The sequence below is a fragment of the Carcharodon carcharias genome, chromosome 27 (genome assembly GCF_017639515.1).
Source record: "Carcharodon carcharias isolate sCarCar2 chromosome 27, sCarCar2.pri, whole genome shotgun sequence".
Classification (NCBI taxonomy): Eukaryota; Metazoa; Chordata; class Chondrichthyes; order Lamniformes; family Lamnidae; genus Carcharodon; species Carcharodon carcharias.
This window is the reverse complement of record NC_054493.1, coordinates 9,366,899-9,438,987: the sequence shown is the minus strand read 5'-3', so window position 1 is coordinate 9,438,987 and position 72,089 is coordinate 9,366,899. Positions and strand designations below refer to the sequence as shown.

General features: G+C 43.6%; 2 long non-coding RNA genes across 3 annotated transcripts; one reads left to right on the top strand and one right to left on the bottom strand.

Moving 5' to 3' along the window:
* Positions 1 to 43,661: 43,661 nt before the first annotated feature.
* On the bottom strand, positions 43,662 to 49,026 carry LOC121270104. Its single transcript, XR_005941480.1, has 3 exons — positions 48,973 to 49,026; positions 47,736 to 47,789; positions 43,662 to 45,010 (listed from the first exon to the last, which is right to left on the bottom strand). It is a non-coding gene; the product is annotated as an uncharacterized LOC121270104 (long non-coding RNA).
* Positions 44,678 to 58,378, top strand: LOC121270105. 2 transcript variants are annotated; one of them, XR_005941482.1, is made up of 4 exons: positions 44,678 to 44,826; positions 50,574 to 50,672; positions 52,130 to 52,252; positions 58,358 to 58,378. It is a non-coding gene; the product is annotated as an uncharacterized LOC121270105 (long non-coding RNA). The 2 variants fall into 2 exon arrangements; XR_005941481.1 differs by lacking the exon at positions 58,358 to 58,378 and adding an exon at positions 53,903 to 53,997.
* Positions 58,379 to 72,089: the final 13,711 nt, after the last annotated feature.

Here is a 72,089-nt window from a genome sequence, read left to right as displayed (position 1 = left end):
AGCTTTGAGAATGATGCGTTAATTATAATTGATCCCTCTTTGCCTGTCTTTAGGAGCACACATTGCTTTGAGACATCTTTGACATGGTGAGTCACTGTGTTTATCTGCATCAAAAGACCCATTCATTTCTGTTGTTGACTGAACAAACTGCTCACATGTGGGACGATGGAAATATGAACTTGTATTTCCACTCAAGTGTGTCATGAAAACCTCAGCACGTCTGATGGTGCTGCATTCATTTTATGACCTCGGTGAAAGCAAATGGCAGATTGAGGTAATCTTCAACGATGCAAATTATCATTCTCACTATATAATTAATAAGCTTTAATAATGCTTCTGCCCGGTTTTGGGCTGGGAACCTCTCGCGTGTTAGGCGAACATGATAATCACAACGCTACAGAAACTGCCGTGGTAGCAATGAGCCTGTCTGCAATGTTAAATTGCGCTATAACGCAGCAGTACCCTGGGTCCCTGTTGCAGAGAAATCGAATTCAGATGCTTTTATCAGGAACATTGAAGCGAGACTGATATAACAATGTAATAATAAAATGGCACAGTGCCATGTATCCATGCAAAGGCATAAGAGGCCCTACCATCATCCGACCTATTCCCCCATTTTAAACGAGCAAACTTATTAATCACAATTTGCTTCTCTCTTTTAATAAACCTGGTTATTTTCCCCCTTTCATTAAATTGCTCAATTCCCTTTTGAAAAGTTAGTCTACAGAATCCATGCCTGGTTTGCCTTAATTCACAAGGCTGACCTGACCCGATGACATGACGGTTTGGGCTTGGTTTCCTCATATACTTTACCATATGAGCATGGTGTAATTATGCAATGGATCTCATATCAAAGTTACGAACGTGTTATTTTTTTCTGATCATTATATCCGAGTTGCTTTATACAATCTTATTACTTTTGCTCCACAGCTCTTCAATCGAGGGTGCGATATTACAGAGTAAAATGTTTAACAGCCCTGGATTCCAATGGTTAGGCTGAGAAGTCATGACTCTTGTTACAGGAAGACAACTGTTGGTTTCCACCTGGTGAAACAGTTTTGAGAATGATGCATTCATTATATGTGATCCCACTTAGTTCCAGCTGAGAAGCTTTCTGGCGCATAAATCGCGTCCATTTAGAAGACAGGAGGGAAGCCAGCAGATTTGCGTTGCGCCTTGGTTTCCACATCTCCCTGGGTCGTTTTTCCTGACACTTTATTCTGAAGCCCGATTATTTAAAGGAGTGATTCTATACCAACTCTCATTTCCTCTGGTTAAATTACAGCATCGCTTGCATCTGCCTTTATGAGCGCACTTTACTATGAGACATCTTAGAGATGGTGGGTAACGATGTAAATCTGCATCGAAAAGCCACTAAATTCTGTTGCTGCTCGGGCGAACTGCTAAACTGTGTGCCGAGTCAATAAACAAACATCTACTTCTATTCGAAAATATAAATAGCTGGAAATACTCAGCAGGCCTGTCACCATTGCACAGAGGAATTCAGTTGACATTTCAAGTCAGTATGACTCTTCATCCGAACTATTTTGACTGAGAGTGTCATGAAATTTCAGCGCTTCTGATTTTGCTGTATTAGTTTTAAGGCTCAGTAAGAACAAAAGCACCATGCCTGTAGCACGCGACATTCAGGTAACATTCAACACCAACCCTGACATACGTAAATTTTCTTCTCTCAAAATTAACGAGCTTGGATAATGCTTCCGTGTGATTTCGAACCGGGGACTTTGTGCGTGTGACGAACGTAATAGCCACTACACTACAGAAACATTGTCCAGCCGTGACTGCTGTCAGCCTATCCAGAATGTTAAAGTGTGCTGTCACGGAGCAGCTCTCTGGCTCTTTGTTTGGAGAAATGGAATTCAGCTGCTATAACTTGGAATGCTGCAGACAGACTCAGATAACAATGTCATCATAAGATGGAACAACAGCATGGCCCTTCCATCATCCTGTCTCTGTCAGCTTTTTAAAAGAGCAAACGAATTAATATGTTTCCCTCTCTCTGTTAGTGAACTTGTTATTTTTTTGCATATCAATTAATTGCATCATTCCCTTTTGAAAAAGGAGTTTCTGCAGATTCCATGCCCAGTTTGCCTTAATTAACACTGTTCCCCTCACCCAATGCCATGAAGATTTAGACTTGTGTTTCTGACAGAGCTATGCATATGAACATTATTTACTTATCTCTTGATTTCATATCGAATTGACAAAAGTGCATATTTTTCTGATCAATCATCTCATTATTTCTCAGTTATTTACACAATCTAATTACATTTGCTCCATGAGCCGTTAAGCGAGGGTGTTATATCACAGAGGAAATGATTGCTACAGTTAAACAGAGCCCTGCCAGGATCACATGCTGAAATAGGTCATTTCGTTCAGTTGGTTTAATATAATTTTGTTCTGTGAATGTAATTTTACAGAATATATATTTCTTTAGGAAACAGGTCAGTGCTGATCCACCAGAATGTTGGAGGATTCCAATGGTTAAACTGAGAGGTCATGCTACTTGTTACAGGAAGAGAACTGTTGGTTTCCACCTGGTGCCTCAGTTTGTTTTGAATTTCAAAATGCAGAAGGCTCGGTCCAGCAAATGTCTCAGGCAGCAATCCTTTCTGTTCAATCATTAGGAACGCTCTTCTCTTCCTCAGAAGACGAAATTCAACAAACTTTTCTCAGCAATTTTTTACGATATTCAACATTCAGTATTAGTATATTTCTATTTGTTATTGATGCCCTGGCTTGACTTGAGACTCTCTGAAATATACAACAACATCAAATTGCAAATGTGACTGGCAAACAAAAGAATGCCTTGAACCATACAGATGTTCTTTGTGTGGATAAGGCTTCAACTGATCATTGAATCCGGAGAGACACAAGGACACCCTCACCATGGGGAAACTATGGAAATGTGGTGTCTGTGGGAAGACATTCCTGTTCCCATCTGGGCTGGAAACTCATTGACGTGTTCACACAGGGGAGAGACCATTCACCTGTTCTGACTGTGGGAAGGGATTCAGTCAGTCATCCAATCTGGTGACACACCTGAGAGTTCACGCTGGGGAGAGGTCGTTCACCTGCTCTGATTGTGGGAAAGGATTCATTGATTCATCTGCCCTGCTGTTACACCAGCAAGTTCATACTGGGGAGAGACCGTTCACCTGCTCTGAGTGTGGAAAGGGATTCAATCAGTTATCCAGCCTTAAGACACACCTGCGTCTTCACACCTGCTGACACATCAATGCACTCACACTGGGGAGAGGCCCTTCACCTGCTCTGAGTGTGGGAAGGGATTTACTCAGTCATCCAGCCTGCTGACACACCGGCGCATTCACACTGGGGAGAGACCATTCAGCTGCTCTCACTGTGGTACTAGATTCAGGCAATCAGATGAACTCACTGTACACCAGCACACTCACACTGGGGAGAGACCGTTTACCTGCATGGGTTGTGGGAAGGGATTCACTCGCTCATCCATCCTGCTGATACACCAGCGACTTTACACTGCAGAGAGGCCGTTCACCTGCTCTGACTGTGGGAAGGGATTCACTCAGTCATCCAGCCTGCTATCACACCAGTGAGTGCACACTGGAGGGAGACCTTTCATCGGCTCCAAGTGTGGGAAGGGATTCACTCAGTCACCTGGCCTGATGAAACACCAGCGAGTTCATTAGTAACAACAGTGATTGAATTTTGATGTTAACCACATACAGGACTATGTGACAATAAACTCTGTTCATTGGGGTCTGTTTCTGCTGATGTTAATAAACTCCAGCCCAGTTATGGCACCTCCCACCTCCCCAAGATACAGGGCCATCTGTATCTTGTTTCTATATTTTGCTTTCACAGAGTGATGTCTCTTGCCCTGCTATTCACACGTTCTGCTTTCTTACCTTTGTGCCACTATCAACACCTTCTTTAGTCTTCACCACTGCCATTAACACTCCCATTGTCTTTTGTCCATGACATCTTTGTCTATCTCTCCTTAGCCTCCACCTGTCACTGACCAAAAAAGAGAAATAAGAAACCAGCCGCTCATTTTAACCCAAACTTTCTAGCACCTTGTCCATAGCCTTGCAGGTTACAGCACTTCAGATGCAGGTCCAGGTAGCTTTTAAGTAAGTGGAGTGTTTCAGCCTCAACCATAAACAGTGAATTACAAACTACAATTTTATACATCATTACATCCCTACTTTTGTATTCAATACTTCCACCCAATAAATGAAAGCATTCCATATGCCTTCTTGACCATGTTGTCCACCTGTCCTGCCACCTTCAAGGCCCTGTGGACATGGACTCCAGGGTCTCTCACTTCCTCAATCCTTCTCAATAGCTTCCCGGTTATTGAACATCCCCTTGTTTTTTTTGCCCTCCCCAAATGCATCACCTCATACTTTCCAGGATTGAATTCCATTTGCCACTTTTCCACCCATTCAACCAAACCATTGATATAATTCTGGAGTCGACAGCTATCCTCTTCAATTATCAACTACATGGCCAATTTTTGTGTCATCTACAAATTTCCCAATCATGCCTCCCACATTTAAGTCTAAATCATTAATATTTACAGCAAGGGCCCCAATACTGAGCCCTGTGGAAGATCACTGGAAACCGTTTTCCATTCGCAAAAACATTCATTGACCATTACCTTTAGTTTCCTGTCGCTGAACCAATTTTGGACCCAGCCTGCCACTTTCCTGACCAGTCTGCTATGTGGGACCTTGTCAAATGCCTTACTGAAATCCTTGTAGACAACATCCACTGCACTATCCTCATAAATCTTCCTTGTTACTTCCTCAAAAAATTCTATTAAGTTAGTAACACACGATCTTCCCCTAACAAAACCATGCTGACTATCCCTGATCTATCTGTGTCTTTGTAAATGATAGTTTATCCTGCTCCTCAGAATTGTTTTCAATAATTTTCCCATCACTGAAGTCATATTGACTTGCCTATAATTTTCTGGCCTATCCCTCACATTCTTTTCAAATAATGGTACAACGTTCACAGACCTCCAATCCTCTGGGACCTCATCTGTATCTAGTGAGGATTGGAAAATGATACTCAGAGCATCTGTTATTTCTTCCCTGGCTTCTTTCAACAGATTGGGATACAATCCATCTGCCCTGGTGATTTATCCACCTTCAAGGATGTTAGTCCCTCCATTACATCCTCTCTCACTATGCAATATTTCACTCTTCCTCTTTAACTAGAATGTCTGCATCATCCCTCTCCTTAGTGAAGACAGAGACAAAGTACTCATTGAGAATCCTGCCCACATCTTCTACATCAACCCACAAGCTATCATGTACATCTCTGATAGGCCCTACCTCTTCCTTAGTTATTCTCTTGCTCTTAATGTACTGGTAAAACATCTTGGGATTTTCTTTGATTTTACCTGTTGACATTTTATCTTATCCTCTCTCTGCTTTCCTAATTTCCATTTTTACTTCACTCCTGTACTTTTTATACTCCTCTAAGCATTCTACAGTATTAACTCTTTAGTGACTGTCAGAAGCTTTCTTTTTCTGCTTTATCTCGGTCTGTATGCTTCTGGATAATCAGGGGGCTCTATATTTGGCAGTACCACCCTTTTTCTTTGTGGGGACATGACTACACTGTGCCTGTAGAATCTCACCTTTGAATGCCTCCCACTGATTTGACACAGTTCTTCCTTCTACTAGATGTATCCTGTCCACTCTTGCGAGCTCAGCTCTCAGCTTTGTAAAATTTGTCTTCCCCCAATTTAGTACTTTTGCTCCTGTTCTATCTTTGTCCTTTTCCACAATGATGCTAAGTCTAACTATATCCCTCTGGAAAGGAACCCTATATATGGGCCCCACACTTTAGGAAAGATGTGATGTTCTTGGAGAGGGTGCCGAGGAGATTTACAAGAACCAGGGATGAGGGACTTCGATTAGCTGGAGAGACTGGAGCAGCTGAAATTGTTCTCTTCAGATCATAGAGTCATTTAGGCATAGAAGGAGACCATTCAGTTCATCGAGTCCATGCCAGTTCTCTGTTGAGCAAACCAGCCAGTCCCATTGCGCTGTTCTACCCCGTAGCCCTGAAGGTTTATTTCCCTTGAGTGTTCATCCAATTTCCTTTTGTAATCATTCATCATCTCCACTTCCCTCATAGGCAGTGAGTTCCAGATCATTACCACTTGGTGTGTAAAAATTTTCTTCCTCACATCTCCTGCCCAAAACCTTAAATGTGTGTCCCTTTGTCCCTGTACATCAGCTAATGGGAACAGCTTTTCTTTCTCCAGTTTATCTAAACATGTCATATTCATGTACACCTCTATCAAATCTTCCCTCAAACTTCCTTGCTCCAAGAAGAACAACCCGGGCCTGACATCTAAAATGAAGAACAAACAAAATATGTTAATAGCTGAAATCAAATGGGACTGTTTGTTTTCTGTTTCAAAAATATTATGAAAATATTGTCCTGGACAGTGAAGGAACTGGAATAACTCATCAAGGGTGCAGTTCAATGGAATATATCAATCTCGTGCCCGTATACATTGCCGTGAATTCAGGGAAGTGTAGAGACAAAATAAGTGAGATATTTGTATCCTTTGCCTGTGAACATTTTTAAAAATAGAAAATTGCATTTGAAAGCCTGGCCACTACCTGAAATATCAGGACCATACTGGGGGAGATAACAGAAGATCTCGACACTGTTACCCATTTGATCTTTTCATGAGGTCACCAGAAAGTCGATAATATGTGTCATGATTTTGGGATAGCAGTGTGAGTGTGCAGCTGTGATTTGTTACATGTGAGACAACTAACAGCGGGAACTTCATGGTGAACGTGCGCTGAAGAATGGGTCCCAACCATGCACAGCTACCTGACACCCAGAATGACATTAAATGGTGAATGTGACCAGGGGAATGAGACAACATTTTGACATCATCAAGGAATAGACACATACTCCATAATGAAACTGATTTTTAAACAACCAGGACAGAATTAAATACACTGGTCATGGTCAATAAGTGAGTAAAATTAAATTAAAAAGGGATAAGAACTTGGACTGAACAATTAGGGGCTTGGGAGAAATAATACTTAGTAAGAACTGGCCACAAGTTGAATAGGGATAAAGAGAGAGCTGGAGAATCTTGTACATCCATGCTTGACCTGTTGCTCGAAGCATATGTCCTTATGTACTTGTAACTTATAACTCATGATGCTCCTTCAGGCGGAGAAAAGATCAGGTAGATGTTGCCCCAGCGGGGGCCAGAACAGAACTGGAAAATAATAGTGAAATTGAGTAAGGAGTCGGAGAGAGAGTTCTCTTCCCCTCAAGGTGTGGACTGTAAGAATGCAGGGGTACCCCTAATTTGACATTTCTTGCTAATTAGCAAATGTTCAATTAAATTCTATGACTAGTTGTGCATTTATTTTTAATCTGTTGTTACATTTCTCCTGTTTCTTCTCCTGTTGTGATTACGCTCTGGGTAGAGATGATTGACAAGTGACAGGATGGGAAATTGTGCTTTGGGTCTTCATTGACCGAATGTTTTTTGATCCAAAAGGTTTAAAAGGGGCCAAAGTTCAGCAGTAAATGTAGCATAGCTGAGAACAGATGACTTGCTATATGGGAACAGGGAGATAAACAGCTCCCAGAGGACAGAGTGTTAAGGCCACCATGTTTTCACTGCTTGGCCTGGGAATGCTGACTCCCTGTCCTGGGGATGGACCATGGGGAAGCCAATTGTTTGAGAGTTTGACATGGCTTGGATGGGTGTAGATGGTTCAATAACAGGTTTTATAATCGGTCCATTCAAATGATGGCTCGGCAATGATTGGGTTAAATCAATCCCCATAGACTTTGCGATGTAACAAAGAATAAGGAATTCTCCAAGAACAAGATTTTTAGAGACAAGAACAAAAATTGCTGGAAAAACTCAGCAGTTTTGACAGCATCTGTGGCGAGGAACACAGAGTTAACATTTCGAGTCCGTAATACTCTTCATCAGAACTAAAGAGAAATAGAAATGTGGTGAAATATAAGCTGTTTAAGGGGGGTTGGACAGATGAAGCAGGTTAGAGGGCCAGTGATAAGTGGAGGCAAAGGAGAGATTGCCAAATATGTCATAGACAAAAGGACAAAGGGATGTTGATGGTGGTGATATTAGCTAATTGATGTGATAATGGTGACATTAAGGGTAGAAAGCAGAATGAGCGAGTGACAGATAGCCCTAGTGAGGGTGGGGTGGGGGGAGGGGATCGAAATAGGCTAAAAGGTGGGGATAAAATAATATTGTCACCATTGTCACCTTAATGTCACTATTAGCACATCCTTTACCTAATATCACCACCGTCAACACCTCTTTGACCTTTTGTTTATGATATCTTTGGCAATCTCTCCTTTGCCTCCACCTATCACTGGTCCTCCATCCAGCTTCAACTGTCCTACCCCTCCCCCCACCCTTAAACAGCTTATATTTCACCACGTTTCTATTTCTCTTTGGTTCTGATGAGGAGTCATACGGACTCGAAACGTTAACTCTGTCTTCCTCTCCACAGGTGCTGTCAGACCTGCTGAGTTTTGCCAGCAATTTTTGTTTTTGTTTCAGATTTCCAGCATCCGCAGTATTTTGCTTTTATCTTAGAGATTTTTAGAAGTTTTACATATTACTTTGACTAGTGCCATGGCATCTGGGGCAGACCAGGGAGCATTTACGTGGAGACGGTGCTTCTATCCAGAGTGTAATGTTAATGCTGCTGCACTTTGATACTACTGCTCAGACATGACCAATTGTCAGGTCTCATTTATACTGAATAAAATCTAACCACTGTCGCCAATCAATGTTATCACTGTTAATTATTTCAGAGTTTGGGAAAGGGGGATAAAGGGTCAATTAACTCCCTGAACCCCATTTTCTAACATCGCTGTGTCAAAAATAAAATCTCATCCCCCCCCTCTCTGGCTCCTTTGCCAATTACCTTAGAGGGACTCACTTGCTGTTAAAGAGCCTGCCAACCCCTCTCATCCACTTTCACTAAAGTGCATGAAGCTAATCCTGAAAGGTCCAGAAAAATCAAATATTTTTACTGATAAAAGTTCATTAATGAAACAGAACATTTTTTTTTTAAATGTAAATTACTTGAGGATCAAAGACAACCAGAGTAAAAGGATTTGCACAATGTTCTGGACCCAAATGGTTTCTCTTCAGCTCCTCTGTACGCTGTTCCCGTGACTCCCCGCTTTGGACACAGGGCCACTGACCCCAGGGGTGTCACATCATCAGCAGCCCCGGTCACCCCCCACTCCTTCCCCAATTGGCTGGAGACCTATTTCCCAGTCAGCCTATCAACTTTCTTAACTGGAATGCAGGCCCTGTTATTCTCAGCTAAATTCAGCTCTCAGCTCCGTCGCCTGGCTGTCATTGACATGAGCAATAGAGACAGAAAGATGCCGGAGGTAAAATGGGAATTCAAAACTTGTGGAAGTTGAAGTTTGAGGGAGTGTTGGACTGTTGGAGCTGCTCTCTTTTTGATGAGACACCAACGCTAGGGCCCCATCCGCCCCTTTGGGTGAACTTGGAAGTCCCATGGCCACAATTTCAGAGAAGAGCAGGGACTGCCGTGTTTCCTAAATAACAACAATGACTACGCTACAAAAAGTACTTCATTGGCTGTAAAGCATTGTGGGATGTATTGTGGTTGTGAACGGCCCTTAAAAATACAAGTTTTTAAATTCAAGTTTTGTGTTACCTGATCTTATGATCTGTAACTTAATCAATTTCAGCCACCCCCAACTTGCCAATTAATGAATTCACTTTAGTTCGGACAAGAATTTCACCAATGAAGGCAAAGGCAGAATTCGATGGATTGTAAATTTAAAAGAAGTTTATTAAAAGAAAAAGGTTTACTTCACAACTTTAAAATAATAACTTTACAACCTCATGTGGTGATCAGTCCATAAAAGCATAACCCTCTCAGGATCCTTCTTTGACAGCAATTCTTATGGAATTCAGCCTCGGGAGTCTGGCTCCTTCTTTGACAGCAATTTTCTTGGAACTCAGCCTGGGGGAATCATCATACTTGGCTAGCAAGGAAGACCTTCAGAACCTCTACTTTTATGTCCAATGTGACAATTACCTCATGTCAGAGTGGGGCTTGTTGTAACATGATAATTGGTTAATTTAATGGGATCCCAAATTACTTGCACCATCTTCTCATTATCTTAGACAGGAATACAATAGAACTGTTTCAGACGATCCCTTTATCTGAATCTATATGATCCCTTATACAGTTCCAAATGTTGAGGCTAATCAGGGTTTGAAGGTCTCTCTTGCCAATACATTTATCTTCATTGCACATTCTTTACATACACAGCAATTGAGGTTTTACAGTTTTACAGCAAATAAAACTCAGTCTTTAACTATAACTACTGATTCAGAATTGATTGTAATTCAATTAAGGCTCACTACTTATTCAATCAGCTGTTACTGACTGGTAGCTAATTAATACAGTAATTTTAATTAATTGATTTGGTTGATATAAGAATGAGTGTTTCAAAAAGACAGTTTGCAGAAGACAATAGTTTCTTACTAATCTTGATTGGATTGAACAATGAGCCTTCTTCTTGAACTGACCTTTGGCAGAATATGATGTCCTATAACTTATCAAAATTGGAAAAGAATTTCTTTGTTTAAACAATTTGCATTGGGCCTGCAGGTTCTGGAAACATTTATGTTGATACAGTTTTTATGATTAAAAAAATAAAGATCCAGCCACGTTAGAGTTTAAAATGCTTTCCTTAACCTTGTTACCTATAACAGTGCATACAGTGTGAAAGTGATTGATTATTAATACTAAGTTTAGCTACCCAGGCCTACCTACAGTTTCATACATTACAACAGTGACTAGACTTCAGGAGTACTTCATTGGCTATAAAACACTGTGGAAGGTCATGTGGTGGTGCAAGGTGTAAGAAATGCAATTTTTTCCAATTGTCCACAAATTTGGATATATTACACTTGGTCTGCACATCAAAATAATTAATATGGATTGAGTCTTAATTTTGTGCAATAACCTTGTCTTTGACAACATTTCAAACACTCTAGGAAAATCCAGACATGCTACATCCTGAATTATTTGCGTTGAAACACAGCGAGTTTTTGTGATGTGGAACCCACTGCCTGAAAACGGTGCAGAGAGCAGATTGGACTCTATCTTTCAAAACAGAATTGGGCAGATTCTTGAAAGGAAAATCAAATTTCAGGGTTCTGGGATTAACTGGATAGTTTCTCAAATATCTGGCATGAACACAATGGGCCAAATAGCCTCCTTCTGTGCTCTGTGAGCCTTGTGTGCATTTAAAGTGAGTGGTAATGACCTGGAACCCACTTCCTATGAGTGTGCTAGAAGCTGATGACATGATTTCTAAAGGAAATTGGATGGGCACGTCAGGGAAATGAACCTGGAGCGCCACAGGAATAGGACTGGGCAATGGGACTGACAGGTTTCTCTACAGAGAGCCAACATGGACTCGATGGGCGGAATGGCCCCAATGCCTACACTAATGACTCAATGATCTAATGAGAGAGATTTCAGCTGCTCCAGTCTCTCCAACTAACTGAAGTCCCTCATCCATGGTGGCAATCTTGTAAATCCTCTCTCCAGACTCCCGAAGAACTTCGCAAATTTCCTTGAATGTGGGGCCCATGTGTAGGGCATTCTAGAGGGATCGAATGAAAAACAGGGAGTTTATGTTTAACTTGTTCAGAACCATGGTTAGACTACACTGGGAGGATGGTCAACATTTCAAGAAAGAAAATAGAGGCACTGGAGGAGGGGAAACAAAGATTCACTAGAATAAGACCTGAACTGAGAGTATTTAACCCTCATGAAAGGCTGGGGTGCTATTCTCTAGAAAAGAGAAGACTGAAGGGTGAACTGATGGAAGTCTTAAGATTATAAAGGGGTTCAATAATTCAACAGGGATTTCATGAGAAACATCTTCATCCAGCGAGTGGTGAGAATGTGGAACTCTCTACCACAGCGAGTGGTTGAGGTGAATAGTATGAATATATTTAAGGTGAGGCTAGATACATACATTAGGGAGAAAGGAATAGAAGGATATGCTGGTGAGGGGAGATGAGGGTGGGTGGAGGCTCATGTGAAGCATAAATACTGACATAGACTAACTGGTCTGACTGGCCTGGCCCCTGTGCTGTAGGCTCAATGGAATAGAGACAAATGTATTCATTTTTAATCTACCTGTAGTGGTAGGAAAGACACTATTTACTATTCAGGATAAAATAAATGTACTCCATCAGCTTTTGTGGATCATTTCAGTGGAAATGTGCACTCCCAGGCTGAAAGAGCATCAGCTCACTGGAAGCAAAGTTGTGAGGCCACTCCAGCAGAAAGAAACCCTCTGACCCTCCCACTTCACCAATTGTCAGAATGAACATGATTCAGTCCTGGATTACAGCATCAATAGCAGCAGAATCCAACCCCTGCATTCACTTGCGAACTCGCTGGTGTCTCGATAGGTGTGATGAATGACTGAATCCCTTCCCACACATGGAGCAGGTGAACGGCCTCTCCCCGCTGTGAACGCGTTGGTGTGTCCAAAGGTTGGATGATGTTGTAAACCTTTTGCGCAGTGAGAGCAGCTGAACGGTCTCTCCTCAGTGTGAATGCGTTGGTGGACCCTCAGATCTGCTGCACTTTTGAAGCCACTCAAACAGTCAAAGCATTTAAAGGGTCTCTCATTGGTGTGAGTGATATGGTGTGCCATCAGGCTGGATGACTGAGTGAATCGCTTCCCACAGTCAGAGCAGGTGAACGGCCTCTCGCCAGTGTGAATTCGCTGGTGCTTCTGCAGGGTGGTGACTTAGTGAATCCTTTCCCACATTCAGAGCATGTGAATGGCCTCTCCCCAGTGTGACTGCGTAGATGAATCTCCAGCTCTGATGGGGCTTTGCATCCCTTCCCCACAGTCTCCACATTTCCATGGTTTCTCCATGCTGTCTCTCCAGATTCAACGATGAGTTGAAGTCTCGTCCCCACACAGATAATGTGACAGACAACGGTCCCTCACTGCTGTGAATGGTGCGATGTTTGTTCAGATTGTGTTAAGTCTCTTTCCACAGTCGGTATACTGGAACACATTCAGTCAGGCGTGTGTGTCTCGGTGCTTTTCCAGTCACACTGATGTTTAAAACCTTTTGAAGCAGACAGAACAGACAAACATGTCTCCATCTAGATTCAAAGGCCAGTGTTTTTCACGTCCCAATGAATTAAGTGACTTTGTTAGGTTACGATGTGACGTTTTGAGATTTCTGTCTGCAAATCCTCTCCTTTTAAAATACTGTAAAAAGAATTTACAAAAATCATCATTGTCACTACAGGACAGAAATTCAGAACAGCCAATTCTAGTTGCTTTGGCTCATTCTTTCCTCTCTTGATATACAGGTGGAATGGGGCTCTACAGAGAATCAGCATGGACTCAAGTTGCTAAATGGACAACTGCTGTGCCTTAATAATTGGAAATATATACAGAACTATGTAGGAAAACTAGAAATAGTAATAAATGTACTTGATTAAAGAACCATAAAAATCTAAAAAAAGAGGCTCTTCAACCCATTGTGTCTGTGCCAGTCATCAAGCTTCTATCTACTCTAATCCCATTTTCCAACACTTGGCCCATAGCCTTGTGTGCTACAGCATTTCAAGTGTTCATCTAAATACTTCTTACATGTTGTGATGGTTCCTGACTCTACTACCCTTTCAGGCAGTGAGTTCCAAAAATCCCCCACCCTCTGGGTGATAAAATCTTTCCTCAAATCCCTTCCAAATCTTCTGCTCCTTACCTTAAATCTATGCCCCCTGGTTACTGACCCCTCCACTAAGGGGAAACGTTTCTTTCTATCTACACTATCTGTGCCCCTCATAATCTTGCACATGTCAATCAGGTCCTCCCTCAGCTTTCTCTGCTCTAAGGAAAACAACTCCAGCCTATCTACCACTATTTGATCCCCCTTTTTTTTAACTATCATTTTTATTTCTTAATTTTTATTTATTTGTTTATTTATATATCTTTTTTCCCCACTTATTTTCATTACCATTTTTAAAATTTATTTCAATTTTTATTCATTGTTTTATCCCCAGCTTTTAGCCCTTTCGATCTTTTTTCCTACCACCGACCCCTGCCCCCACCCCACCCCCACTAGGGCCATCTGTCACTTTCAAGACTGCTTACCCTGGTGCTGCCATTATCACATTCTGCTTTCCATTCTTAATGTGTCCATTAGCACCTCCTTTAGCCAGTACTACCACTTTTAACAACCCTTTGACCTTTTGTTTATGACATCTTTCCCAATCCCTCCTTTGCCTCCACCTATCGCTGGCCTTCTATCCAGCTTCACCTGTTACATCTCCCTTAAAAAGTATATATTTCACCACATTTCTATTTCCCTTTAGCACTGAAGAAGAGTCATACGGACTTGAAATGTTAACTCTGCCTTTCTCTCCACAGATGTTGTCAGACCTGCTGAGTTTTTCCAGCATTTTTTGTTTTTGTTCCAGCCTATCTAGTCTCTCTTCATAGCTGAAACACTCCAGCCCTGGCAACACCCTGGTAAATCTCCTCTGCACCCCCTCCAGTGCAATCACAAGCTTCCTACAGTGTGGTGACCAGAACTGCACACCGTACTCCAGATGTGGCCTAACTAACACTTTATACAGCTCCATCATAACCTCTCTGCTCTTGTATTCAGTGCCTTGTCGAATAAAGGCAAGTATCCCATATGCCTTCTTAACCACCTTATCTACATGTCCTGATGCCATCAAGGATTGATGGACATGCACACCAAGGTCCCTCTGAGCCTCTGTAATTCCTAGGGTCCTACCACTCTCGTGTACTCCCTTGCTTTGTTAGTCCTCCCAAAATGCATCACCTCACACTTTAATATTCTACCTTACTAGATTGTCCTCTTAAATGTCAGCCATCTCCCGGGGATATCACCCCTTCAGTTGTGAACATTAGGAAAGAGACCAACCTTTCAAACAGAGAAAAAAATGTGTCATGTTGAGGGAACAAAGAATGGCAATGACTTTAAGAGAAAGAGACGTGAGCCAACCTTTCCAGAGTCTGCACCCTCCCTGGATTCACTTCCTCTCCCTTCAGTTCCTGCAAGTCCATAATTAAACCCTAGAATTAAAAAACAAATCGAAGTAAAAACATTGATTTCCTCACAGATGTTGCCCAGAGGTGGAAGTTCTGGTTTGAAGCTGATTGTCCACCTTTCGCATTGTGACGTCCACAATGGAACGTTGGCCGAATCAGCCAAAAGGAATCACTCTTTTCCACGGTGACGTCCTCGGGTTTCAGTCTGCAGGCCAGGCACGCGGACACGGGAGCCCCGCCCCCACCAATTTTTCCCTCTCCCCCTGCACCTCCTCGAGGCAAGGTTTCCAGGTAATGGGCTGACGGCTCCGGCCAGAGGGAGAAATCACTCTGCGAACTGTCCCCCCACTGTCTACGGTGGTTGGCTGGTTCAAAAAGAGATCGAGCGACCGCTGGCAGCAACTGCACTGCGCCTGCTCCGGACAGCAGCGCTCTCTGCGCCTGCGCTGCCAGCTGAGGGAGTGGGAGAGGGGAGTTTACAATATGTCTTCCTCTCATTTTCTTCCAAGTTCTGTAGTTTGATTTTAAACAGCACGACATTTGTTTTAGCTTCACACACTCTAAAAATAGAGGCCGAGCTTCCTCAATTTCTCTTCATAGGAAAATCCCACCCCGCAGGCATTAATCTGGTGAACCTTTGCTAAACTCTCCCTGTGACAAGTATATTCTCCCTTAGGTAAGGAGACCAAAACTACTAAACACTCCAGCTAATGGAGGGAGTGTGTGTGGGGGCAGCTACTTACAGCGCTTGGGGAACAAGAAAGGAAATAATGTTCCAGAGAAATTAAGAACAGGCAATTCCAGTTTCTATCCTGGACTGAGAGTACTGACTTTTATAAACTCCTTTGAGAGGATATTAGAAGAGAAGGATGTAGAGACGAAAATCGAACCAAACGTCAAGTGAAGAATTGGCAGTCACTCAATTATTGCGACCTGGACATCATCGGTCTTTGAATCTTGAAGCAAAAAACTTTGTCTGTTCTGTGTGCCTCAGAAGATTTTAACATCAGTGTGACTGAGAAAGGACGAAGACACACACCCGAGTGAGAGTGTTCCAGTGCACTGGCTGTGGCAAGAGCTTTAACCACTTAAACAGCCTGTAAGAACATCACTATTTACAGCTGGGAGAGACCGTACATGTGCTGTATGTGGATGCCTCAGTTGATCAACGAACCTGAAGACAGATGAGGAGGCCCACACTATGGAAAAACCATGGAAGTGTGGGGACTGTGGGAATGGATTCAGATTCCCATCTCAGCTGGAAATTCATCAACGCAGCCACACTGGAGAGAGACCATTCACCTGCTGTGAAAGTGGGAAGAGGTTTACTCATTCATCCCACCTGCTCAGACACCAGCGAATTCACACCAGGGAGAGGCCGTTCACCTGCTCTGAGTGTGGAAAGACATTCACTAGTTCATCTGACCTGCTGACACACCAGCGAATTCACACCGGGGAGAGACCATTCACCTGTTCTGATTACGGGAAGGGATTTAGTCGGTTATCTCACTTGCAGGCACACCAGCGAGTTCACACTGGGGAGAAGCCGTTCACTTGCTCTGATTGTGGAAAGGGATTCACTCACTCCTCCAACCTGCGGATACACCAGCGAGTTCAGACTGGGGAGAGGCCATTCACCTGCTCCCGGTGTAGTAAGACATTCATTGATTCGTCAAGCCTGCGGATACACCTACGAGTTCACACCAGGGAGAGGCCATTCACCTGCTCTGAGTGTGGGAAGGGATTCAGTCGGTCATTGTTCCTGAAGGCACACCAGCGGATTCACACTGGGGAGTGGCCACCCACCTGCTCTGAGTGTGGGAAAGCATTCATTGATTCATCCAGCCTGCTGAGACACCAGCATCTTCACACTGGGGAGAGGCCATTCACCTGCTCTGAGTGTGGGAAGAGATTCAGTCGGTCAACCTACCTTCGGAAGCACCAGCGAGTTCACAAGTGATAATGGGGTTTGATTCTACTGTTATTGCTGCCGTCAATCAAATCCCCAACTGAGCCATGTTCATTCTGACGATTGTTGAAGCGGGAGGGCCGGAGGGTTTCTTTCTGCTGGATTGGCCAGTCTCATGATTTTGCTTCCAGTTGGCTGATGCTCTTTTAGCCTGGGAGTGCATGTTTCCACTGGAATGATCCACAAAAGCTGATGTAGAACATTTATTTTATCCTGGATAGTAAACAGTGTTTTTTCTACCACTACAGATAGGGCTCAAATAAATACATTTGTCTCTGTTCCATTGGGTCTACAGCACAGGGCTTGGCCAGCAGTTATTGCCCATCCCTAATTGCAGTGTTTTCTGAAAGCTTTCTTCTTACAATAATTATAGTCCAAAGTTCCTTCTGCAAGAGGACATTTAAGAGTCAACCACATTGCTGTGGGTCTGGAGTCACACGTAGGCCAGGTAAGGACAGCAAAATTTCCTTCCATAAAGGATATTAGTGAACCAGATGTTGTCATCATCAGACTTTTAATTCCAGATTTTTCTTTAATTCAATTTTCACCATCTGCCATGTTGGGATTCAAACCCAGGTCCCCAGAGTATTACCCTCGGTGTCTGAAATACCAATCCAGTGACAATACCACTATGCCACCACCTCCCCATTTATGCTGCACTCGAGCCTCCACCCACCCTTATCTAAACCTACAATAATCTTGTTCATCTCTATCAAAACTCCCCTCAGCCTCCTTTACTCCAAGATGAACAATATCAGCTTAACTAACTTAAACTTGTAAAAATCCTTCATCCCTGGAACTATTCTGGTAAATCTCTACACCCTCTCAAGGATCCTCACATCCTCTTAAAGTATCGTGACCAGAACCGAACTCAGGACTCTTATAGTGGCCTCACCAGAGCTTATAAACTATTGGCCCAACTTCCCTCCTTTTGTTCTCAATACCTCTGCTTCTGAAGCCTAAGATCCCATATACTCAAAACAGGAATATCAAACCTTTTTATTTGAACATTAAAAGCATTTGAACAACAATCTTGAAATGGCTAAGGAAGATTTTGACCAATGAAGGAACGAGTTGTTGCCACAAAAAGAAGCCTTCCTGAATTTCTTGTCTCAAAATGAGAATCCAAAATGTTTGAGTCTGAGAAATGAACTGAAAAATGAAGTTCCACCTCCAACTGATCAAGAAGAAGACACTTTAAATGTGGAATTGACTGGAATATTCCTTTTGGATTTAAACAATGGAGAAACTACAGACATGGAAGAAAATAAAGTTCAAAAGGTGAACTCTGAACAGACGGATTTTCAAACTGAAGTTGAAAATACACATATGAACAGCAACGAGGGCTCTCCTCTTGCAGAAGGAACTTTGGACTATAATTATTGTAAGAAGAAAGCTTTCAGAAAACACTGCAAGCTGTAATATTTCACATCTTCAGTGGAATGATTCCTGGACATGGAATTTAGCAGTGTGCTGTTATCAAGATAGACTTGTGAATTTGAAGTGGACATTGGAGGGATTATTATGTGTATTGCATGTTATAAGAAAGTTAAACATAAGCATAGGACTCAGGAACAGATATTTTTATTTTTGTTTTGGATTTCCAGCATCCGCAGTTTTTTTGCTTTTATAACAGGAGTCAGCCACTTGGCCCCTCGAGCCTGCTCCACCATTCGATGGCTGCTGTTAAGATGTACAGCAGGTTGTAAGTTGTAATATTCTAAATGGGATATTACAACGGTGAGACATTTTTATTTCTTCCTGGGGAAGGTGTTGTGAATATCTTGTTTCATAATTCACATTTTAGAAATATAACTTTCAGTTTGGGAATTGGATTTTTTTTAAATGCACGATGAATGGAAAACCTGGGCTGAGAATCTGACAAAAACACCCTAAGGGAATTCGCAATCACAAGGTGTGGCCCATGTTGATTTAAGAAGCCAAAGCTCTCGAAGGGTAAGAACTGTAAAACAGCAGGTGGGCTGTTTTAGCTGGAGACCTGGAGACATTGGGTCTGACAATTATTGTCCTGTCTTTGTTAGAGAGATGAATTCTTCATGCAGACCTCAGGGAAAAAAAGGTTTGGTTTTGAAGCTAAAAGTTAATAAATTTAAATATCAATTGGACGTCCCAACTGGTCTCTGTTACCATGGGGATAAGTGATTCAGGGTGGAGCCTTGGTTGGAATTCTGGGTGTTTCTCACAGAAAGTAGGCAGTCTGCAGTTCGCTTGGAAGCAGTCAGCTGTGGGCCCAGAGCTGTGAACCAGCTGTGGGACTAGAAGCCTGGAGGGCCATAAGGAACTAGGAGTGATCCTAATGTTTAAATCCCAAGAAGGCAGTGAAGCCCACGCTTGGACTGAGGAGTCCACAGTTTTTAAGTATTAAAGGAAAGTTGGAGGGTTGTTTAGCTAAAAGCTAATGAAAGGACCACCATAAAGCCTTGGAACTTGGAGAACAGCTGGAATACTGAGGAGAATTAAAAGTGAATTCTGGGGAGTTTTGACAAACCTTTGGGATGGTCCCAGCAACAGAAGTGAATGAACTTTCAAAATATCATTAAGTATTAGAGAACTTTTGGAAATTAAAAAGTAGAATTGGGTTAATAGTATAAGTTTTTATAAACTATAGTGTTAAGTTCATTGTGCTGGTTTTTAATTTTCTTTTCTCTTATATACACAGTAAAGTTTGTTTTTGTTTAAAAACATGGAATCTTGTGGCATAATTCTTTCAGTTAATCACTGGTGTTTGAATTTCTCTTTAAAAGTTAATGGTCAGAATTGGGATCCTAACAATAGTCACAAACAATATTTCAAAAAATAAAAATTATGATTTTCCTTAATTTGTACAAAGCATTACATTATGAGACACCCCTCAACTAGGGTTCCTAATACTTTCTGAGTTCAAGCACTTATTTTCGTGAAACAATCTGATAATTGATGACTAAACTTGGAACTAACCGTAGTCTCTTCTAAAGCAGGATAGTTATTGCCCAGCACTGAGCCTAATTTGGGAGTTCTCCCGTGGACCAATTGATAGGGACTGTACCCTCCAACCATCTGAATGAGTTCTTTACATGAAACATCCACGTCAGTGCAGTTGTCAGCTTGCAGTTTGGCTGATCAGCTGTGATGTTCATGACCACAATGTTCATGTTTTCACACACATCTCTAAACTCATTTGTAAATTCCACTCCATTATCAGTCAGAAACTTAGCTGATGCCCCAAGTCCAGCCCCTATCCATTTCTCCATGACTTGGTCTATAATCATCCTTTTGTCCTTGCCGTGTATTATTGGAGAAAGACTAAAGTGGTTACCTTATGTATAAAGTGTAGAATGAAAATATTTCTGTCTTTGTCCCATACCTTTAGATCCATGGCAACTACCTCGTTAAAGTCACATGCCAAGGGAAGGTTTACAATAGGATGTGACGTTGTCCTCCGATACTTTTTTACACATTTCACACCTTGCATTAATCTCTTCTATGAGCCTCGTATACTCTTCACCAACCTGCAGGAGTTTTAATCTTTGACAAGAAGGGTGAGCAAACTGTCTTTGTAGCTTTAAGACAATTTGCTTTTCTTCTCGCTGATTCTTATCACTTGATTCCATTAATCCTTCTCAAACAGTCTGATTCGAAACAGCAGGTATTGTTAAAGGGATACGATAATGTCCTGATTGAGTAAACTGCAGACTCACTGACTTTCCAAAAACAGTTGTCTTATCTTGATTCATGTCCACTTGCAATTGTGCCTTTTATCTAAGGTTTACTCAATAGTGAGGGGATCTCACGAAGGACTACATCAGTCCTGATAAAGTGGCAGAATCCAGATATTTTGCATGGAATCACCACTCTTTTTAGTGGCTTCAATGTGTGACTTCACCCAAACCTAAACAAGTTGAACCCTCCTTAACCTTGTATCCATCTTCACCATGAGGAGAATCTGGGTAACATCTTCACCAATCTGATCCACATACTGTTGAGGTGCAGCCACTATCTAACACAGCATAGTTGAAAGCGTCTGTGAACAATATACTCATCAATGGACCAAAACTCTTTGTGACAAGTACAATTCCTTCACAGTGATAATTGTCATGATCTTCAGCCTCATAATTCTCTGTGTCATGAGTCACTTTGAAGACCCTGATTTTCCACTTTGGGCAGTTTGGCTCATAATCATATTTTGAGTTAGTCTTGAAACACTTGTTAATTGTTCCCATTCACCTATTATTGCTGTTCCAATCCAGATCTGCTGAAGGTGCTTTCACCTCATTCAAAACCTGTCAAAGTCGGATTATGCTCATCGGCTTTCTTGTAAATCTCATCAATGAACCCAATAGCAGATCCAAACCTTCATCGATATCCAACTGACAGGCATCCAGCTCACAAAATACTTCTGTTCTGATTTTACTATTGTTAGGAAGTGACAGTGCCAAGGCCAGACTTCGTTCACTCCTTGGTTGGGACATAACCCGTGTCCACATATCCACTTCATTCTTCCACTGGTCATATGGCTCAGACTCCAAGAACAGAGACTGGGTATCAGACCCTGACAATTGCTTTCAGGCATTTCTCACAAAAATTACTAGGATTGTAAGCTTTTGTCCAAAATTGTATTTCCGTTTAGTTTCCATCCTTCGCCATTAGGCAAGCAATCTGTTACCATGACAGCCTTATGGTAAAGAAAGAAACTGGAGCAAGTCTTTACTTCGTATAGACTTATTCAGAGTGAAACTTTAGTTATATAATTCCTGACTCCACTCCATGCCAGTAAGTTTCTTTTTATCTGTGCTCAAGTAACCATCCAATCAATTCCCTTCACCTATGTTTTTGTAACCACAGCTGATACAATTAACACCCACAGTCAGAGCAACAGTGTGACTGCAATGGTGTCTCAGCAGGTTGGATGACTCCATGAATCCTTTCGCACACTCAGAGCAGGTGAACGGTCTCTCTCCTCTGTGTGAAGTTGACGGTGCTTCCGCAGGCTGGATGTATCAGCAAATTCCTTCTCACACTCAGAACAGGTGAAATGCCTCTCCCCAGTGTGAACTCGCTGGTGTCTCAGCAGGTTGGATGATTCAGTGAATCCTTTTCCACACAGAAAGCAGGAGAATGGCCTCTCCCCAGTGTGAACTCGCCGGTGCTTCCATAGGCTGGATGAATTTGGGAATCCCTTCCCACACTCAGAGCAGGAGAATGGCCTCTCTCCAGTATAAACACGTCGATGTGCCCACAGGCTGGTTGACCAAGTGAATCCCTTCCCACACACAGAGCAAGTGAATGGTCTCTCTCCGGTGTGCGCTATCTTGGTTAACCAAGTGAATCCCTTCTCACACACGGGGCAAATGAATGGCCTCTCCCCAGTGTGAACAACAGTGGTTCTGCAGGGTGGATGATTCACTGAAACCCTTCCCACAGACGGAGCATATGAATGGCCTCTCCCCAGTGTGAATGCGCTGGTGCAACCGCATTGTGATGACTGAGTGAATCCCTTGCCACACTGAGGGCAGGTGAATGGCCTCTCCCCCGTGTGAATGCGTCGATGAATTTTGAGTGCAGATGGGGAACAGAATCTATTTCCACAGTCCCCACATTTCCACGGTTTCTCTATGGTGCAGGTGTCCTTGTGTCTCTGCATGTTCGCCAATCAGCTGAAGCCCCATCTGTACACAGAATATGTGTACGGCCTGTGAATGATGCAATGTTTTTTCAGGCTGTGTAACTGGTTAGAGCTCTCTCCACAGTCAGTCCACTGAAACACTCGCACTCAGGGGTGTGTGTCTCTGTGCTTTTCATTCACATTGATGTTTAAAAATGTCAGAAAGAGACAGAGCGCCGATGAGTTTCTAGCTTTGCTGGGGAAATCAATCCCTTCCCACAGTCCCCACATTTCCACAGTTTCTCAAAAGACCTGATGTGCTTGTGTCTCTCCAGGCTGGACAATCAGTTGAAGCCTTGTTCACAATCAGAACACATGAACGATTTTTCCCTGCTGTGAATGGTGTGATTTTTATTCAGTCTGTGTAACTGATTAAAACTCTTTCCACAGTCAGTGCACTGGAACACTCTCATTCGGGTGTGTGAATGTCTTGGTGCTTTATCAGTCACACTGATGTTTGAAATCTTTTTCCACAGACAGAATAGACAAACGTTTACCCTTCCTCATTCAAAAGCCAGTGATATTCAGGTTCTGTTGAATCAAGTGACAGTGAGATCCTCCCCTTCTAACCTCATGTAAAATAAGTTTACAGAAGTTATCACTGTAAATATGGGATATTTTCTTTTATTCATTCTTGGGATGTGGGCTTCGCTGGCTGGGCCAGCATTTATTGCCCATCCCTAGTTGCTCTTGAGAAGGTGGTGGTGAACTGCCTTCTTCAACCGCTGCATTCCATGTGGTATTAAATATATAAATTCAGAAGAGAATTCTAGTTTCTATGGAACATTTTTCCCTCTCATTTCCCCAAATCTATAAATCTCTGTCTCACACACACCTCTCCCTCTCTGCTCATTGTTCCAGATTCAGTGTCCAGTCTCCCACTTATTCTTTTCTCCTCTCCAGATTCTCTCTCCTCCTGTCCTTAAACTGGTGACTCAGGCTGTGGATTAATTCCACTCCTTCACTCTAATTCTACCAAAAACTTTGCCTCAAAACAACAAATTACCTTCATTGACTTTAGCAGTGATGTTAAATGAACGGAAATAACCACCTTTTCCCAATTGGGCCTCTGGTTCAGTTTGGTGCCGCAGAGAAGCCGGAAGCGGCGGATGATGATTCCGGACCAATAGGAAGGGAGGGGGCGGGCTGGAGGACCGAGTTGGAGCAGCTGGCCCTCCAACCAATTGGAGTGAATGAGGGGCGGAACCCTAATCGCACGCCCCGGCGCATGCGTGTTGCGGGGCAGAGATTGGATCATGCGCATTGCGGATGCTGGACGATGTCCTGTTGAATCCGTGGGGAAGAGATGACTTGAGACAGGAGAGGAATAGAGGCGGCGGGTGGACTTGGAGGCTTCAGATACACCTCATGTAGGCTCCCATATCCCGCGTTTTCATCAAGCGGAGCAGCAGTTGTGAGGTTTCTGATGACAGGCCCGAGAGTAACGGCCGCACCACCTTCTTGGTGGGGGGTGTGCAGCGGAGCGCATGCGCGCCGACAGGGATGATGGGATTTGGAACCAGGAAATTCAAACTAAAGATCCCATCAGGATCTGAGTAAGTCCCTCAATTCACCAGGACCTGGGTATCAACTGCATCTGAATATGGAAGGACAAACAGGGCTGCCTGCTCTGTTTGTGCTAAGTGTGACCCCTGTGTGACTGCACTGATGAGTTTCCAGCTCTGATGGGTAACTGAAAACCTTTCCACTGTCCCCACATTTCCAGCTTCTCTCCAGTGTGACTGCGCTGGTTTTGTGTTCGGACAGAAGAGCTGAAGCCTCATCCACGCAAACTAAACACGTATACGGTTTATCCAGGCTGGAAACAGGTATCTTTGCTTCCATGTTCAAAGGCTGATGATATTCAGCTCCTCATGACTCTGTCAGATCTTGATGTGATGTTCGGTTTGTGTTTCCCGTCTGTAAATCCACCTCTTCCAACATGATGAAAAATGAATTTAAAACAGGGCAAGGGAGTGTGAGGGAATCACAAAAACAGAAAGGCAGGTTATGATACTGAGCTGAATGAATCTGGTAATTTGGGGGCTAGAATAAAGTGGGCAGAGCTTCAGGGTCCCAGTAACCAGGAGAGAAAAGCATCGATTTGTTGATTTTATTCTAACTCTCCACACAGGCACCAGAGAACTGAACCCAGCCAGAGTAGAGGGAGGGAGGGGGAATAACTGGGAAATGGCAGAGATGATGGGATGGTTTTGGATTTCAGCCCAGGGAGGAGGGAGACTGTAGGATGGGGATTTACAGCTTTGGGGGAACAAGAGAGGGAAAAATGTTCAATAGTGACTTGAATTATCTGTTCTGAATTTTCACCCTGTACTTATTGTTGACTTTGCTAAACTCCTTTTACAGAGCATTAGAAGGGGAGGATGCGCAAATGGAAAATTCAAACCAAACATCACATCAGGACCTGACATAGTCACTGGATTCATCAGGACCTGAATATCATTGGCCTTTGCATATGGAAAGGGAAATGTTTGTCCGTTCTGTCTGAGGGAAAAGATTTCAAGCATCAGTGTAATTGGAAAAGCACCGAGACACAGATATCTGAGTGGGAGTGTTGCAGTGAACTAACTGTGGAAAGAGCTTTAACCAGTTACACAGCCTGAAAAAATATCACACTATTCATAGCGGGGAGAAATCGTGTACGTGTTGTGTGTGTGGACAAGGCTTCAGCCGGTCATGCAACCTGGAGAGACTCAAGGACATCCACGCCATGGAGAAACCATGGAAATGTGGGGACTGTGGGAAGGGATTCAATTACCCATCCAAGCTGGAAACTCATCGACGCACTCACACTGGGGAGAGGCCATTCACCTGCTCCATGTGTGGGAAGGGATTCACTCAGTCATCTATCCTGCTGACACACCAGCGAGTTCACACTGGGGAGAGACCATTCATTTGTTCTGTATGTGGAAAGGGATTTAGCTGTGCATCCCATCTTGTGACACATGAGCGAGTTCACACTGGGGAGAGGCCATTCACCTGCTCTACCTGTGGGAAGCGATTCATTGTTTCATCCCGTCTTCTGACACATGAACGAGTTCACACCGGAGAGAAGCCATTCACCTGCTCTGAGTGTGGGAAAGGATTCATTTCCTCATCCCTCCTTCTGGCACACCAGCGAGTTCACACTGTGGAGAGGCCGTTCACCTGCTTGGTGTGTGGGAAGGGATTCACTGTTTCATCCAGGTTGCTGACACACCAGGGCATTCACAATGGAGAGACACCATTCACCTGTTCCATCTGTGGAAAGGGTTTCACTCATTCATCACATATGCTGAGACACCAGCGTGTACACATTTAGAGGAGGCTGTTACTGCTGCTGTTAATCTGCTCCGTGTGTGGGAAGGGATCTACTTGTTCAGCCACCTCTTGACACATCAACATCTTCACTCTGATAAAAGATGTTTCAAATGCTCTGACTGAGAAGAGCTTTACAATTACAAATAACCTGCTGAAACTTTAAGAGGATATCAACAGGCTGGTGGATTGAGCAGACACAAAGCCTGACAAAATTCAACACAGAAAAATGTGAGGTGATACACTTCGATAGGAAGATTGAGGAGAGACTGATCATGTTAAACATTAATGAACAGTGAGAGCTGTGTAAGAATATGGGGCTATTGAGGGTATTTTGAGAAATTAGGCATTGCAAGCGTTAAATGGTCAGAAACATTTCTCTGAATAGATTCTCTCTGCAACGAGATGCACTGCCTTAGACTTTCTACTGCCTCAAGGTTTTGAATGTGTGAGAAGTGGCTTTGGTGTTGCAAAAACTCCCTTATTATCCCAAGGAAAGAACAAGCAGAAGTTCTTCTTTGATTGTGGAAATACAGTGAGCTCTTGTAAACCTGGGGAATATTATCAATTAGAAATCCTTGTTACTAATTTCCAGCATTCAGCTTTGACACAGTTAGAACACTCGTCACCATGAAGGTCTTGGGTTACCTCAGCACCATGGAAACAGATACCCAGTTTGTGTTTGTGCTCAGGTCCAGGGTGAAAAGCCGATAGGGGAAGGCCCAGGAACTCTACCCAGAGACAGAACCTACTAGGCTAATGATTGGCTAGAATGGGACTATAGGAGATCGAAGATTGGATGGATTTTTCTGTGATTCCAGGTTTTGGGATTTATCCCAGTGGGTTTGATACATTCTCAGTTTGGAAAGGTCAGGAGGGTCACTGCTCCAAATTGGCTTAAACATGAATCTTATTCAGAAAAATGAGGCCCCTCCTACATCCCAATGGACAATAGTGCAGAATTAAATTCTTCTTTTTACTTTGTAAACTGTTGCTCAAACACAGTGTATTAAGTTTCACCTGAATAACTGTTACCAACATGTAGCCATCTTAGAACCATTGAGCAGATCGTCATCGGAACAGGATGGTGCAGGCACTATACAAATGCAAGCTGTTGTTGATAGTGTCTGTGGGCAGATTCAGTTGCCCATCTGAGCTGGAAACTTGGTCCAGTCCTGCCAGGGAGAGGGTGTTCACCAACTGCATGCCGAAAAGGATTAACTTGCTCACTCGATTTACTGACACAGCAGGACAGACACACTGAGAAACGGTTCAGAAACCTCACAGAGGTGAAGGGATTTCATCCAGTTTTCTCACCTGTTAACATTCCAGTTTTAAAAGATCAAATGGTTCAATGCATGATCAGTGCATTGTCACTGGAGAGGGGCTGTTTAAATGTTCTGTGTGAGCAGAGATTCAGTCGTTCATCCAACCTGCTGAGACAACAGTGAGTTCACATCTGACTGTCGGGGTTAGATTCTGCTGTTATTTCTGCTGTATGGGGGACCCTCGATTCTTCACTAACTCCCATTCCCATTCTTTCTGGTGGATAATGGAGGGTCTGTGCACTTGGGTTTCTGTATAATTTTGTTCCTAATTATATTGATTGGCCCTCCAGCCCAAACCTCCACCCATCACAGAACAAAATGACTATTCACAAACTGGGACCTCCAGTGGCAGGACATTTGCCCAGCATTCCCCATGGTGGAGAATGTCCCCTATCTGCACCACAGGAGACCAGTGCACAAGCACAGTTTCAAACAGGGTTTGGAGCATGCTCAGTGTGAGCGATGGCCTTGAATGACACTTGTTTTTCGTATCTGCAGTCAGGAAGCATTCGAGGGGAGACAGAGGGAGTGATGGAGCCAGCGGGTGGGTGAGGAAGTTTCACAAACACTTTCTGTAGGCCACAAACCCCAAATCCATGTTTGCACCAGTCCGGCTAGCAGCCCCAGGCATTCCCCCAGTGACAGGCCCGGGTTAGGGGGACAGTGTGCAGCAGGGCGCACGCTCGATCATCCTGGGCCAGGAAACAGGAGGAGAGAATGTTGTGAATTTCACAGAATCACAGAATTGTTACAGCACGTAAGGAGGCCAGTCAGCCCATCATGTCTGTGCTGGTTTTCCGAACAGGCAATTCACCTCGTGCCATTCCCCTGCCTTCTCCCTGTAACCCTGTTCATCCTTCCCCTTCAAATAATAATTCAGAGTTTGTATCCTGGGCTGACGGTGGTGGATTTTGGAAACTCAAAATCAGGGATTAGAAGGTGAGGACTTGCACACAGCAAACTCAAACCAAGAGAAATGTTTGTTCTGTCCTTGGTGATTGTTCTTGTAAAAACTTTAAACAGGGGGAGTTACAAACAGGAAACTCAAACCAAGCATCATATCAAGATCTGACAGAGTCACTCGATTCGTAAGGACTTGAATATCACGGCCTTTGAATCTGGAAGGAGAAATGTTTCTCTGTTCTGGCTGCAGGAAAAGATTTCAAACATCGGTGTAACTGGAAAATCACCGAGACACACACACACTCGAGTGAGATTGTTCCAGTGCACTGACTGTGGCAAGAGCTTTAACCAGTCACAGAGCCTGAGGAAACATCACACCATTCACAGCGGGGAGAGACTGTACACGTGTTCTGTGTCTGGTCAAAGTGTGAACTGATCATCCAACAAGGACACCAACGCCATGGAGAAACCGTGGAAATTTGGGGACTGTGAGAAGAGATTCAGTTCCCCATCCCACCTGGAAGCTCATCGATGCACTCACACTAGGGAGAGGCCGTTCACCTGCCCCATGTGTGGGAAGGGATTCTCTCGGTTGTCCTGCCTTCAGACACACGAACTTGTTCATTCTGATAAACTGTTTACTCGTTCTGACTGTGAGAAGAGCTTGAAAAGAAAACCAGATTTGCTGACACACCAACATATTCACACTAGGGAGAGACCGTTCACCTGCTCTGTGCATGGAAAAGGATTCACTCAGTCATCCAGCCTCTACATACACCAACAAGTTCACACTGGGGAGAGCCCATTCAGCTGCTCCGAGTGTGGGAAGGGATTCACTCAGTCATCTCATCTGTTGAGACACCAGCGAGTTCACACTGGGGAGAGGCCATTCAACTGCTCCATATTTGGCAAGAGATTCATTAATTAATCCCACCTACAGAGACACTAGTGAGTTCACAAGTAAATGCAGGGTTTTGATCCTGATATTATTGCTGCTGTTAGTCATATCCAGGACTGAACCATGTTCATTTTGATTTGTTTTTGCTGATGTTAATGACCCCAATAACTGGGCTGGAGATTAATATTCTGGATAAACGTCAAATAAACCAGCTTGGTGTCAAACACAGTGTGTGGAGTATTTGTTTTCTCCAGGATAAGAGAAGATTAATTGAAATCCTGTTTTTTACTGTTCCATTTTTAGGGCCTTTTCTCCTCTGTTAAGTAGGATTTGTATTTCTCCAGAGCCTTTCATGACATCAGGATGTCCCAGAGCATTTTACAGCCAATGAAATTCCTTTGAATGTTGGAATGTAGGAAATACAGCAGCTCATTTGTACACAGCAAGATCCCACAGACAAGAAGTTGATAATACCCAGATAGTCTGCTTTAATGATGTTGATTGAGGGACAAATATTGACCAAGAATCTGGGGAGAAATCTCCTGCTCTTGGAAATAGCCCCAATGGATCTCTTACACCTGCCCATTCGGTCTCATCTGAAAGACAGGACCTCAGACAATGCAGGGCTCTCTCTACTGCAGTGGAATGTCAGCCTAGATTTTACATTCAAATTCTAGAGGTGGATTTGAACCCACAACCTCCTGACTCAGACATGAGAATGCAACATCTGAGCCATGGCTAACACCTCATCATTACTTTGGATTTTTTCAGTTCTCAGAACCTTGGCCATTCTCATGGACAGCTTCCAGCTCCCCTTACCTTCTAGAGTGCCTCTCCTCACCCGGATACCCTGGGGAGGTATCAGTAACGCACCCGTGTACCTGCCCTCGGAGTGTTTGATGGGACAGTGTAGACAGAGAGCCGGAGGGACAGTGCGTGCCCTGGACATTATTGTACAGTCTACTCCATATCCCATTCCTGATAACTAAAGCTTCTCTTCCCTGGGATCATCTCAGTGAATCTCTTCTGCACCCTCTCCATGGCCTTGACATCCTTCCTGGCGTAAGATCCCCAAAACTTGACTCAATATTCTAATTGCAGCCTAACCAATGATTTGCACAGGTTTACATGATCTCTGTCCTTTTTGAACTCTACATCCCGAATTACAAAACCCAGGATCCCCTGGGCTTTTTAACCACTTTACCAACTTGTCCTCCCACCGTTAAAGGTTTGTGTCTCTGAATATCTTATAGGTTTTCGAGATATTAACACAACATGACTAAAATACATTGACATCCAATGTCTGATATAAAGTATATTATGGGATAGAGAAGTTTAGTCAGAGTTAGAAACTCAAACAGGTTCTTCACTGCAGACAGGTCACCATGGAAACACTGATAAGACATTCCATTCCACAGAATCGACTCATTGGAAACTAATCAGATCAGGGGAAAGGACAGAGTTTGTCTGTTATTAACCACAACAGAAATGTAAACAAAGTGAGGAATGGAATAGGTTAGATTATCATCAGTGATGTTTATATCTGTAATGTAAAACTACAGAATTAAGAGTAGGCAGGGGAGTTTAGGGAGAATGAGAAAATTACTGAAGAAAAGTAACTGCTGGGAACTAGGGAAGGTGTCCTTGTAAGTCACGGATTAGGGAAATTCCAGCTGTCTTCCTCACTTCCTGCCAAAACCCAACAGAGAAGACAAAGAGTCAGGGGCCAGAGCTGGATCATTACAGAGTATAAAAGTGAAGGGTTCTGATGTAAAGGGACAGTCAGGACTGAAGATACCGGAGATCAAGCTCAGGGTGCCCGAGGTTCCATCCAGCTGGCTGACCATGTAAGTGACTGTGGTTTGGATAAAGTGAAAAAGGGAGGCTTATGGCAGATACCCTGGGCTCAAAACAGTGGAAGCCCGAGAGGAATATAGAATGTGAAGGGGGGAACTTAAAAAGGAGATTAGGAGAGCAAAAAGGGGGCATGAAAAAACATTGGCAGGTAAAATAAAGGAAAATTCAAAATTATTTTACAAGTACTTTAAGAGTAAGAGGATAACTAGGGAAAGAGTCGGGCCCATTAAGGACCACAGTGGTAACTTGTGTGTGGAGCCGGAAGAAGTAGGTAGGGTTCTAAATGAATGCTTTGTGTCAGTGTTCACAAGTGAGAGGGATGACGTGGGTATGGAAATCAGGCAGAAGGACTGTGATATAAGTAAATAAATCAGCATTGAAAGGGAGGAGGTTCGAAATGGTCTGGCAGGCTTAAAAGGAGATATATCTCCAGACCAGGATGAAATGTATCCCAGGCTGTTGAGTGAGGCAAGGGAGGAGATAGCAAGGGTGCTGGCAATAGTTTTCAATAACTCTCTGGCCACAGGAGAGGTGTCAAAGGACACCCAATGTGGTACCATTATTCAAGAAAGAAGGAAGGGATAAATCAGGGAATTACAAGCCAGTCAGTCTAACCTCAGTGGAGGGGAAACTATTGGAAGCAATTCTGAGGGACAGAATTAATCTACACTTGGAGAGGCATGGATTAATCAAGGACAGTCAGCATGGTTTTTTTAAGGGGAGGTCATCTCTGACCAATTTGATTGAATTTTTCGAAGAAGTGACCTGGTGTATAGATGAGGGCAATGTATTTGACGTACTCTACTTGGACTTCAGCAAGGCTTTTGATAAGGTCCCCCATGGGAGACTGATAATGAAGATAAGAGCCCATGGGATCCAAGGCAATTTGGCAAATTGGATCCAGAATTGGCTGAGTGGCAGGAAGCAGAGGATGATGGTCGAGGGGTGTTTTTGTGACTGGATGCCTGTGTCCAATGAGGTTCCACAGGGATTGGTGTTGGGTCCCTTGCTGTTTGTGGTATATATAAACAATTTAGACTTGAATGAGGGAGGGTTGATCAGTAAGTTCGCGGATGGCATGAAAATTGGTGGGGTGGTAAATCGTGAGGAAGATAGCCTTAGATTACAGGAGGACAGAAACAGGCTGTTCAATTAGGCTGATCAGTGGCAAATGGGATTTAATCTGGATAAGTGTGAGGTGATGCACTTGGGTAGGACAAACAAGGCAAGGGAATAAATGATGAATGGTAGGACCCTGGGAAGCACTGAGGATCAGAATGACCTTGGTGTGCATGTCCACCGGTCCCTTAAGGTAGCATGACAAGTGGATAAGAAGGCATATGGGATACTTGCCTTCATTAGCTGAGGCATAGAATATAAGAGCAGGGAGGATATGCTGGAACTGTATAAAATGCTGGTTAGGCCACAACTAGAATATTGCGTGCAGATCCGGAATCCACATTATAGGAAGGATGTAATTGCAGTAGATTGAGTGCAGAATATTGTCTGGGCTGGAGAGTTTTAGTTGTGAGGTGAGATTGGATAGACTGGGGTTATTTTCTCTGGAGCAGAGGAGATTGAGGGGGGACTAGCATGGATAGCAGATTGGTTAGCTAATAGGAAGCGGAGAGTTGCAATAAGTGGCTCTGTTTCAGGTTGACAAGCTGTGATGAGTGGAGTGCCTCAGGCATCAGTTCTGGAGCCTCACATATTTATATAACTCAACTATTTATATGTAAGTATATTTATATATCAGGATAAAAATATACTATTTCTATAGAACCTCTACTACTTAGAGAGAGTGGACAAGCAAACAGAGTATAATGTAGGAAAAGTAAACTTGTCACTTTGGCAGGAAGAATAGAAAAGCAGAATATTATTTAAAAGGAGAGAGGCTGCAGAGCTCTGAGGCAGAGAGAGATCTGGGTGCCCTGGTAAATGAATCAGAAAAGGGTGGTCTGCAGGTAGAGCAAGTGATTAGGAAGGCAAATGGAATGTTGTTGTCTATTACAAGGGGAATGGAATATAAAAGTAGGGATGTTTCACTACAGTTCTACAGGGCATTGGTGAGACCACATATGGAGTACTGAGTACAGTATTGGTCTCCTTATTTAAGTAAGGATATAAATGCATTAGAACAGTTCAGAGAAGGTAACCTTGGTTGATTCCTAGGATGAAGAAGAAAGGTTGGACAGGCTGGACCAGTATCCATTGGCGTTTAGAAAATGGAGAGGTGATCTTCCTGAAACATATAAGATCCTGAGAGGACTTGACAGGGTAGATGCTGAAAGGATGTTTCCCCTCGTGGGAGAAAATAGAACTAGGGAGCACATTTTAAAATAAGGGGTCCACCATTTAAGATGGAGAAAAGAAGAATTTTTTTCTCTTGGCTGGTTGTGAATCTTTGGAACTCTCTTCCCCAGAGAACAGTGGAGGCAGGGTCAATGAATATTTTAAAGGCAGAGGTAGATTTTTTCTTATTCATTCATGAGATGTGGGTGCTACTGGCTAGACAAGGATTTGTTGCCCATCTCTAATTGCCCTTGAGAAGGTGGTGGTGAGTTGCCTTCTTGAACTACTGCAGTCCATTTGGCGTAGGTATACCCACAGTGCTATTAGGGAGGGAATTCCAGGATTTTGACCCAGCGACAGTGAAATAAAGACGATATATTTCTAAGTCAGGATGGTGAGTGGTTTGGAGGGGAACTTCCAGGTGGTGGTGTTCCCATCTATATGCTGCCCTGTCCTTCTAGATCACTTTGAGGATATGGAAGATGCTGCCTAAGGAGCCTTGATAAGTTTCTGCAGTGCAACATGTAGATGTACACACTGCTGCCACCGTACGTGGGTGGTGCGGGGAGTGAATGTTTGTGGATGGGGTGCCAATCAAGCGGACTGCTTTGTCCTGGATGGAGCTTCTTGAGTGTTGTTGGAGGTGCACTCCAGGCAAATGGGGAGTATTCCATCACACTCCTGACTTGTGTCTTGTAGATGGTGGACAGACTTTGGGATGTCAGGAGTTGAGTTACTGGCCGCACAATTCTGAGTCTCTGACCTGCTCTTGTGGCCACAGTATTTATATCCTAGTCCAGTTCAATGATGTGGTCAATGGTAACCCCCAGGATGTTGACAGTGGAGGATTCAGTGATGGTAATGCCATTGAATGTAGAAGTTAGATTCTTTCTTGTTGGAAATGATCATTGCCTGGCAGTTGTGTAGTGTAAGTGTTACTTGCCTCTTGTCAGCCCATGCCTGGATATTGTGCAGGTCTTGGTGCATTTGGACATGGACTGCTTCAGTATTTGAGGAGTCCCGCTTGGTTCTGAACATTTTACAATCATCAGCAAACATCTGCACTTCTGACCTTATGAAGGAAGGTCAGTCACTGATGAAGCAGCTAAAGATGATTGGGCCTAGGACACTACCCTGAGGAACTTGGCTAATCTTGACTAACAAGGGAGCCAAAGGTTATCGGGGATAGCTGGAATGTAGAGTTGAGGCCACAATCAGATCAGCCATGATCTTATTGAATGGCAGAATGGGCTCGAGGACCAGAGCCCTCTGTACCACTGAGTTCTGCTCTCCACTTGTATTGTAGACTGTTTTTCTATTCTTCCTGCCAGAATGAACAAGTTCACATTTCCCACGTTATCTTCCATCTGTCAAATTTTTGCCCACGCACTTAACCTGTCCATATCACTTTGCAGACTCTCTACTTCCTCTTGACAATTTCTTTTCCTGTCTCTATTGATGTTATCAGCAAATTTAGCTGCCATACATTCGGACCCTTCATCCAAATCATTGATGTAGATTGTAAATTGTTGAGGACCCAGCAATGATCCCTGTGGCACTCCACGAGTTACAGCTTGCCAGTCCAAAAAATACAGATTTATCCCTGTTTTCTGCTTACTGTTAGCCAACCAATCATTTATCCATGCTAATATGTTACCTCCTACACCATGTGCCTTTACATTGTGCAACAATCTTTTATGTGGCACCTTATCAAATGCCTTCTGCAAATCAAAGTACACCATATCTGTTGGTTTCCCTGTATCCACCTTGAATGTTACTTCATCAAAAAAACTCTAACAGATTAGTTAAACACAATTTCCCTTTCACAAAGCCATGTTGGCTCTACCTGATCAAATCTTGATTACCTAAGTATCCTGCTTTAACCTCCTTAATAATGGATTCTAGCATTTTCCCTATGGCAGATGTTATGCTAACTGGTCTATAGTTTCCTGCTTTCTGCCTCCTTCCTTTCTTGAATAACAATGTTGCTTTTGCTATTTTCCAATCCGTGGGAACCTTTCCAGAATCGAAGGAAATTTGGAAGACTATAACCAATGCATCTGCAATCTGTGCTGCCTCTTCTTTTAAGATCTACCTATTTTGGTGTCATTGGCAAATGTAGAAACCATAAATTCAGTCCCTTTATCCAAATCATTGATGTAGATTGTAAATAGTTGAGGCCCCAGCATTGATCCCTGTGGCACTCCAGTAGTCACATCTTGCCATCCTGAAAAAGAGCCATTTACTCTTTGCTTCTTGTTAGCTCACCAAGCCTTCACCCATGCTAATATTTTATTTCCTACACCATGTTCTCTAATCTTGTGTAGGAAGCTTTCATGTGGCACCTTATTAAATGGCTTTTGGAAATCCAAGTACACCACATCTACAGGCTCCCCTTTTTTCCACGTTGCTTGTTACTTCCTCAGAAAATTCTAATAAATTAGTTAAGTATGATTTCTCTTCACAAAGCCACATTGACTCTGCCTGATCACATTATGATTTTCCATGTATCGTGCTATAAACTCCTTAATGATGGATTCTAGCAATTTCCCTATAACAGATGTTAGGCTAACGGCCCTGAAAATTCCTGCTTCTGTCTCCATATTTTCTTGAATAACGATATTACATTAGCTATTTTCCAAACCATTAGGACCTTTCCAGAATTTGAGGAATTTTGGAGGATTATAAATGATGCATCGACTATCTCTGCAGCCAATTCTTTTAAGTTTAGTATTCTATACTAATTGTTTTAATTATTTTATATCTTGGCCCTATGGCCCCTGTCGTAATTGGATTACTAAACGGAATTTTCATTTCAACAATATCGCCTTTAAATGGCGGGGTTCTTACCCAGCATTCGCGGCGAAAGAGAATATGCCCTATACCCGCTGTAGGAGACCGTTGCGCAGGCGTATTAGCGAGTTGTAGCTAGAGCATGCGTATTGTGGAAGCTGAAGGCGCAGGGAGGGAATCATCTCGACTTTGCAACAGGTGAGTAACAGTCGATTGTAGGAGGATAATGGAGGCAGCGGAATGGGTGGAAAGGCTTGATAAACACCCAGTGGAGGCCTCAAGCACCAGGAAAGGAACCGACTTGTCCCGCGTTGGCCACACTTCGGGGAGGCATTTCCGGTTGGGGGCCCGGGTTCACGGTCGCCATCTTCATAGGGGGCAATGTGCAGCCGCCATATTTATAAGGGGCAATACTGGGCCAGACAGCCAGAGGGGGTTCTCCGCTCAGCCCCGTCCACTTAATTCTGCAAACCCCGCCCTTAAATGCACTCTGATTGGTGGGAGAACTAGATGACTTCATCAGTCCTCCAGGCTCGTCTCTTAGAAACAACTTCGCCAGCTGCTTCTCCACCTCTTTCCAGGCATTTGATACAGTGTCACACAGCAGACTTGTGAGAAAAATTATAACTCATGGAATAAAACGGACAGCAACAACATAGATGCAGAATTGGCGGAGTGACAGGAAACAGAGTAATGGTTAATGGATGTTTTCCGGGCTGGAGGAAGATTTGTAGTGGAGTTTCCGAGGGGTCGGTATTGGAACCCTTGTTTTTCCTGACAGATAAATGATTTAAACTTTGGTGGATAGTCAGCAATTTAAGAAATTGCATACAATAAAAAACTTGGAAGCATTGTAAACTGTGAGGAGGATAGCGTAATACTTCAAAACGACACAGACAAGTTGATGGAAAGGGTGGATGAAATTTAATGCACCGAAGTCTGAGGTGATGCATTTCATTTGGAAAATCTTGGAGAGACAATAAAAAATAAAGGGTACAACTCCAAAGGGGGTGCAGGAGCATAAGGGACCTGGGTGTCTATGTGCATAAATCATTAGAGGTGGCAGGACGCTTTAAGAGATCAGTTAATAGCACATATGGTATCCTGGGCTTTATTAATAGGGGCACAGATACTTGAGCAAGGAGGTTATGCTGAGCTTGTGTAATACACTAGTTAGACCTCAGCTGGAGTATTCTGGGCACTGCATTTCAGGAAGGATGTGAAGGCACTGGAGGGAGTGCAGAAGAGGTTTACAAGAATGGATTCAGGGATGAGAGATTTCGGTTATGAAGGTAGATTGGAGAAATTGGGATGGTTCTCCTTGGAGAAAAGAAGGCTGAGAGGAGATTTGATAGACGTATTGAAAAGCATGAATAGATAGAGAGCAATTGTTCCCATTGGCAGAAGGATCGCGAACCAGAGGACACAGATTTAAGTTGATTGGTAAAAGAAGCAAAAACTATATGAGAAAAAAACTTTTTCATAAAGCAAGTGGTTAGGGTCTGGAATGCACTGCCTGAGATTGTGTTGGAGTATCCATAAAAGTATTGAAGAAGGAATTAGATGATTATTTGAAAATAAACTATCTGCAGGGTTATGGGAGAAGGTAGGAGAAAGGCACTAGATGAAATGCTCATTCGGAGAGCCAGTGCAGACATGATGGGCCAAATGGAATCCTTCTGCACTCTAACAATTCTGTGATTCTCTCTCTCTCTCTATCAGTCTCCTCCTATGGAGACCAGAGTCTTGTGTGGGCCCAGACCAGGCGTGGCAGGTTCCCTCCTGCAGGGCATTACTGATCTAGTTGGGTTTTTATTACAATCCAGCAGCTTTTATGACCACTTCTTGCTAGTGCCACAAATTGCCAGATTCATTCAGCTCAATTTCACAACCTGTTTTTGTGGGTTCTCTCTCACACTTTTCTCTATTTTAAATCCATTTCACAGGGTATTAGAAGGGAAGGATTTTCAGTCAGGAAACTCAAATCAAACATCACATCAGGATCTGACAGAATCACGCAATTTATCGTAACCTGAATATTATCAGATTTTGAAATGGAAGGAGAGACAGTGGGGAGAGACAGTGGAAATGTGGGGACTGTGGAAAGGGATTCATAACCCCGTCTTTGCTGGAAACTCATCGATGCATTCACACTGGGCAGAGGCTGTTTAGTTGCTCCCAGTGTGGGAAGAGATTTACTCAGTCATCCAACATGCTGACGCACCAGTGGGTTCACACTGGGGAGAGGCCATTCACCTGCTCTGATTGTGGGAAGGGATTCTCAGTTAAATCCCACCTGCTGACACACCGATGCACTCACACTGGGGAGAGGCCCTTCACCTGCTCTGCGTGTGGGAAGGGATTTACTCAGTCATCCAGCCTGCTGACACACCGGCGAATTCACACTGGGGAGAGACCGTTCAGCTGCTCTCACTGCAGCACTAGATTCAGGTGATCAGATGAACTCACTATACACCAGCGCACTCACACTAGGGAGAGACCGTTTACCTGCATGGGTTGTGGGAAGGGATTCACTCGCTCATCCGTCATGCTGATACATCAGCGACTTCACACTGCAGAGAGGTCATTCACCTGCTCTGACTGTGGGAAGGGATTCACACCAGCGAGTGCACACTGGAGGGAGACCTTTCATCTGCTCGAAGTGTGGGAAGGGATTCACTCGGTCACCTGACCTGCTGAAACATCAGCGAGTTCATGAGTAACAACAGTGATTGAATTTTGATGTTAACCACATACAAGACTATGTGACAATAAACTCTGTTCTTTGGGGTCTGTTTCTGCTGATGTTAATAAACTCCAACCCAGTTATGGCACCTCCCCCTCCCCCAACAAGGCCATCTGTCACTTGTTTCTATGTTGGTCTTTCACAGAATGCTGACTCTTGTCCTGCTATTCACACATTCTGCTTTCTTACCTTTGTGCCACTATCAGTACCTTCTTTAGTCTTCATCACTGCCAATAACAGTCTCTTTGTCTTTCGTCCATGACATATTTGTCTATCTCTCCTTAGCTTCCACCTGTCGCTGACCTATCCTGCTTTACCTGCTCCACCCCCCTTAAACAGTATAAATTCCAACACATTTCTACTTCTCTTTAGCTCTAAAGAGTCATATGGACTTGAAACATTAAGTTTGTTTCTCTCTCCACAGACGCTGTCAGACCTGCTGACGACTTCCAGCATTTTCAGTTTTTATTATGGCAGTTAAGTTGTTGATAAAAGTCAAATAAATCATTTTGTGTTAAGTACACAGTGTATTGAGTCTCTTTTTCCTATCTCTAACACAAGTTAGATCCTTTTAAAGGGCTTTCATTCTCCCCTGTCTCCTCCACCTTCATCTCCAACAACAAACGTGAGGAGCTCATGGAGCTTCTTTGTTACTAAGATTGAGACAATCCGATCAGCTGCCTCTGCTGCTTCCACTAGCCCACCTGTCTCTGAAGTTTTCTGTTGTCCTAGCCCTGACTTGCAACTTCCTCTTGTTTCTTTCTGATCTATCATACCTGATTTCTCCATGGTGCAAGTTTCTTTGTGTCTCTCCAGGTTGGATGATTGATTGAAGCCTTGTCCATTCTCCACACTTTTATTGGTGTGGTTTTATCAGGCCGTGAAACTGGTTAAAGCTCTTTCCACACTCAGTTCACTGAAAGACTCTCACTTTGATACGCGTGTCTTGGTGCTTTTCCAATTTCAATGATAATTTAAATCCACAGGTAAAACAAACAATTATTTCTCCTTCAAAAACAAAAATAGCTGGAAAAACTCAGCAAGTTTGACACCATCTGCAGAGAGGAATACAGTTAACATTTCGAGTCCGTATGACTCGTCATCAGAAAAATATCCTCTCCGCAGATGCTGTCAGACCTCCTGAGCTTTTCCAGCTATTTTTGTTTTTGTTTCAGATTTCCAGCATCTGCAGTATTTTGCTTTTATCTAATTATTTCTCCTTCCCTAATTGGAAGCTGACCATATATGAATGAAGTGATTGCATAAGATCTTGTTGAGATTTTTGGTTTGAGTTTCCTGTCCGTAAATCCTCCCCTTCTAACCCTATGTAAATGGAGTTTACAGAAGTTATCCCTGTAAATCCAGAACAGACAATTCTAGTTTCTATGGAACATTTCCCGACACCCCACCCCCCTTCATTCCCACAAATCTATAAATCTCTGTCCCACACACTCCTCTCCCTCTCTGCTCATGTTCCAGATTCAGTGTCCAGTCTCCTACTTATTCTTTTCTCCTCCCCAGATTCTCTCTCCTCCTGTCCTTAAACTGGCGACTCAGGCTGTGGATCAATCCCATTCATTCACTCTAATTCTACCAAATAATGCAGCTCACAACAACAAATCATCTTTAACGTTTTACACGAGGCACTTGAATTTTAGACAAATCAGTTTTCAAAATGATGCAGAATTCAGCCAATGAGGGAGGTCCAGGCTCAGCCCCGCCCCTAATTCACTCCGATTGGTTAGAGGATCAGCCGCCCCTTGTTTGGCCCGCCCACACCTGCCTCCTCTCCTATTGGACCGGAGCTGCCGTCAATCAGCCGGGCATTGTGAGCTGTCAGGTGAGAGGTCACTGTCGGGAGCGGGTTAATAAACCCATGGCGGAAGGGCGGGGTTTCCAAATCCTGAGTGCGGCCCCAGAGCCGAATATTAAATATTGAAATAAAAACAAAAATCTGCGGATGCTGGAAATCCAAAACAAAAACAGAAATACCAGGAAAAACTCAGCAGGTCTGGCAGCATCGGCGGAGAAGAGCAAAGTTGACGCTTCGAGTCCTCATGACCCTTCAACAGAACTAAGCAGAAATAGGAAAGGGGTGAAATATAAGCTGGTTTAAGGGGAGGGGGGGCGGGGTTGTTGGGACAAGCAAGCAGTGATAGGAGGAGATAACCAAAAGATGTCACAGACAAAAGAACAAAGAGGTATTGAAGGTGGTGATATTATCTAAAAGAATGTGCTAATTAAGAGTGGAGAGCAGAACAAGCAAGGTAGCTCTATTTCACCCCACCCCCATCCCCACAAGAGTTACCTTGCTTGTCCTGCTCTCCACTCTTAATTAGCACATTCTTTTAGATAATATCACCACCTTCAACACCTCTTTGTTCTTTTGTCTGTGACGTCTTTTGGTTATCTCCTCCTATCACTGCTTGCTTGTCCCAACAACCACCCGCCATCCCCCCTTTCCCCCTCCCTCCCCCTTAAACCAGCTTATATTCACCCCTTTCCTATTTCTACTTAGTTCTGTTGAAGGGTCATGAGGACTCGAAACGTCAATTAAACAATGAACATTCTCCACTCTCACTATCTGCCGCTTCCGGCTTCTCTCCGGGGACAACCTCAAACGAAGAGACCAGCACCCTCTGAGCATGCGCAAAACTACCCGCCAACCCGCGGCAGATAGAAAACAGAAACAGGAATACCTGGAAAAACTCAGCAGGTCTGGGACCATCGGTGGAGGAGAGCACAGTTGACGTTTCGAGTCCTCATGACCCTTCAACAGAACTAAGTAAAAACAGGAAAGGGGTGAAATATAAGCTGGTTTAAGGGGGGTTGTTGGGACAAGCAGCCAGTAATAGGTGGAGATAACCAAAAGATGTCACAGAACAAAGAGGTGTTGAAGGTGGTAATATTATCTAAAGGAATGTGCTAATTAAGAGTAGAAAGCAGGACAGACAAGGTACAGATAGCTCTAGTGGGGGTGAGGGAATACTAAAAGGGCTAAAAGGTAGAGATAAACAATGGGTGGAAATTCATTTAAAAACAATGGAAATAGGTGGGAAAAGAAAAATCTATATAAATTATTGGAAAAAACAAAAAAGAGGGGGAAGAAATGGAAAGCGGGTGAGGATGGAGGGGGGAGTTCAAGATCTAAAATTGTTGAACTCAATATTCAGTCCGGAAGACTGTAAAGTGCCTAGTCGGAAGATGAGGTGCTGTTCCTCCAGTCTGTGTTGAGTTTCACTGGAACAATGCAGCAAGCCAAGGACAGACATGTGAGCAAGAGAGCAGGGTGGAGTGTTGAAATGACAAGCGACTTTACAGCCTTCCGGACTGAATATTGAGTTCAACAATTTTAGATCTTGAACTGGATTTCCAGCATCCGCAGTTTTTTTGCTTTTATCTCTGCAGCAGATAGAGTGGTTTCTGAGACGCAAGGGATTGTGGGTGACCTGGCCGCCATTGGAAACTCAGTCTTAGTTTTTCTTTGTCTGCATCTGGAGAAGTGAGGAGGAGATTCTGATCACATAAGGATTGCAAAATAAGAAAGGCCAAAATCCATCTCCCAATTCGCATCCTCCAACAATGGATGTGTTAGCCAATCTTGGCAATGCGTCTGTTTCAATAAAGATGAAACACCAATCCACAGCTGGTCAGTAATGCTTTGCATTTTAATGGGAAGTATCAGATTTCTTTTTACCACTAAGAGCTTGCGTGGTGGACTGTAAATTTTTACTCCTCTCTTTGGATTTTACCCAGAAGGGCTGGTGTAATTAGAGAGACTTGGTTTGCAAGATGCAGTCACTGTGAGCTTGATAACAGAACATTTTGTGTCAAAGTTCAGTGACACCTGATCACTTACTAAGTGAGCGAGTGTGTAAAAATATAACTGAAACAATCACAGTTTCTACAGGTTATCCTCTGACGACAATTAGATAGATAAGAAAGGAATCAGGAGTGTGCAGTCCCTTCCAGCTGGATAACAATGCGGAGACATTGCAGGAGGATGGTTTGATTAACGATGTCAGTGACTGCAGACAGGCCAGGAAGGATAATGATGGGCAGTTCACCTTTGTCAAACTCAAATAAGATGTAATTTGTGACTTTAATTAGGGTTGTTTGGATACTGTGGCAGAGACAGAAGTCTTATTGGAGGGATTCAAAGGTTGAGTTCCAGGAAAGAGGGGCATGGATTTGGGAGGTAAGAAAGACCTTGAAGAGGATGGGGTGGTGCGAAGGGGCAGTAGTTTGCAAGGACTCTGAGGTGAAGGATTGTTTTTATTGAGGAGTGGGTGATGATGGCAGATTTGAAGGAAAGAGGGGCAGTACTTAAAGAGAGAGAACCATTAACAAAGTCAGCATACATGGGGAAGTTGGGTGGTCAAGGGTTTTGAGGGAATAGGGTTGATGGAGCAGGAGTAGGTCTCATGGATAAGATGATCCCTGAGGGGGCATGAGAGGAAATGGGAGGGAAACTAGAGAAAGATGAATGTTCAGGGCTCGGGAAAGGGAGAACTTTAGAGGCAGTATGGCCCAGTGGGATAGTGGGAGGGAAAGAAGCAGCAGAGGCAGCTGATCGGATTGTCTCAATCTTAATGACAAAGAAGCTCCATGAGCTCCTCACACTTGTTGTTGGAGGTGAGGATGGAGGGGACAGGGGAGAGGGAGAGCCCTTCAAAAGGAACAAACGTGAGTTATAGATATTAAAAAGAATTGATACTCTATTTAATGCGGAGCTGATTTATTTGACATTTATCCTCAGTATTAACACCTATAACAGGGCTGGTGTTGATGAACATCAGCATCAACAGATCCCAGTGAACATGGTTCAGTCCTAGATGTGAGTAACAGCAAAATTCAATCACTGTAGTTACTTGTGAAGTCACTAGTGACTAGCAGGTGGGATAAGTGAGCGAATCCCTTCCCACAGCAGGTGAACAGCCTCTCCCCACTATGAACTCACTAGTTTATGGTGTACAGTGAGCTGAGATGATCTCCTAAATCCAGTTCGAAAGTGACAGCACCTGAACAGTTCCTCAGCGATGTGAACATTTTGATTGTATATCACTTCCTGGGAACCTTTGTAGGATTTCCCATGATATGGGCATCTAAACGTCCCTCTACACTGTGAACTTACTGTTGTTTCAGCAAATAGGATGGCTGAGTGAATCCCTTCTGCCACTCAGTGAGAACTTGAAGGGGTGTTAGAAAGGTGGCTGTCTGAGTGAATCCCTTTCCACACAAGGACAAGGTGAATGGTCTCTTCCCAGTGTGAACTCGCTGGTGTGTCAGCAGGTTGGATGACTGAGTGAATCCCTTCCCACACACAGAGCAGATGAAAGGCCTCTCCCCAGTATGAATGCGCTGGTGTACAATGAGGTCAAATGATCACCTGAACCCAGTCCCGCAGTGAGAACATCTGAATGGTCTCTCATCAGTGTGAGCATGTCGATGGGACATCAGGTCCCCAGAACTTTTATAGCACTTGTCACAGTCCGAGCATTTAAAAGGTCTCTCATCAGTGTGAACTTGCTGGTGTCTCAGTAGATGCGATGATCTTGTGAATCCCTCCCCACACATGCAGGTGAATGGCCTCTTCCCGGTATGAATTCGTTGGTGTGTCAGCAGGTCAGATGACCGAGTGAATCCCTTCCCACATTCAGAGCAGGTGAATGGCCTCTCCCCAGTGTGGACTCGCTGGTGTGTCAGCAAATTGGTCGAATTAATGAATCCCTTCCCACACTTGCTGCAGGTGAACGGCCTCTCCCCGGTGTGAACTTGCTGATGTGTCAGCAGCGTGGACGACTGAGTGAATCCCTTCCCACATTCAGAGCAGGTGAACGGCCGCTCCCCAGTGTGAATGCGTCGATGAGTTTCCAGCTTAGACTGGTAAGTGAATCCCTTCCCACAGTCCTCACATTTCCATGGTTTCTCTCTATTGTGGATGGTACTTTTTCCTTCCATGTTTAAAATCCGATGATATTCAGGTTACAATAAATTGGACGACTTCATCAGATCCTGATGAGAAGTTTGGTTTGAGTTTCCCAACTGCAAATCCTCCATTTGTAATACACTGTGAAATTGATTTAAAACAGAAAAAAGGAGTGAGAGAAAACCCACTAAAACACAAAAGCAGGTTGTGAAATTGAGCTGAATGAATCCAGTAATTTGTGGGGCTGGCACGAGGGAAAAGTGGCCATGAAAACTGCTGGAATGTCAGAAAAAACCAACTGATTGACTAATGTCCTTCAGGAAAGGGAACCTGCCACCCAGTCTGGGTCTCACAAGACTCTAGTGTCCACAGGAGGACAGAGAGTGAGAGGGGTGAGAGAGGCAGGGAGTGAAGGAGAGGGATTTTATATGTCTACAACTTGGCCAGAACTTTGACAAAATTTTCAAAAACCTCAAACTGCATCAACCAGAAAGACTAGGGTATGGTCTATGTGTAGGTGTATGTGAACTTCAACTTCAAGATCCTCTCCAAGTCACACATCACCCTGATCGAATGAGCAGAAATTTCCTCCCATTTAAAGATCAGGAAGACCAATGCCATTGTCTTCAGTTCCTGCTACAGACTCCACTCCCTAGCCACCAACTCCATCCCTCTCCCTGGCAACTGTCTGAGGCAGAACCAGACTGTTCACAACTTTGTGGAGTACTTGACCCTGAGGTGAGCTTCTGACCACATATCTGTATCATCATCAAGACCACCAATTTCCACCTCAGTAACATTGCCCGACTCCACCCTTGTCTCAAATCATTTGCTTCTGAAATACTCATCCATTGTTTTATTTCCTCAAGACTTAACAATCCTAACACACCACAGGCTGCCCCCCCCATATTCACCCTCCCTGTAATCTTGAGGTGATACAACACTCTGCTGCCTGTGTGTTTACTTGCAGTAAGATTTATTCACCCACCACCCCTGTGCTTACTGACCTATAAAGGCTCCTGTTTAAGAAGCACCAAAATTTTAAAACTGTCGTCCTTGTTTTCAAATCCTTCTGTGGCTGTGATCATCCCTATCTCTGTTATTTCTGGACTTACTACACTGTTGCCGGCCTCTCTCATTCAACTTCCCAGTAATATTGAGGTTGTTCCAGACTCTGCTGCCCGTGTGCCTAATCACACCAAGACCCCCATCCTCCCTGTGCTCACTGACCTACAAAGGCTCCCATTCAAGAAGCACCTAAGAAGCACATCCTTGTTTTCCTCCCTGGTCGTGCCCCTCCCTATCTCTGTAATCTCCTTCAAACACACAACCCTCCAAGATATCTGCTCTCTTCTAATTCCGGCCAACATGGATCACTCTAACATCGGTGGCTGTTCTTTTAGTTCCACAAACCCCAAGCTCAGAATATTCCTCCTTAAATCTCTCCTGCTCACTACTTCACTTTCCTATTTTAGGATAATCTTTAAAACCTACCTCTTTGACCAAGCTTTTGTTCACCTGCCCTCATACCTCCTTGTGAGGCTCGGTGTCAAATGTTGCTTTATAACATTTCTGTGAAATGCCTTGGAACATTTAATACATTAAAAGTGCTATATAAGTACAAATTACTGTTGCTGATTTGGACATATATCACAATTCCTTCACCATTGCTGGGTGAATAACCTGTAACTTCTTACCTAACATCATTGTGGAAGCACCTTCACCACATGGACTGCAGCGGTTGAAGAAGGTCAAACATCATCTTCCCCACAGATAACTGGGGATTGGCAATTTTTGCTGCAGGTCTTGTTAATGACACCAAAATCGCAAAAATAACTGTTTAAATATGTATGTGTAAAATAGATTAAAAGCATCTACAGAAATATGTGTTCCTAAAACAATTTCCTTTTACATTGCATGGACAGTGTCTGTTTAGCAACCTGATCTCTCCTGGAATCTACCTCTCTCGACAATTTCACAATGGAAATTGCTGGGTCCGACTGGGTTCCAAAGTCCTTGGGGTTAAACCCAGCAGCTTCTCCTCCATCTCCACTCCAGCTCAAACTGAGGCAACAAAGGCTTTCAGAACGGAATTGGATAAGGCCATGAAGAGAAAAAAAATCCTCAGCTACCAGGAAAATGCAGCAGACTGCAACTAGCTGATTTGCTCTTGTATGGGCATGACAGGTTAAATAGCCTCCATCTGTATTGTCATCATTCAATGATTCTATGACTTGATGAAAAAGGACCAACACTGGAGGCTAGAGACCAACTGCTGCAACCAACACATACCCCGATAGAAACCAGCTCTTAATCGGTCCGTCTGTGTTTCTAAATTCAGTTCTGTGAGCGATGCCTGAAATAACATAATAACAAAATACTGCAGCTACTAGAAATATGAAATATAATGAGCAACTGCTCAAAATATTCAGCAGAGCAGGCAGTAACTGTGGAGAGGGAAAAGCGGTGAATGTTTCAGGGTGTAAAGAATGAATTACAGGGAATACAAATGAAGCAGAATTTGAAGGTCAATATAAGCTCAGAAGCAGGAGAGAAATGCAGGAAAAACAATTCCTGACCAAGGGAAGATAAAGCTGGTAGATCAGCGGTGTATAGACAGGAATTGGGCAGCAGTGGAGACCTCATGTAGACATGGTTGGCAGAAATAACAGTAAAATAGCAAATATGGATAAAATACACCCATTATTAGAGGCAGGGGAAATTAGACAATGGCAGAGTGGCAGAGAGGTGATTGGCGAGGGCAGAGGTGAAACAGCAATTCAGATCCACACCAGCCCTAAAGCTATGGAATCAGACCACAGCACTAAGAGCTCTAAATGGTAGATGAATGCTCATTAATACTCACCTCTGAAACAATTTCACTGTTTCCAAATTTAAAATCTCCTGCTGGAATCTGCAGCTGGAAAGATATCAGAAACACTGGAGTCAGAGAAAAATCTGGCAATCTTAATATTTTCTAACTCCCTGCACAGGAGATTATAAATGTCATAATATTCAGTCAAGGTTTGAATTTCAGTGGAGACAGCTTTTCTGTTGGTTTGAGTTTGCTGTGTGTAAATCCTGTTCTTCTAATCCCTTGAAAAAGGAGTTTCCAAAATCCATCCCTGTCAGTCCAGGACACAAGTTCACAACATACTCTCCTTCTGCTGCCTGGTCCAGGATTAGTTAAGCAGGGACATATTTGTATTGGAAGCAGTTCAGCAAATGTTCTCTCGGCTGATTCCTGGGATTAGGTGGTTTATTTTATGAGGAAACGTTGAGCATGTTGGGCGCGTACTCATTGGAGTTTTAAAGAACGAGAGGTGATCTTACTGAAACATGTAAGATTCTGAGGGTGCTTGCTGAAGGATGTTTTCACTGATAGGGAATCTAGAACTAGGTTTAAAAATAAGGGGGTTCCAATTTAAGACTGAAGTGAGGATAATTTTTTTCTCTCAGGTTTATTACTCTGTGGAACTGTCTTGCCCAGGGAGGAGTGCAGACTACGGAATGTTTTGGATATAGTCGAGATTTTGATATACAAGGGAGTCAATGGTTAGGAGGGAAGCAGGAAAGTGGAGTTAAGGGAACAATCAGATCAGCCAAGATCTTTTGGAATTGCCAAGCATGCTGGATTGGCGGGAATGACCCACTCGTGCTTCTAATTCTGATATTCTTATAGTATTAAGATGGTCGCACATGCGCACTGCAGCACATTGCCCCTCCAAATATGGTGCACGTTCATCCCTGCCTGTCACCAGCTCCTGTGGGCAGAGTGGCGATAAAATCAACGCGCCAATGTTTTTCTCTCCTGGTCACCGGGACCCTGAAGCCTCGCCCATTACGTTACGTCACCGAGATGGCCGCGCATGCGCTCGGCTCCCCGCCGCCCTCTCAAGTCACCTGTGCGATTGTGTAACTTCCTGAGCCTCTAATAATGGTTCACCTGGGCCTGTTCCCAGGAACAAAGCCCCAGGGCTGTAAACAGGGAACCTGCAGACCCCGATTCTGGCCTTGAGGCCTACATCGGGCGCTTATAAAGCCTCCTCTCACTCCACTCCCCTCCCCGGCTCCATTCTTCCCTCCGCCCCGCCCGCTCTCACCAATTTCCAAAAGCCTCTCCCGCACTCGCAGGGCTCCGATCAAAGTGGCACTGCGCATGCTCCAGAGGTCAGCATGGCGCCTGCGCACTGGGCGCCTGCGGGATGTATAGAGCACATTCACATCCGCAAGGGATGTTGGGTAACAGTAGCGCCATTGACATTCGAAATGCAGAATAGAAAATAATTTTGTTACCCAATTGAAATAAATTAATTTAAAAACACATAAATTCTGTGCATTGCTATGTTCCATTTTTCAAAGTGATTTAAATTTCTGCTCTCCTGTGGGAATACGTTGACCTTTTAAAGCTTTTCCACTGGTTCCCCTCTCCCTCCTCCCCTCTCGGTGCTGACCCTCGCTGGGTTAAATCTCAAAGTCACTGGTTCCTCCCTCCTTGCATTTCGATCCCTGATACTGAATGTTCACTCTTTTATAGAATGGTACATCACAAATAGAATTTAATTCAGCTCATCACACCTGTGCCCGCTTTTTTGAAGATCCATCCAATTAATTCCACAGCCCTGCTGGCAAGGTCAGAACAATGTATATCTGCTGTAGTACTGCAAGTGGTGAAAGGAAAAGGCTTTTCAGGCTACTTAGACACACCCATCCCTGTGGAAAGATCAGTGTATTTAGCAGATATAAAGGATTCACTGAAATAAAAACAGAAAGTACTGGAAAAACTCAGCAGGTCTGGCAGAGTCATTGGAGAGAGAAACAGAGTTAACATTTTGAGTCTAATACGACTCTCCTTCAGAACTGAAATGGACAGATTTTCATCCTTTATTCTGACATTAAAACTTACTGCGTCTTGTTTCTTTATCACAACCATTACTGCTCCCTTTACCTTTCATTCAATTACATCTTTATTGTTAAATCTCTTCCGCCCTCTAAACTATCCCTGACCTTCTCTTTTGTTCGACCTGACACTATTTTTTCAACAGCATAAAACCCATCCCATTTCTACCTCTCTTCAGTTCCAAAGAAGACTCATATTTCACCAGAAATATTAACTCTGTTTCTCTCGCCACGGATTCTGCCAGAGCTACTGAGTTTTTCCAGAACCTTCTGTTTTTATTTCAGATCTTCAGCATCCACAGGTATATTGCCTTCAAATAAGAGTTAAGCACACAGAGTACCTGGTAGAGTTTAACTGAGTAATTCTACACGCCCCATATACCACAGTGACAAGGGCCAAGTTAAGAGAATATCTCTGGAATGACAGAGTCGATGAATTATGGAGTTAAAAAGCAAAGGTATTAATATCCTGTAATCTCACAAATACCAATTGGCTTGGATGTTGCAGTATGAAAGAACCCCACATAGTTGTCACATGAAAGAGGCAGTGTCCAATGGACATATTAAGGCCACACTACTGTTAAACTCCAGTGGGGTTCATGTGGATGGGCCTCGGTTTTATAAATAAGGACTGTATCAGACTCATGCTGTGGCTTTGCTTCTTGACAGCCATAGTACCTTTATTAAATACCCACCGCAATAGTTAGCCCAGAAGTCTGAGGTTATTGTGATCACAGCCCTTCAATCTGTTATTGATGGAATCTCCAACTATTCTGAAAATATCCTTTGGTTGTAATTCCCACAGAGAAAACCTACGTCTCTGGCAAAAAAGCACAGCTTCTCCACATCAGAAGGAAATCGCTAACCCATGACTCCAAACTTCGAATGATTTGGGATCTTGCTTGTAAGTGACTGGGACAAGTTGCTAATTGTAAGGTGAATGTACATCAACAGCAGGAGTAATGAAGAGGGCGATGGTAATAACCATGCTGACTGACTCACCAGGAAAGCTGCTTAAGAAGGGATTTCTTGGGATCCACTCAAAACACAATCATTGGCACCGGTATGATAGTCTCCAATTAAACCTGATTTAAAAACTTGTCAGGATCCTGACCCTGATGTGACTGTGGTCAAAGAGGCCGTACACCATAGCAAAGAATTTCCCTCAACTCTCACAACAAGTAGGGATTCAGTCATCCTCCACAATGAGGTTTTCAATCACAAGGATGGCACTAATTTTGATTTAGGTCACACCTTGATGGCTCAGAAAAGAATTAATTTTGCTTATGAATCAAATTAGGAGAGTGTTTCTCTGTTTCAAGTCCTCAATATGTTACATAATTACTCTTGGTGGCTGAGGATGCACCAGGATATCCATTACCACCTGAATCTGTGTCTCATCTGTATCCAAATTAATCCGGCCGTGCGAAATGTAAGATCCCAATGGGCACATCCCATCTGAATTGTGTCGCTGGGAAACAGGCAGGCCCACAACCCACAGTAAAGGAGGGGGACTGGTATATCCTGATAGTTATATGTATGTTGGCTGGTGAATTGAAGCTTTTCCTGCCAGTAAAAATGATGCAGTTGCAACAGCTAAAAGCTTGTGGGAACAAATCTTTACCAGATAGGACTTTCAGAAAAGGATAGAGAGTGATAATGATTCTCATTTCACAGCAGAAGTAATGCAGCAGCTGGATCATCTCGTGGGTGTGGAACAACATTTCCACATCCCCGACCACCCGGAGTCCATGGTCGGGAGCTTTAATTGCTCAGGAGAAAAGACACTGAAAAAAGCTGTCATGAAGGGAGCTGATGATCTGGTCAAAGCCAATGACTGGGTCACTGCCTTGCCTTGTGTCTTAATGACCATTTACTCCACTCCTGTTCACTGCCCCAGTCACAGCCTGGTTCAGCTTATGACAAGTCGACCAATCCAGATTGTGAATTCCCCCGGCTCCCACTTCCCATGGCTACTCAACAGACTCAGGACCAGTTTCTCCAGAAACTCCAACAAACTTTAACTTCCTTCCTGCTACAGGCAGTGGAGAAGATGGTGTTGCCCTTTTCAACACTTCCAGGGAGAACCGCCCCACCCATTACATTAACTGTTCGATGGGAGATGAAGTCATGTTAAAAACATTGTTAAGCAGGATTGCTCTGGGGGGTGGGGGGCTACCTGGGAAAATCCATTTGATGATCTAAATAGATTGGGATAAACAAATCTTATATTAGCAAATTGGAAATGAGGGAAGGAAATACAATATCTGTGTTACCATGGAGATCAGTGTAAACTGTACAAAACGAAAAGGTCAGATAATGAGAAGGAGAATAAACCCTGTGTTTGACTTTATCCAACAGGGACAAGATGTGGATGGTCATCGTGCTCCTGGACAGTGTCCAGGCTGAAGTTCTGTTGCTACTGTATGATCCTCCCCCAGATTGTCCTTTCTGAGCTCCAGCCAGGTGATGTTAAACACTCAGGTGGGAAAGACAAAAATCTACAACAATATGTTTAAAACAAAGCAGATTTATTTGATACAGAACCAGAATACTAAACTTCATTTCAATTATTAACATCAGAAGAAAGAAACACCAACTCTCAGAATGTACATGGTTCAGTCCTGGGTGTCATTTACAGCAGCAATAACAGCAGAATCTAACCTCTGCAGTCACTTGTGAACTCATTGGTGTCTCAGCAGGTGGGATAACTTTGTGAATCCGTTCCCACACTCTGAGCAAGTAAACAACCTCCCCCCAGTGTAAACTCACTGGTGTCTCAGGAGGTTGAAGGAATGGATGAATCCCTTCCCACACTCAGAGCAGGTGAACGGCCTCTCCCCAGTGTGTGTATGTTTGTGTGCTAGCAATTCACGCCTGCTTTTAAAGCTCTTCTCACAGTCAGAACATTTAAAGGACTTCTGATCAGTGTGAACCAGTTGGTGTGCAGTGAGGCAGGATAATCGTGAGAATTTCTTACCTCACACAGAGCAGGCGAATGGCCTCTCCCCGTGTGAAATCGCTGGTGTATCAGAAAGTCGGATGAATGAATGAATCCCTTCCCACACTCAGAGCAGGTGAACTGCCTCTCCCTGCTGGTGTGTCAGCAACTGGTACCTGCTTTTAAAGCTCTTCTCACAGTCAGGACATTTAAAAGGTCTCTTATCTGTGTGAACCAGTTGGTGAAAGTGAGGTGGGATGACTGAGAGAATCCATTCCCACAATCAGAGCAGGTGAATGGCCTCTCCCCCCACAGTGTGAACTCCCTGGTGGGCCAGCAGGTGGGCTGACTGAGTGAATCCCTCCCACAGGTACAGCAGGTGAGTGGCCTCTCTCCAGTCTGAACTCGCTGGTGTATCCGAAGGTCAGATGAATTAATGAATCCATTGCCACACAAGAATCAGGGGTATGGTCTCTCCCCAGTATGAATGTGTCGATGGATTTCCAACTGCAATTGCCATTTGAATCCCTTCCCACAGTCCCCACATTTCCACGGTTTCTTCATGGTCCTTCTGCCTCTCCAACTTGGAAGATCAGTTGAAGCTTCGTCCACACACAGAACACATGTACATTTTCTTCTCGCTGTGAATGGTGTGATTCTTTTCAGGCTGTGTACCAGAACACTGGAACACTTGCACTCAGGTGTGTGTGTCTCGGTGCTTTTCCGGTCACACTGATGTTTGAAATCTCTTCCCATGGACAAACATTTCTCCTTCCATGTTCAAAGGCCGATGATATTCTGGCCCTGATGAATCGAGTGCTCTGTCAGATCTTGGTAATTAGTTTTAGTTTCACAGCTGTGAATCCTCTCCTCCTAATACCTTGTAAAAAGAGTTTACACAGAATTACACAGAAGGTACAGAATAGACACAGGCTATTCTTCCCAACTAGTCACTGCTGGTCTTTACACTCCACAAGCTTCACCTTCCATTCCATCTCCCTCAGATCAGTCTTTCAGTTTATCTTTTTATTCCTTTTTCTCTTGTCTACTTTTCTTTTGAAATTATCTCAGTTTTTTGCCACAACCACTTCCTGTGGTGGTGAGTTCCACTTTCTAACCACTCTGAGTAAACACATTTCTCCTTATTTCCCTTTGGGATTTATCAGTAACTATCTTGTATTTCTGGCCCCTAGTTTTGGATTCTCCCACAAATGGAAACATTCTCTCCACATCTACAAGGTCCCACATGGCAGACTGGGAAGAAAAATAAAACCTCATGGGACCCCAGGGCAAGATACAAGTTGGATCCAAATTAGGCTCAATGGTAGGAAGTGATGGATGATGGGTATTTTCTTTGTGTGACTGGAAGGCTGTTTCCAGTGGGGCTTCACAGGGCTCAGTACTGGGTCCATCATTCCTGGTTTATATCACTGATTCAACTTAAATGTAGGGACATGAATAAGAAGTTTGCGCATGATACAAAAAACAAACGGATGTGTGCTTGGTAGTGAGATAGAAAGCTGGAGACTGCAGGGAGATAAGAATGTACTGGTCAGGTAGGCAAGACCATAAGATATAGACCATTCAGCCCATCAAGGCTGCACCATGGCAGATCTGATTGTGGTCTTAACTCCACTTTCCAGTCTGTCCCCAATCCCATGAACCTTTGATTGCCTTGTAGGTCAAAAATCTGTCGAACTCAGCCTTGAAATATTCAATGACTCGGCCTCCACACTCTCTGTGGAAGAGAATTCTAGAGATTAATGCCCCTCTGAGAGAAAAATATTCCTCCTCATCACTGTTTGAAATGGGAGACCCCTTGTTTTTAAACAGTGTCCCTTACTTATCAATTCCCCCATGAGAGGAAACATTCTCAGCATCTACCCTGCAAATCCCCTCAGAATCTTGTATGTTTCAGTAAGATCACCTCTCATTCTTCTAAACTCCAATGGATACAGACCCAATCTTTCTTCATAAGACAACCCCATCATCCCGGGAATCAGCCTAGTAAACATTCTCAGAACTGTTTCTGATGCAAGTATATCCCTCCTTAAGTCAGGAGACCAAAGTTGTACACAGTACTCTAGATGCAGTCTCACCAATGCCCTGTACAATTGCAGCAAGATTCTCCTACGTTTATACTCCATCCCCATTGCAATAACGGCCAACACACCATTTGCCTTCCTAATCACTTCCTGTACATGAATGCTAACTTTATGTGATTCATGTACAAGGACACCCAGATTCCTCTGTGCTGCAGTATTCTGCAGTCTCTCTCTTGCTATTTCAATAATATTCTGCTTTTCTATTCTTCCTGCCAAAGTGGACATCCTCACATTTTACCACATTATACACCATCTGCCTACTCACTTAACTTATCTATATCTGTTTGCAGACTCTTTGTATCCTCCTCACAACATGCCTTCCTACCTACCTTTACATCATTAGCAAATTTAGCTACAATACAATTGGTCCCTTCATCCAAGTCATTCGTATAGATCAGAAATATTTGAGGGACACTGATCCCTGTGGCACTCCACTTGTTACAGTTTGCCAACCTCAAAATGACCCATTTATCCCAACTCACTCTTTCCTGTCAGTTAGCCAATGCTCTATCCATGCTAATATATCACCCCCAACATCACGAGCTCTTATCTTGTGCAGTCACCGTTAATGTGAGAGTTCATTGAAGGCCTTTTGGAAATCCAAACACACTACATCTACTGGTTCCCCTTTATACACTCAGCTTATTTTATCCTCAAAGAACTCAAGGCTCCTCCTTCATTTTGGAGGTGAGGATGGGGTGGATGGGGAGAGGGAGAGTCCTTCAAAATAAACTAACTTAAGTTAGAAATATTAAAAGATCCAACACACTGTGTTTTTAATACAAAGCTGATTTGACTTTTGTCCAGAATGTTAATCACTCTAACTGGGCTGGACTTCATGAACATCAGAAACAGACCCAAATGGACAAATGGATTAACAACAAAATCCAATCAGATTAGTTACTTGTGAACTTGCTGGTGTCTCAGCAGGGTAGATGAGTGAGAAAACCTCTTCTTACACACGGAGCAGGTGAATGGCTTCTCCCCAGTGTGAACTCGCTGGTGTGTCAGCAAGGTTGATGACTGAGTGAATCTCTTCCCACAGTCAGAGCAGGTGAATGGTCTCTCCCCAGTGTGAACTCGCTGGTGCTCCAGCAGGTCAGCTGACTGAGTGAATCCCTTCCCACACTTGGAGCAAGTGAATGGCCTCTCTCCAGTGTGAACTCGCTGGTGTTTCAGCAGGGTGGATGAATTAGTGAATCCTTTCCCACAGTTGGAGCAGGAGAATGGTCTCTCCCCAGTGTGAACTCGCTGGTGCGTCAGCAGGCGTGATGACCGAGTAAATCCCTTCCCACACTCCATGCAGGTGAACGGACTCTCTCCAGTGTGAACTCGTTCATGCACAGTGAGGTCAGATAATTGCCTGAACCCAGTCCCGCAGTGAGAGCACCTGAATGGTCTCTCATCAGTGTGAACACGTTGATGGCGCATCAGTTCCCCTGAACTTTTATAGCACTTCCCGCAGTCTAGGCATTTAAAAGGTCTCTCGTCAGAGTGAACACGCTGGTGAGCCAACAGGTTGCATGACAGAGTGAATCCCTTCCCACACTTGGAGCAGGTGAATGGTCTCTCCCCAGTGTGAATGCGACAATGAATTTCCAGTTCAACTGGATAATTGAATCCCTTCCCACAATCCTCACATTTCCATCGTTTCTCCCCATTGTGACTGCATTTATGTTCTGACAGATTGGCTGATTGGTTGAAGCCTCGTCCACACACAGAACACATGTACACTTTCTCTTCACTGTGGATGGTGCTTTCTCCTTCCATGTTCAAATGGTGATATTCAGGTTATGATAAATTGGGCGACTTCATCATATCCTGATGTGATATTTAGTTGGGGTTTTTCGGATGCAAATCCTCACCTTCTAATACCCTGAGAAATTGATTTAAAACAGAAAAAAGGGAGTGAGAGACAACTCACAGAAACAAAACACAGGTTGTGAAATTAAGCTGAATGTATCTGGTAATTTGTGGGGACAGCATGAGGAAAAATCTGTTTGATTCTTGTAAAAACCCACCTGGTTCAGTAATGTCCTTCAGGGAAGCGAACCTGCCAGACAGTCTGGACCTACTCAAGACTCAGACCTCGATGGGAGGAGGGTGAGAGAAACAGGGCGAGAAGAAGGAGGGAGATTTTATGTGCCTTCAACACGACCAGAACTTTGGCAAAACCTCCCAAACCCTCAATCTCCAACATCTAAAAGTAAACCCTTCTCTTCTAACCCCCTGTAAAAGGAGTTTCCAAAACCCATCCCTGTCAGTCCAGGATAGAAATTCACAATATTCTCTCCTCCCGCTGACAGGGATGACCGCGCATGCGCACCACTGCTCATCGACACTGGTAAGGATGGCTTTAAATCAGACTTGTCAACAGGTTTAGTTCCGCGGTTGTTGCCCCGCTTGGACTAAATGCGGGACTGGTAGATTCTTAATCTTAGTCCGAGGCCTCCACTGGGTGTTTATGAGGCCTCTCCGCCCATTCCGCCACCTCCGTTACGCCCGTATGATCAGCCGTAATTCACTGATTTCGGAGTCGAGATGACCACCTTAGTGCGTTTCTAACACCCAAACTGCGCATGTGCCAGTTCATCCTGCGGTGCGCATGCTCTGGTCACAACCAACCACTGCGCCTGCGCCAGGGTTCCCTATAGTGAGTATAGGGCACATTCTGTATCGTCGAGACTGCTGAGTAAAACCTGCGCCATTGAAGGATGACATTATTCAATAGAACATTATGATTTGTGATTTAATGACGATACAGCCATAGGGCCAAGATATAAAATTATTAAATTAATTGATACAGCAAACAAAGTGGCACCCCACCATAATTCTGTCCTGGGTGTAATTCACAGCAGAACAAACCACTACAGTTAAGTGTGAACTCACTGGAGTCTCAGCAGCTGGGGTGAACAAGTGAATACATGGAACATTTAAACCATGCCTTCCCTGTAAGTGTGTACCTATTGTGGATAAATCCTTTGAACTTATGAAGCTGAGGTGTGAATAGGTGAGCAAAGTGAATAAATCCCTGGAATTAAAACTCGAATGATGATCATGAAACCATTGTTGATTTTCGTAAAAACCCATCTGGTTCACGAATGTTGTTTAGAGAAGGAAATCTACTGCCTCACTTGGACTGGCCTACATGTGATTCAAGACCCACAGCAATGTGGTTGACTTTTTTAAAAATGCACTCTGAACAAGGGCAGTTAGGGATGGGCAATAAATGCTGGCCTAGCCAGCGACACCCACATCCCACAAATGAATAAAAAGAAACACGTGTGTAGTATCTGTGTCGTCACTCTCCGGTGTGACTGTCCTGCTGTTTCAGAAAATGGGATAACTGAGTGAATCCATTTCTACATTCAGCTGGTGAACGATCTATTCATGGTGTGAATTTACCTGTGAGTTTCCAGCTCAGACAGGGATCTCAAACCCTTCCGGTGATGAATTCCAGATTCTCAACATTCTCCTGGTAAAAAAAAACTTCAAGTGCTGTAAATCTGAAATAAAAACAGAAAATTCTGGAATTTTCTGCAGAACTGGGAGCATCCACAGAGGGGAAATATAATTTACATTTCAGGTCTGTAACCTTTCATTAGAAATGTACTGTGTCGGTGCACAAAGCTGAAATGTTAACTATGTCTCCGAATCCACAGACGCTGCCAGACATAGAACCATAGAAAAGTTCCGTCACAGAAGGAGGCCATGCCAGATCGAGGACACCCAGGTGCCCTTTCTATTCCCACCTTCCTGCACCTGGCCCATAGCCCTGCAGCTTACAGCACCTTAGGTGAGGATTTGAAGCATTTTCTGATTTTATCTTCTGTTAAAGGAGTTTCTCCCGAATTGCACATTAGATTTGTTGGTAATAAACTTATATTTATTCTCATCCATCTGAAAATGGAACCATTTTCAACTTGCCAACCCTGTCAACAACATTTATAATCTTAAAAAACTCGATCAAGTCATCTGTCACTCTCTTTGCCAGAGAAAACATCTCCAGTTTGTTCAATCTTTCTTGATAGGTATAACCTGGCAGTTCTGGCATTATTCCAGTACATTTGAAACAAGCACAGCAGATGTAACAACCACCTTTTCACCTCTGTTCCTGCGTTCCAGGGCCACAAATACACTTTCTGGGTGATATAGCAATTTACTTGTAATTCTTCCAGTTTAGGATCATGTATTCACTGCTCATGATGTGATCCCCTCCATACTGAGGTGACTAAATTAAGATTGGGTAACTGCTTTGTGGAACATCACCATTCAATTTTCTAGTCATTTGCTATTTTAATTCTCAACCGCATTCCTGGTCTGACCTCTCTGTCCTCAGCCTCCTGCACTGATCATAATCACTACTCACATTATTTTAGACTGCAGGTGCTGGTAATGATTCTGCTGATGCTATTCATATTCCCTCTCGATCTGAATTTTATTTGTTCACTTGTCATATTAGTTTATAGTCTCATTATCACACAATTTTTTCTGACATTATCCTCCCCTTTGTCATTTAATCACTCCTGCTGTCCATTAGCAATGTTCTTTCCTTCTCTTCCCCTCTCTTTTCCCTGACTCTGTACTTGTTTGTGAACAATTACATCTCTAAATTCTTCAAGTTTGATAAAGGTTCACTCACCTTAAACATTGGTTCTGCTGCCCTCTCCATAGAGGCTATTTGGCCTGCTGAGTGTTTCCAACTGTATCTCTTTTAAATTCAGATATGCAGCATCTGCAGTGTTTTGTTTGAGGGTCACTGTGGAACAGTTTTCTCTGACTTAATGTGACCGGTTTAAAGAAGTTAAAGAAGGAGCTATTAAGGAATGAGGCAACAGTTACTGTCACCCTGTTCGAAAACAAATGGAACAAAATGCACTTTTTAAACTATTGTTTGATGGAATGTAGGATCACTGTCAAGACCAGCATTTATGACCAAAATCTAATTTACATTGAACTTTGTGGCTTGATCGGCCATTTTAAAAAGCAGTAAAAAGTCAGCCACATCACCGTGCGCCAGGAGTCACATGTAGGTCAGACCAGGTAAGGACAGCAGATTTCACCCCTTGAAGGAAATTAGAGAACCGGGTGGGTTTTCATGACAATCGATGATAGTTTCATGGTCACCATTACAGAGGCTAGTTTTGAAATTCAGACTTATTGATTAAATTTCTCCCACTGCCATGGTGGGATTTGAACCTGTGTCCGCTCGTCTGGGTTATTAGTCCAGTGACCTGATCACCTGCCCTTTGCAATTGAAACACAACATTTCCACATCGGATGAAACCAGGAATTTCACTTGTAAATCAAATATTATGATCACTGCACTATGGAAATCAGCGTCAAATATCCCTAACCAAGGGGAACTGACCATACATCTCTCAGTCTAATTCACAAAAAGGAACTGCTGGGAATACTGAGCAGGTCAGACCGAGTCTGTGGAGACAGAAACAGTTAATAGTCCAAGACAGTGAACTTCCATCAGGACAAGTTCACAGACATGGAAAGTGGGGGATGGGGAAATAATAAAAGCAAAGTCTGTGATTGGGAGAGACTAATTAACAAAGGGGATGAGGATGCAAGGCAAAAGCGATGGTAATGGAACTCGTGATGAAACTAGAGGTGGAAGAATGTTATGTATCTGTCATCTATTTCTGCTCTGATTGGAAATGTGTTGCTTCTCTGTTAACCCATTTCACTTCATTAAAAACTCTCAATCTTTCTCCACCATTATCTTTTACAAACATTTCATTGAATAAACATAGGCAGTTACATAGGATACAATCATCATTTTGAAGTGTTGAAACAATGCAACACATATTTTCATAACCATCTTGTTCATAGTTCATATTAATATTTTACAGATAATCTTTAATTTGGAGGATAAGGTTATTAACATTCTAGGCTTTTGAAATTGCCACAACACCTCAAGAAATGGCAGTTCAAAGGGTGACACATGTTTGTTTAACATGGTCTGCATAGAAGAGGGAGAGAGAGAAAAAAAACTATAAAATGGCAGGTGAACTCATTTGGCTAGAAATCTGGAGACTGTATGAACTGTATTGTCCTGACTTTGTTAAAAAGGTAATTTTTTTAAGCAGACTTCACGGTTAAGAAGTTTGATTAATTAATGTAAATATCTATTGGTACATAGGCTCTCTTTTGAAATACCATCATCCATTGTATATTAGACCACACTTACAAACTTGTCCCTTGTACTTCCAGTGAAGTCGAGGGCAGTTTTCAGTGGCTGCTTCAGTCGACTGAAAATCAGAGTGATGCACAGAAACAGTGTGGTTCTGATGAAAGGTCACAGACTGAAATATATGCAAACTTTGTTTCTTTCTCCACAGACGCAATCAGATCTGCTGAAAATTCCAACACTTTCTGTTTTTCATTCAGATTTCCAGCATCTGCAGTATTTTTCTTTTCCTGAACTGGAGAGTGCTGAGAAGGTGGAGCTCATTGCAAGAAGGGTTTCAGATCCCCGTCTGAGCTGGAAACTGATGCGTAAGATCACAGCATGAAAAGATCATCACCATCTGGAGGTGGAAGGGGATTCAGTCGGTCATCCCTTTTACTGACACAATAGCAGTCAGACTGCAGAGAGACTTTTCAGATGTTTCACGAGTGAGAAAGGATTTGCTTAGTTTTCTCATCAATTTAGGAAGTTCAAAGGATTTGATTCATAATCAGCGCTTTCTTACTAGAAAGAGACATCTTAAGCGTTCTGAGCCTTGGGAAAAAAATCATTTGTTTTCCCCACGTTCTGAGACTCCAGTGATTTTGAATTTAATTGTTGAAGTGTTCTTTTCTATTAATTACACCCAGAACAAAACTATGGTGGAGGACCCGTGCACTTTGGTTGCTGTTTCAATTAATGTGATAATGTCATATCTTGACCCTAGGACGCCAATCGATCACAAAACACGATTTTCTATTCAACAATATCGCTGTTCAATGGCCGGGGCTTTACCCAGCATTCGCGGCGGGGCAGAATATGCCCTATCCTCGCTGCAGGAAGACCTTGCGCAGGCGCAATACTGGGTGTGAGACGAGCATTGTGGGTGCTTTTAGAGAAGCATGCGCAGTTGCTGCCTGCATCAAGAGCTGGTCGAAGGACTTGACAATTTCCTAGTGTAGGCAAGTAACTGAAGCTGGTAGATGGGGAGGATTGGAGGCGGTGGAGTGGGCAGTGAGATTTTATACAGATCCACTGGCGGCTTCGACACCCGAATAAATTGCAGTGGCCCCGCTGCTATCTTTACCGGGATCAATGTGCAGCAGGGCGCATGCGCGGTCATCCCTGCCAGCAGGAGGAGAAAATTTTGAGCCTCTCTATCCTGGACTGACAGGGATGGATTTTGGAAACTCCTTTTACAGGTGGTTAGAAGGGGAGGATTTACACATAGCAAACTCAAACCAAGAGAAATGTTTGTCTCGTCTGACATAGGTCTTTAAAATAAAAACAAAAATTGCTGGAAAAACTCAGCAGGTCTGACAGCATCAACGGATAGAAAGACAGAGTTAATGTTTCGAGTCCACATGACTTCTTCAGAACTCAAGTCATATTGACTCGAAATGTTAACTCTGTCTTTCTCTCCACAGATGCTGTCAGACCTGCTGAGTTTTTCCTGCAATTTTTGTTTTTGTTTCAGATTTCCAGCATCCACAGTATTTTGCTTTTATCTAGGTCTTTAAAATCCTCATTAGGATGGGCAGGTCAATGCGGACAGAACGTTTCCACTTGTTGGTCTGTCCAATGCTGGAGGTCTTGCGTACACAATAGTTACAAGTAAATCCAATAGGAAAACTGAAGATATTTCTTTCCTGAGGCAGCTATTAAAATGTGGAACTCGCTGCTACAGGAAGTGGCTGAGAAAAATATCTGAGACTCTTTCAGAAAGAAACTGGATGAGAACATGAGAGAAAAGGGAGTAGAAAGATCAGCTGAAAGGCTGAGATTAGGTTGGCAGAATGGGAGGAAATTCATGTGGAGTAGAAATTCCAGTACAGACTAGATAAACCGAATGGCCTGTTTGTGTAATGTATACTCTGTGTAATTCGTTGTAAACTTCTTTTACAGAGTAATAGAAGAGGAGGATCTGCAGACAGGAATATCAAACCAAACCTCACGTCTGACAGAGTCAACTGGTTCATTGGGACCTAAAGATTTGTACATCTGAAGGGATTTAATCGACCATCTCAGCTGGGAATCAGTGAGAGGCTGTTCACCTGCTCCTCCTGTGTGAAGGGATTGATACAGCTGGTAAACATGCTGACATGACAGTGAGCTCACAACAGTGAGAGGCTGTTCACTTGCTCTGCTTGTGCGAAGAAATTCATGTGTTCATCCAACCTGCTGGCACACCAGCTTGATCACTTTGACGAGAAGCCTCTTCAATGCTCTGACTCTGGGAAAAGCATTAAAATCTCTGAGGAACTGGTCCAACACCAGCGATCTCACACTGACGAGAGACCGTTCAGCTGCTCCCACTGTGGGAAGAGGTTCAGGCTGTCCTCCCGCCTCGTGGAGTACCAGCTCCTTCACACACACGAGAGGCCGTTCAGCTGCTCTCACTGTGGGGAGTCGTTCAGTGAGTCAGTGCATCTCACTGAGCACCAGCGAGTTCAAACCAAGGACAGGCCGTTCAGCTGCTCCCAGTGTGGGAAGGCATTCACACAGTTTTCAAGCTACACTAAGCACCAATTGGTTCACTCAGATGAGAGACCTTTTAAATGCTCCGAATGTGAGAAAACCTTTAAAAGAAGTATTGATCTGCTGAGACACCAGTGCATTCACACTGGGGAGAGGCCGTTCCCCTGCTTTGTGCGTGGAAAGAGATTCACTCATTCTTTTCACCTTCTGACAAACAGGAGTGGTCACACTGAGAGAGACCATTCATCTGCTCCGTGTGTGGAAAGAGTTTCATTCGGTCATTCAGCCTCCTGATACACCAACGGGTTCACACCGGAGAGAGACCGTTCACCTGCTCCATCTGTGGCAAGGGATTCACTCGTTCAAACCAACTTCTGATACACAAGCGAGTTCATACTGGAGAGAGACCGTTCACCTGCTCCGTGTGTGGGAAAAGATTCACTCAGTTAGCCAACTTGTGGACACATCAGCGTGATCACACTGGGGAGAGGCCGTTCATCTGCTCCGTATGTGGAAAGAGTTTCTCCGTTTGTCCTACCTTGAGGTACATGAGCGATTTCACACCGGTGTGAGGCCATTCACCTGCTCCATGTGTGGGAAGAGATTCGCTCATTCATCTCCTCTGGTGAGACACCAGCGCAGTCACACCGGAAAGAGGTCATTCACCTGCTCTGTGTGTGGGAAGGGATTTACTTGTTCATCTTATCTGGTGAGACACCAGCGCATTCACACAAGGAAGAGGCCATTCACCTGCTCCTTGTGTGGGAAGGGATTCACTGAGTCAACCCACCTGCTGAGACACCACCGCATTCATATGGGGTTGAGGCCATTCTCTTGTTCTGTGTGTGAGAAGGGATTCACTAAGTCATCCAACCTGCTGAGACACTAACGTGTTCACACTGGGGAGAGGCCATTCACCTGCTCCGTGTGTGAGAAGAGATTTACTCGGTCATCTGATCTACTGAAACATAAGCGACTTCACATGTTACCAGAAAAGTTGGATTCAGTTGTTAATGCTGAGGATCATGTCCAGAACTGAACCTTTTCTCCTTTCTAACTCTAGATTATTTCAGTTCTCATACCTTCAGTTACTCTCAGCTCCCTGTACCTCCCAGAGTGTCTCAACTTTTTACGATTTACATCAATGACTTAGATGAGGGGAGTGAAGACATGGCAGCTAGATTTGCAGAGGACAAAAAGATAGATAGGAAAGTATGTTGTGAGGAGGACATGAGTTTGCAGATGGATATAGGTCGGTTGAGTGAGTGGACAAAGATCTGGCAAATGGAGTTTAATGTGGGAAAATGTGAAGTTCGCTTTGGCAGGGAGAACAAAAAAGCGGAGTATTACTTCAATGGAGAATGGCTGCATAATTCTGAGGTACAGAGGGATCTAGGTGTTCTAGTGCATGAGTCACAAAAAGTTATTATGCAGGTACAGCAAGTAATTAAGAAGGCTAATAGAATGAGATCCTTTATTGCGAGAGGAATTGAACATAAATGTAAGGGTTTCACGCTTCAGTTATACAGGACATTGGTGAGATTGCACCTTGAATACTGTATACAGTTTTAGTCTCCTTATTTAAGGAAGGATAGAAATACATTGGAGGTGGTTCAAAGGAGGTTTACTGGACTGATACCTGGAAAGATGGGTTGTCATATGAGGAAAGGTTGGACAGACTGAGCTTGTTTCCACTGGAGTTTAGAAGAGTGAGGGGTGATTTGATTGAAGTATACAAGATGCTGAACGGCCTTGACAAGGTGGATGTCAAAAGGTTGTTTCCCCTTGTGGGTGAGTCCAGAACTAGGGGGCACTGTTTTAAAATCAGGGTCGCCCTTTCAGCACAGAAATGAGAATTTTTTCTCTCTCAGAGCGTTGTGCAACTTTGGAACTCTGCCTCAGAAGGCGGTGGAGGCAGGGTCACTGAATATTTTTAAGGCATAGGTAAATAGATTCTTGTTAGGTAAGGGAATCAAAGGTTATCAGAATTGAAACACAAGATCAGTCATGACATTACTGAATGGTGGAACAGACTCAAGGGGCCAAATGGTCTACTCGTGTTCCTATTTCTCATGTTATTATGTCTCTCTTAGCCTTAGCATCCAGTGAAGGTAACGATAACACACCCAGGATCACTATTGCTGAAATTTTGCTGAACATTTCTGAAAAAAGAGACATCCTGTTGAAGGTTTTCATTTTGCACTCATCAGGACAGGTTTGTAAGAATACCAATTGTAAGTGGAACAGTGATTTACACTGCATGAGAAGAGGGGCATGATTGGTTGGCAAGAGAACTCTGATGGGTGGAGGTGTTACCATGGAGAACGCACCAGGCAGTAGTTAACTGCCAAGCTTTTGTTAAAATTCAAACCAGGCCGATTCTGGTTGGTCATGGCATTGTCATGGGGAATGAACCATGAAATGGCTGTCCCCAAGCTTTTGTTTCATTGAAAATGGTGCAATGTGTGGACATGTTCTTTGCAAACAGAGAGAGCAGGACAGGTGTGTGAATACATGAGTTTCTAGCATGTATGAATGAGCTATACTGCAAGCCTGATTGATAATCTTAAATTGTTTGTCAGTGTCATTCTTAGCCTAATCAGATTTGTTTAGTAAGTGCTGTCCAATTGCAGAATCACTTATCATGTTGGACACTTTGTTATGAATTTTGTGAGCCTGGGCTGGTTGAGTATGGTCAGTACTTTGCCTGTTGGGAACAGCCGAAGGGACGCACTGTTTGACAAGAATGATACCAGAAATGTATGTGTTTACATATGAGGAAAGGATTGACAGGCTGGGTCTCTTCTCTCTTGGATAAGAGAGACTGAGAGGTAACCTAATAGAGGCCTTTAAAATGATGAAAGGTTTTGATAGAATACAGAGAGAATGCTTCCTCTTATGGGGAAGAGAGACCATCAATATAAGATAGTCACCAAGAATTCAATAGGGAATTCAGAAGAAACTTCTTCACCCAGAGATTGGTGAGAATGTGGAACTCGCTACCACAAGGAGTGGGTGAAGTGAATAGTGCAGATGTATTTAAGGGGAAACTGGACAAGCGCAAGAGAGAGAAGGGAGTAGAGGGTTACAATGATCAAGTTAGATGAGGAAAGATGGGAGGAGGCTTGAGTGGAGCATAAACAAAGGCTGAATGACATGTTTCTGTGCTGTATATCCTCTGTAATCCTATGTAATCGAGCTCTGAATCCTCTGTATTATTTCTGTTTGTGTCAGGAAGCAGCATGGCATTAACCTGAAGACTAAACTCAGACTCTCCCAGGCCATTGTCCTGACCACCCTGCTGTATGGAGCAGAATCCTGGAGCCACATCAAAGCTCTGGAACGCTTCCACCAAAGACATCTGAGGTCCATCATGAGAGTTCGATGGCAGGACAAAATTGCAAAACAATGAGATTCTCTATCATGCTGGGCTCAACAGCACGGAGACCATCCTCCAGAAAATTCCACTTAGATGACCTGGCCATGTCCCCCACATGGATGATGACAGAATCCCCAAACAGATCATCAATGGTGAACTGTCTCAGGGTAAACAGCATCAAGGTGGTCAGTATAAATGATACAAGAACACCCTTAAAAAGAGCCTTACAAACTTGTGCATTGCAGACCACCTCTCTGGGGAAAACACTGCAGCCGTTCGGCCCATGTGGAGGCAAACACTGAAATTTGGTTCAGCATGTTTCAAGGACCATCTACACCTGACTTGCAACATCCGATGTGCCCAGAGGAAGACCAGAGGTGGAGCAGCTGCAGAAGTTCCCCCCGGCACCAACTACGACAACTTGAACTGCCGGTTCTGTGGGCATACATGTCGATCCCACATCGGACTCTTCAGTCATGACAGGAGCCACAGAAAATGATTCAATCATTTACAGCTTGGACATACTCGAACAACAAGGAGCCTACCACAACATTATCCCTGTTCTCCGGATCGGGGAACTATACTCTGTCTGTATGATTGCAGTGCTGTTAATAAAGTCAGGAAAAGACAATCTGTTATTGTGAGTTTGATTATCTGGTGTCTGAAACAACAAGGTTCAACATTTAGATTCAACAAGATGAACAAGGAAACACATCACAGCCCAATACTCCAGCTTGATATTCCCAGGAGAAAGTCTGTTATCCAACACCTCGAGTTGACAAAACAGAGCAAGATCCCAAGTATAAGAAACCCTCAAATCATTTGTAAGTACCTTTCAAGTCCTGACAGATTCCAACCATCAGTTTCCATTACATTGAAGTCAATGGAAGGTGAGAGAGCAGTTATTCTGGAACTATAAAGAACACTAGTTAAACTACAGCTAGAGTACTGAGTACAGTTCAGGTCACCACATTACAGGAAGGATGTGATTGTGTTAGAGATGGTACAGAAGAGATTTATCTGGGTGTTGCCAGGACTGGAGAATTTTAACTGTGAGGAAAGATCTGATAGACTCTGATTATTTTCTGTGGAACAGAGGAGGCTGAGGGGAGATTTAACTGAGGTGTATAAAATTATGAGGGGCCCAAAAAGAGTGGATAGAAAGGACCTATTTCATTAACAGAGAAATCATTAACCGGGAGAGAGATTTAGACTAATTGATGGAGGATTAGAGAGGAGTTGAGTAATATTCTCACCCAGACGGGATCTGGAACTCACTGTCTGCAAGGGTGGTAGAGGCAGAAACTCTCAGCACATTTAAAAAACACTCCAATATATGCTGGAGGTGCTGTAACCTACAGGGCTACGGACTAAGAGCTGGAAAGTGGGATTAGACTGGATAACCGATTTTCAGCCAGCACACACATGATGGGCTGAATGGCCTCCTCTGTGCTGTAAATTTCTATGATTCTGTGGTGACAAGTGGTTCTTGTGTTTTTATCTGAGACAGGCCTCAGCCCAGTCACTTGCTCCAAGTGTTGATGTGATGGTTCAAGCTAAGAGGTGCCAGGTATCGGGAGCAGCTGGAGCAGTAAATAAATGGAAATGTCAGTAAATCCTGATAGAGTTTATTTGTATCTAGTTCTATTTTAATAGCTTCTGCTGAATGTGGCCCTCACCCAATGCCAGGATATCGGATCAGGGTCCCCATGGAAAATGAGTTTGACACTCCTGAGATGGACAATGTCAATGGGATCCTCAGAATCTCTGTAACCTCCTTCAGCCCCACAACGCTCTGTGTAAATACAAGGTGTTGTTGTTGGATTACATCCAGAGATAGACAATGTCAACCCGATTCCCCTCATCCACAAACACAACAACTTCTCCACAAAACATAAACAGGTTTGCAAGTTGTGACCTTCTTTTCCGGAAGCCGTGTTGAGGATCTCTAAGGGCTCCTTCTCTTCCCCAGTGATCAGAAACAGCATTTCTTAGAATCCCTTCAAGCGTCTTTCCTGTGATTGAGGTCACACTGCTGAGCCTGTCGTTCCCTGGCTCTGATATGGAAACTGAGAACTACATGAGCTGCCTTCCAATCTCAGGGAACAATCCCCGGCTCTCTTGAGCTGTTGAAGATTAGGCCAAGAGGCTCAGAGAGCTCCCGCCCCATCTCTTTAAGCTGCCTTGGGTGGGTAGCATCTGGACCTGGAGTACCATCTAGTTTGAGATTTCCTATTTTATCCAGGATGACAATCACTTTCTACTTTAATATTGATGATGTTATTGTCGACAGCAAATCCCACAGCTGGAATCTGAACATCATCCACAGGAGCGCAGACTGATGTAAAATTGTCATTTAACAGTTCTGTTATATCCTGGCAACCAGCTTCAATCTGTCCTGAGCTGAATTTCAGTGACTCAAAACCCTCTTTCACCATCTTCTCATTTCTGATGGACCTGGAAAAGCTGTCACAATTATTCCCACAATTGTTCACCACCTTCTTTTCCAAAGACATCTTCACTTCTCTAACAGCTGCTTTTGCCTCCCTCAATTGTGGGTGAAATTTGTCCCTATTCTCCTGGACACTGAATCCATCTTGTTCTAAATTGCGTTCAATGTCAGACAGTGCAGGGAGTCAGGAATCATTCACCCCTAGACCTACATTGACAGGTAAAACCCCAGACAGCTCCTCAGTAAGGATCCCTTGGTTTTTCACCATGTATTAGTCAGGATACTGAAACCCACCTTTCTGACAGTCCAATCCTGGAGGCCCCATTCCCTGATCTTACAACCTTCAGCAGGGTCAGTGGTGGAGTTCCACAGTGGGAGTGATCCCAGAGTAACAGTTGGGATTGCACCACCATGGATATCCTGAGTTGTCTAATTATAGTTATCCTGGTGTCTAACACACGCACATCAATAAAACGGAATTCCTGAAAACACGCTGCAGATCCTCCTTTATCTGAAGATCAAATATCTGTGTTATAATTGTCCCAGCAGTTAACCGGCTCCTGTGAACTCCACCATCTGCTCTTTCAATGCAGATTTTAACAAATGTCTTTCAACTAAATCAACATTGTCCTGAAATGGTAGCTGTCATATAATTACCACAGTCATTTTCAGGCTGGAAACTTAAACCTGCCATTTCACTTTCAAGTCAAGAACACATCACAGTTTTACACCAGTCTCTGATTTGACAGCACATTTCCAGCATTCACCATTGAAAAACAGAAATTGCTGCAAAATCTCAGCAGGTCTGGCAGCATCTGCAGAGAGAAAAACAGAGTTAACGTTATAAGCCCAATATGGCTCTTCTTCAGTTCCAAAACATTAACTCTGTTTCTGTATCCACAGATGCTGCCAGACCTGTTGAGATTTTCCAGCAATATCTGTTTTTATTTTAGACATCCACAGTATTTTGCTTTATTTCACAGTTGTTCTTCCTGATTCTAAACACAGTTACAAAGGAGCCTTTTGTCCCATCTGATCCATGGAAAAAAGCAGCTGACACACATTTCTTCCACACTTCAGGATTAACCCACTCAAAATCTCTTCAGTGTCAGTGAAGAGAGATGCAAAAGACCAAAGTGCCATTTGTCCCTCTCAGTGTGACCCTAAAGGACTGTGTCCAGGCTGAAGTTCTGTTCCTGCTTTATGATCCTCCCCCAGATTGTCCTTTCTGAGCTCCCACCAGGTGATGTTAAACACTCAGGTGGGAAAGACAAAAATCTACAACAATGTGTGCAAAACAAAGCTGATTTATTTGACATTTATCCAGAATGTTAAACTCCAGCCCAGTTAGAGAGATAATGAATCTCATCAGAAGCAAACTCCAGCTCTCAGAATGAACATGGTCCAGCCCTGGATGTGATTAACAGATGCAAGAACAGCAGAATCCAACCCCTGCAGTCACTTGTGAACTCACTGGTCTCAGTAGGTGAGATGACCGAGTGAATCTCTTCCCATGCATGGAGCAGGTGAACCATCTGTCACCAGTGTGAATGTGTTTGTGTGTCAGCAGGTCCACTTTGCTTTTAAATCTCTGTTTCACACAACTGAGAAAAGGTTTTTTTTATCAGTGTGAACAAGTTTTTGTGTTTTAAGGTGGGATGACTGAGTGAATCTCTTCCCACACATGGAACAGGTGAACGGTCTCTCACCAGTGTGAGTGTGCTGCTGGACACTGAGTTCACATGATCAACATTACCCAGTGAGAGCAACTGAATAGTCTTGTCAGTGTGAACACGTTGATGGTGTATCAGCTCCATAGGACTTTTATAGCACTTGCTGCAATCCAGAGATTGAAAAGATCATCCATCAGTGTGAACTCGCTGGTAGGTCAATAGATTGAATGAATTGGGAATCCTTCCCCACACATGGAGCAGGTGAATGACCTCTCCCCAGTGTGAACTCGCTGGTGTTGCTGCAGGATGGACAATCACCTGAACCTCTTCCTGTACTGAGAGCAGATGAATGGAGTAGAACCAGAGTGAATGCTCTGGTGCATCATCAGTGAATATAGGTTTTTAATCCTTAGTCTAAGCATTTAAAGCCTCTCTCTGGAGTATAAACTTGCTGGTGTGTATGGAGGCTGGATTGAGAAAGAGGCGGACAAGGAGGAAATCCCGGTGAGCTAGTGGAAGGGAGGGAAGCAGCAGAGGCAGCTGATCGGATTGTCTCAATCTTAGTGACAAAGAAGCTCCATGAGCTTCTCACACTTGTTCTTGTGGGTGAGGATGGAGACAGGTGAGAGGGAGAGCCCGTCAAAAGGAACTAACTTGGGTTAGGGATATTAAAAAGGCTTAACATACTGTGGGTTTAACACAAAGCTGATTTATTTGACTTTTATCCACAATATTAACCACGATAACTGGACTGGAATTTATTAACATCAGCAGAAAAAGACCCCAATGGATATGGTTCAGTCCTGATGTGATTAACAGCAAAATCCATCACTGTAGTTATTCATGAACTTGTTGGTGTCTCACCAGGTGAGATGAGCGAGCAAATCTCTTATTACACACTAAGCAGGTGAATGGCTTCTACTCAGTGTGAATTCTCTGGTGTGTCAGCAGGCAGGATGAGATAGTGAATCCCTTTCCAGACTCACAGCAGGTGAATGGCCTCTACCCAGTGTGAGTGCGCTGGTGCATCAGCAGGTTGCATGACTGAGTGAACCCCTTCCCACACTCAGAGCAGGTGAACGGCCTCTCCCCAGTGTGAGTGCGCTGATGTT